At 38.5% G+C, this 67,565-nt stretch overlaps 2 protein-coding genes and 1 long non-coding RNA gene across 3 annotated transcripts; all 3 read right to left on the bottom strand.

The window, feature by feature from the left end:
* Window positions 1-19,585: 19,585 nt before the first annotated feature.
* On the bottom strand, window positions 19,586-28,182 carry LOC139141793 (uncharacterized). The gene is made up of 4 exons (XR_011554243.1): window positions 27,891-28,182; window positions 25,254-25,761; window positions 24,125-24,714; window positions 19,586-23,772 (listed from the first exon to the last, which is right to left on the bottom strand). It is a non-coding gene; the product is annotated as an uncharacterized lncRNA (long non-coding RNA).
* Window positions 28,183-31,683: 3,501 nt separating this feature from the next.
* On the bottom strand, window positions 31,684-46,850 carry LOC139141829 (organic cation transporter protein-like). Its single transcript, XM_070711515.1, has 7 exons — window positions 46,683-46,850; window positions 46,189-46,342; window positions 45,478-45,563; window positions 42,604-42,824; window positions 41,807-41,915; window positions 32,719-32,934; window positions 31,684-32,554 (listed from the first exon to the last, which is right to left on the bottom strand). The coding sequence occupies exons 1-7, from the start codon at window positions 46,778-46,780 to the stop codon at window positions 32,419-32,421; spliced, it is 1,020 nt and encodes a 339-aa protein (XP_070567616.1). The 5' UTR covers window positions 46,781-46,850; the 3' UTR covers window positions 31,684-32,418.
* Window positions 46,851-47,075: 225 nt separating this feature from the next.
* LOC139142957 (solute carrier family 22 member 6-B-like) lies at window positions 47,076-67,300 on the bottom strand. The gene is made up of 3 exons (XM_070713153.1): window positions 66,831-67,300; window positions 48,808-48,911; window positions 47,076-47,244 (listed from the first exon to the last, which is right to left on the bottom strand). The coding sequence occupies exons 1-3, from the start codon at window positions 67,203-67,205 to the stop codon at window positions 47,076-47,078; spliced, it is 648 nt and encodes a 215-aa protein (XP_070569254.1). The 5' UTR covers window positions 67,206-67,300.
* Window positions 67,301-67,565: the final 265 nt, after the last annotated feature.

Raw genomic sequence — 67,565 nt, 5'->3', positions numbered from 1 at the left:
CATATTATCAGTGGAGAAAGAGCCCAAAAAAGTGTACTGTTTTTTAGATGCGAGCATCCCGTCATGTTGCAAAACAGACTTTCAATTTACAGACATCAAGATATTTCTGCTATGTATCTGTGATATATTAATTTACTGCGCCCAAAGGGGGCGCCGAAAAATGTTAAACATCCAGATATTTCTGATATATATATATATCTGATATATGAAAGTCATGCAGCTGAAGGGCATACTGAAAAATATTGTTTGATATTTTAAAGAAATGCACCCGAAGGGCGCGCCGAAAAATTTTAAACATACAGATATCTCAGATATATATATGTCTGATATATTAAAGTTTTGCACTAGGACGGGGCTCTGAAAAATATGTCTTATTATTATTAAAGTTACTTCGGGCGCGCCGAAAAATGCAACTGAATGATGAAATTTGTGGCAAGCACAATGCATTGTATGCAAGTATGAGCCCGTGTCGAAATTGAAAAACACACTGACCCCCCCCCCCCCCCCCCGCTCAATTGGGCATATCAAAAACATGGTGACCCCCCCCCCCCTTATCACCAAAGTCAAAAACAGGGTGAACCCCACCCCCAATGAATCCACCCCCCCCAAGGCTGAAGAAACTGACCAGTCCCTTATGCCTCCTAATTTGTGAAGTTGATCAATCTTGAGGATGGTAGTTGGAGACATTTCTATGCACAGGGGCAATAAGAGAAATAGATATGCAAAAAGATGAAAGGCAATGGCTAAATTTGTGAAACCGAGGTCAAAGGTCATCAAGGTCATGTGATATTTTGTCGAAAACATTGTATCCCATAGTTATCCCTGTATACCAAAAATTAGACCTCTGACTCTATTGGCTTGCCCGTAATTAGATATGCACATAATTAATGAGGTACAGGATGTGGCGAAGGTCTCCCATCACACCAAATGTGAAGGGTGTAGCACTTGTGATTACTGAGTTATTGACGCTAATGTATATTTGAGGTCAAAGGTCACTGAGGTCATGTGACATTTTGTAAAAAAAATTGTATTTCATCTTTATCCGTATATACCAAAAATCAGACCTCTAGCTCCATTGGTTTGCCCAGAATTAGATATGTGTATAATTAATGAGGTACAGGAAGTGGCTGGTCATGTGACATTTTGTCAAAAATCTTGACTCCCATAGTTATTCATATGTAGCAGAAATCAGACCTAGTTCTGTTGGCAAACCCAGAATTTGAAACATGACCAACGTAAAGTTGGCGTCATCCTCATCCTCATCCTCAGCCTCAGGGGTCACGCGAAAATGAGGATGAGGATGACGCTACAGCGTCAGCTTCACCGGCGTCAGATCCGATTATTCCCGAATGCGTCTGATGGAATAATAAGTGTAAAACGACTTTAAAAATGTGCTCCAAATTTCATATCACTGTAAATGTTAATCAAAACACAGTGGGGTATGTATTTTATAATGTTTAGTAACCTCTTCTCTTAATATCCGTTTCTCACGATGTAGTTATAACGCAACATTCTTAGCCCTTAATTTCCTTAAAGTTCAAAGGTTGTATGTTTAATACGTTGACTTTTCAGGCCTCAAGTCATAGTTATACCAGTTAATTGTTTTATATGTCCTCTGAATAATTAGGGCTTTCATATTGCCTCTCATGGTGGCGATTTTACACATTTGGACCACGTATACTTTTTTGCACCAATTTTTGGAAAATCTGAACGCGAGAGTTGAGAGGATACCAACAAACACATCCACGGATCCATGGACTGAAAATTACGAACATTTCCAAAAAACTAGTCTGTATGAGATATTCTAACGATAAAATATTACCTGCGAACCAGTTTTACGATTCAAAAGAAAGTTGAGAAAGAATGGAGTTGTTATTTTCTTAAGTTTTGGGCGAATTTTATCATTTATCCGTCATCGGGTAGCGCAACTTCGGCAATCTTCGGATACGACGCTGAAGCTGACGCTGAGTAGCGTCATATTCAGCGTCAGCTAGAAAGGTCACCTGAGGCTGAGGATGAGGATGAGGATGACGCCAACTTTACGTTGGTGAAACATGCATAATAAATGAGTTGCAGGAAGATGCCAAGGTCAAAGGTTCGGTGGCATCACCAAAATTGTTGTGTGTAATTTGGTCTGCCAACTGGTCATTGTCAAACACACACGCATTCTCGGACTCTTACATGAGGCCCGAATGAGCCATAGCTTAGCTGCATAGGTATAGGGGAGGTCAAAGGTCATACAAAAACCAGGAAAACAATACTATAAAAATCTTCTTCGGCAGGGCTTGTGACCCTGATATTTGGCATGAAAGAGCCTATGGTCTACAAAAATTCAGAACAGAATTTTGATTAATTTTTGTGTAAATGAAGTCAATATTAAAGTTTATATTCATAATGGCTGCCAGGCCATGTGACCCATTGTTATGGTCATGTGATCAAAATATTACTTTCGCAAAGTTTTACCAATGTGCCAAATTTGAAGTCTCTAGGTGCAACGGTCTTTGCGTGGCAGTTGCATTTATAAGGCGGAAGAAGAAGAAGAAGAAAAAACAGAACGATTACTAGAGGGTTTCGCACCAATGGTCTTGCAACCCTAATAATGATAATGATAATAATAATAATAAATAGAACACTTACAGAAAAAGTCATCGTTGATGACACAGTCCCCACTTGTTAATGGGTGCTTTGATTACAGGTCCTCAGAGAGGATAGAGTCCTCTTCATTAGGTCTGTGATAAAAATACTTTTGAATAAATTCGCTTGATACATGTCTGAGTTGTAGTTCAGGACATGAAAAAATCGTAATAAAATGGCCACATGGTGGCGATATTGGATCGAATCACAAAACAAATCAATGTGCATATGTATGACATAGGTCAATGTCCTTGTACCAACTTTGATTAAAATCGGTTGAAATATGCCTGAGTTATGGCTTTGTACATGAAAAAATCATAACAAAATGGCCGCACAGCAGCCATATTGGATCGTATCACAAAGCAAATTAACATGCATATGTATGACATTGATCAATCTCCTTGTACCAACTTTGAATAAATTTGCTTGATACATGTCTGAGTTATGGTTCTGGACATGAAAAAACGTAATAAAATGGCCACACGGCAGCCATATTGGATCGTATCACAAAACAAGTCAATGTGCATATGTACGACATAGGTCGATGTCCTTGTACCAAGTTTGAATAAAATTGGTTGAGATATGCCTGAGTTATGGCTCTGTACATGAAAAAAATCGTAACAAAATGGCCGCACAGCAGCCATATTGGATCGTATCACAAAACAAATTGATGTGCATAGCTATGACATTGGTCAATGTCCTTGTACCAACTTTGAATAAAATCTGTAGAAACAAGCCTGAGTTATGGCTCTGTACATGAAAAAATCGTAATAAAATGGCCGCCTGGCGGCCATATTGGATCGTATCACAAAACAAATTGACGTGCATATGTATGACATAGGTCAATGTCCTTGTACCAACTTTGAATAAAATCGGTTGAGATATGCCTGAGTTATGGCTCTGTACATGAAAAAATCGTAATAAAATGGCCGCCTGGCAGCCATATTTGATCGTACCACAAAACAAATCGATGTGCATCTGTATGACATATGAAGTAATCCTTGTACCAAGTTTGAATGAAATCGCTTCAGGCATCTCTGAGATATCTGCGTGAACGGACGGACGGACGCACAGACGGACGCACGCACGCACGCACACACGCACGGACATGACCAAACCTATAAGTCCCCCCGGACGGTGTCCGTGGGGACTAAAAATAAACCAAAAACTTTGGATTATCGTTCTACTTTTTGAGTTATGAGATCCTAAAGTACCACTATATACGTACATAAATACATACATACATACATGCAAACATGTAAACATGCATGCAGACTGTTGAAAATTAGCATGAGGAAGGGGGCTGCTAAAAATTTCAGAATGCCCGACACAATGCCTCTGACCCCCCTGTAAATAATGACAGCTCCCTAACACACAAACTAACAATTATCATGACCAATTGATACTGTTTTTTTTCACATCCTGAGGGCAGTAGCATAATGAAAATAAAATGGATCTGTTCAAGGTCAAAACAACCTATGGTTTTCCATATTTTGGAGAGGAGCTGCAAAGTAGCCCACAAATATACCCATTGCAACATCTTGGCTGATACGACTGTAGTTTTAAACATCTACAAAGATTATGTACTTTGAATTAGAATTGATTCAGCAATTAATAGATGCATACATTTAGCTGAAGCATTATTGCCTTTAAAAAATCATACAAACCTTCACTATTAGTTCTGAGTTCAACTTCAAACAGATATAAAGTTAATCACATAATATGCTTCTAGTTGAGCTCAGAACTAATTATTCACCATCAAGCCAGTATGAGCGGGTTGGATGAAATCGGTGTTTATATCATCTCCATTTTCTAAAATATCACTCCTCCAAGACTTACCAAATCCTCTAAGTCTCGTTTATTCTCATCTGTTACTCTGACTATCCGGTATTTTTTACCAAGTAAATTGACATCCATTTCATGTATTTCTGGGCATTCAGTTCTTGAAGTCTTTGAAGTTCTCTTTCCACCAGAATAGCAGTATTTTGCTTTGTTGGCAGGTATTTGTTTTTGCAAGGGTCACTAGAGTCAAGCCCACTGCATTATTGGTACAGTCATTCAAAAATCCACATCTAAACAGTTTCAGATGTTTTCTCATTTTTGTTTGTTTACTAATATGCAGAGTAAACAACAACTTAGCTGAAACATGAAAATACATTTGCTTGAAATAAAGCAATAAATATAATATAAAATGTAAAATGAAAGCCAGAAACAGCATGCACATTCTGCCTTAACTGAACAAATACTTTGACAAATACATTCCTGTATAACTTTCTTGAATGTTTTTGTCCTGTGTTCAGTTCAAGCAAAATGTGTGTTGTTTTGGCTTTCATTTATAGTTTATTGCCTTCATGTTTTATTTACCCCATTTATCTATTTGTAAATAACATACAAACAAAGAAATGACAAGAAATCATCCGAGACTGTGTTCCCTATCATCTTAACCGTAACAAGGTCAGGCCAATCCTAGGGCATAGGGATCATACATATATGATTGATTCAACATTTGACTTGGCATACTCGGCTAGAAATCTTTTTCCTTGAACTTTCCAATAGCATTCAGAGCATCTTAGCCTGTGTACAGTTTATTCAGACAATGCAAAAGAGTTGAACATAGATGTACAAGCAATTACCATATTTAAGGGAAATTCTTATCAACGTAGCTTTAAGGTAGAATGCTCCTCGTCACAAATATTCAGACTCTCAAACTTTTACAATTCTTATCTGATCAACCACTTGTGGAGGGGGGGGGGGCATTGATTTTAAAGCTCTTGGAGTAAGAAACACTTCACTGTCTTAGTTTTAGGAAAATTGAAAATTTAATTTTTCTCCACAGAGTTAATGCGGGGATGGCGGCCATTTTGAATTTCCAATCTTGCTATTAAAATCTTGGGTAATTTGTTTCTCTCATACCAAAATTTGCATAGTGACCCCAATTTTTATTCATGATTTTGAAAAGAGGATAGTAGAAAGACTCCTTGAGGGAAGTTTGAGCAAAAGTTTGTGTTTCATTTTCGAGGTGCATACTACCTTAAACTTCAACATGATGTAGATAACTTGACTTTATCTTATACACCAGTCCGGGTCAGCTCCAAAATTGGGACTCATTATGATAATGTATTCCGGCATTCAGCCAATCATCGACGAGATTATATCATTAATAAAGTACAGGTCACGCTGGGTCACAAATTACCCACCAAGTGTGATCGGCAGTTTTGGGCCGCTTATTAAGCCCCTGTCTTGTGAATTTCGACGAATTTCGACAGTCAACATAATCCATGTTCTCTGCAGAAGGTCATGTCCAACAAGGAGTCCGATTAGTGAACAAATATTCGAAATATTGACGATTCATTTCTACCCCAAGTTTATCGATTTCGCTCAAGTACCGAGAATCATTTTGTGGATGTTCGTCATCTCTATTAGAAATACTGTTATAAAGGTTATTTGTGTAGGTACGCGTATAACATTTTGCAAGAAAGAAGAGCAATGTCAGAGCTTTAAAACGATACCTGTTTTAGTTGTCAAACGCAGACTAAAAATGGTACGCGATTTTGAAATGTGTTGACAGAGTGGCCACACAACTGTTCCCCATACGGTAGACTTTGTATCGCTGCCATCTCCGACACTAATGGGGTATTCTGAACGATCTGTGTAGGTACACGATTTATATTTCGCAGGACTTCAAGCCAGAGTCCAGGAATCACAGCGATATATGGGGTTTGGTTGTCTTAGCCAGAATAAAACTGGTACGCGATTTTGAAATTGTGTTTTGACAGAGTGGCCACACAACTGTTCGACATTATGACAGAATATGGCGCGGGAGTTCGACACAGTATGGCGTACGTAACGAAGGACGCATGTGGAGGTTGCCAGGAAATACAATTTTTACTGATGGCGCGCTGGCCGCTGATTGGCTAATGAGAGGGGGAAAATATTATGGTATAGCGCTCCAATTTTGGAGCTGACCCGGACTGCACACATAGATGTAGCGAAGTGTAAGGTACAGTGTAATGGATTGCTCAAAAGAAAAGCTTCTGAACATTGGCTTACGGTGACTGTACCGACACTACACTATTTTACAAATCATCATGATTCTAGGGGGTCCAACTGTTTCAAAAAGGTACAAGATAGCTTCCCTAAGAAGGCGCAATTGTTTTCAAATGGAGATTGGGTCCAGTTTTTTGCTGTTGCATCATCTTGTCTGTCCATGTTGCCAGCTTTCAGAGGGGATGACTAGCATCCAAGCATTATTTACATCTCTTGATAATTTTACATTTTGCTGGAATTGGACATGGTTATTAATGATCTTAAGAATGCCAGTTAGAGATATTGCAAGATTCTATGAGAAACCAATTGTCATTTGTGAGGCTTTTAAGAAGTTTAGTAAGTATTTTGATAATAAGATCTCTTTATGTGGGTCCTAGTTTGATAAATAGATTCTAAGTGATAAATAGATTCTGGTGTGTCCTCTGAGCTTTGTCTGTTTTACATTGCGTGGTACCTCAACAGCGATTATTATTTCATCACCCATCTAGCACCTGCATTACTTTTACCAATTTTAATACCAGCCAATTGAGGTATCTATGCAACAAGTCATGGCACAAAACACTTCCTGACGAAATGGCTGCCAGGCAGTCATATTGGAAAGATTTGCAAACCATGGTGAGTATACCATGGCAAATTTTCTGTTTAACAACTATGTTGTTAATCCATGTCTAACATAACAAAACATAACAAAAGGCCACAATGACAGCCATGTTGGACCATATTCAACTAGAAATAGACAATTTCATATATGTCATAGTGCATTGCACTTGAGTTAAGTTTGAACAAAATAGTCAATTCCTATGTGTTTGTACATATTTCTCACTTAAATTCTTCAGTAAAATGGCTGCCAAATGGGCATATTAGAAAAATGTACTAGAGTCCAAAATTTGATGAGCATACAGTACTCTTTAGAACTTTTTCATTGTACTAAGCTTAAACAAAATGAAGTTCTAACTTGACTGGTAAGTAACTCATCATAAAAGGCCACACTAATGAATGTAGAGATGGTACACTTTGTCCAATTTGCCCTACATCTGTAGGTCAATGGAAAGACACTACACTTTGCCGGGCCAACTGACAAACAGTACACATTGCCCCGTTCCCTACATCTGTAGGTCAATGGGGCCATAATAATGAAAGGAAACGCAGCATATCCATTTAAGTACTTTATTTCATTTCTGAACTCCTCAAGCCTTGCTCAGAGATAAAACCTCTTGGGGACGAAAAACTCTGGGTGCAAGGACTTTTACAATCTAAGTTACAATCTTGCTAGCTTGCTAACCTCTTCATTTTAGAATTTGGACAATGTAATTTGATCAACAGAGTTTATTGATAGAATTTGGTAATCAATTTGAATACATACAGGCCGAAATTTTCAATGTCAAAATGGTTTTCTATGGAGGTAAATGAAGCTGACTTGATCAGAAATAATAATTTTGTGAGATTTTGAAATTGCCAAATGTAAATCAAAATATAATTTTATCTTTCTTCTATGACTTTAAACCTACCTGACTATCAAAAAAATACAATTTATAAAATTGACTATGGAAAGAATGCCATATTCATGTTGCATTTGGATGTTTGATGCCAGGTTGACCTGACCAATCACAATTTTGTAAGTTCATAATTTGAATACAGCCAAATGAAAATTATGAGTGTTTTCTTGTCTGTTGCCCCGGACATCAAGCAACCAATCTAAAACCTAGTAATCAAACATTAAGAATACAGCTTTGTCACTTACACTGTTGTTGCAAATTTTCCTTGATTGAATTTTAGTTTTTTGACATACTCCTATTATTAACATGTACCTCCATTGATCATACAGATAACCTAAAATTGTCCTGAATGAAGATGACAGAGATGACTATAGAAGGAATAGGTGAGAGATATGTTTGTACTCATACCAAGTACTCACAATTGTCTGATGAGCTTGGGTTGTCATCAGTTCTCTCAAACAAAACCACTGTGACATTTTTTATTTTGTTGAAGAATACGCCCATGCTTGTGTGGCTCCTTCGAGAAACAACAGAGCAAGTGAAAAATGAGACCAGTGCAAATGTTTCTCTGCCTGTCAAATGTGCCCATTAGTTTGACATCAAGATGTTTACAGTACACTAGTACTGTATGCACACAGTAACTCTGGACTGCACATCCATTGTCATGCACACAAAGTGATGAAGGCAAGACAGCAGCCAAGATGGATGAAGAAATTGAGCACTGACAGGAATACTATAAAGTACCGGTACTGTAAACAGAGCATTCACAGATCAACATGTAGTTACCATGTTTTACCAGAGTTTATTGGTCCAGAGCAACGGTAATTCCTAGTGCCATACAATGATTGACAAGTGCAATGGTTTATGCAGATGTTTGACAGAATCTAATCAGATTCAGTATCTGTTGCACTAACCAGTATGCTGGGCAGAGCTGGAGTGTAAACACTTGGTGTCATCCTGGAGTAAGCAGAGTAAACAGTGTGTCATCCTGGAGTAAATAGAGTAAACACTTGGTGTCATCCTGGAGTAAACAGAGTAAACACTTGGTGTCATCCTGGAGTAAATAGAGTAAACACTTGGTGTCATCCTGGAGTAATCAAAGTAAACACTGTGTAATTCTTGAAACCAACAAACTTTGTCAAAATGAAAGCCTTCATCAGGTTGATGGAGCTGTTCAGAATGTGCTGGCAGCATGATCCAACTTTACTGGCTACACAATGTCCACTTTGGATATAATTTTGTCAAGAAAACATTTTTCTGAGGTAATTGCCATAAGCAGCTGCAGCCATACTGCACAGATAACCTGTGAGTTTTCAAAGGAACCAAACCAGTCAAATTGTTTCCTGTCCAATATGACGTTAAGCTGGTTCAATAATCGTTTCCATTCAAGGTAATACATTACCAGGTCCTTGGACATTTGAGATTTACAAAGTTAAGAAGGACGTACCATATTCTGAACCACTGATAGTTAGTGGTGGTATGCAACAGTAGTATGGCATCCTATCACTTCAGCACCACTGTTCTGCAATCCTTATTGCATATAAGATTGCTGGTATGGGAATTTGCAAGATGGATAATCAGTTTACCAGATGACACAAAAAGGCAAAGAATCATAATGCCCATGTTGTACAAACTGGTGGCAACAGGAATGACAAATGGCCAAACATTGGCTTTTCATTTGCTTTAAGAAGATAAAATGACTGTGTACCTGAAAAGTTACAGAACTGGTAAAATTTATGACCATGGCAGTCAGTGCACGTACAGCTAACACTAGATGTTGTGTTGACAGGGATCCAGATTACAAAACCACTGCTTTCCAATTAAAGTGAAAGAATGTTGCCATATTGTAAAACCACTCCTCCTTTATGTTGATTTGACTGATCAACCCCTGGCTTAATTACTACATGCCAGGTAGGTCATCACTGTGACTTCATCAATACTCAGAGTCTTCTTTACCACAGGCAGAACAAGGTACACATCAACGCTTTCCATGACAGCATCAGTTGAAAGATATATGGACAAAGTTGATCAGGATACAGGCTGTGTTTTGCAAACTATAGCAAATAGCGTATAAGTAATAGGCAACATCCCAAGAGCAGCAAGCCTGGCAGCATCACATCTCTATCCTGCCAATATTGAAAGAGCTGCTCATCTAATTGGTTGCCATCGACATGAATGATCTGGATGTATGTTTAGATGTGCAGGATGGACATTTTGGCATTTGACTGAACCATGGTCATGAGATACACAACAGCTGCCTAGCCTACCAATTGCCACCATTGTTACTCACAGTAAGAGAAATGAGCTGGCAAGAATGTATGAACATTCCTGGCAATTGATGATAACGGCTGAAGGTGGATGAACTTCATATCAGCATCTATTATACGACCCTTCATTGCACACATGATAGAAAAGAGAAAAGTTTTTTTAATTTAGAAAGAAAGTACAGCATGTTTCGTGAATTGCTGCAAAAGAAAGAGAAAAAGAGAGAATAAAAATTTCAATATAGGCTGATCATTTTGAGGCTCCCAAGTATGAAACCTAGAATATATCATTCAACAGAATTATGAATTGTAAAATTGTGATGGTAATTACCATCTAGACAGAAAAGAAAACAATATTTGCAGGGGAACTAAATAATAAGCTGTACAGTCATTAAAAGCAGGTTGAGATAGATCCCTTAATCATGAAAATCAAGGCCATGTGATTATGCGCCTTTGAAGGCTGGGGACATGGTATCATCTATTGCTGAAGGTCAAAGGTGATGTGTGATGCCATATGATTGCTCTCAAAGGTGTGAGGCCATGACATAATCAATAGCTGAAGGTCAAAGGTGATGTGTGATGCCATATGATGGCTCTCAACAGTGTGAGGCCGTGACATCATCAATAGCTGAAGGTCTAGGGTGATTTGTGATACCATATGATCGCTCTCAAAGGTGTGAGGCTGTGGCATCATCAATAGCTGAAGGTCAAGGATGATGATCGCTCTCAAAGGTGTGAGGCTGTGGCATCATCAATAGCTGAAGGTCAAGGGTGATTTGTGATACCATATGATCGCTCTCAAAGGTGTGAGGCTGTGGCATCATCAATAGCTGAAGGTCAAGGGTGATGTGTGATGTCATACGATGGCTCTCAAAGGTGTGATGCTGTGACATCATCAACAGCTGAAGGTCAAGGGTGATGTGTGATGTCATATGATGGCTCTCAAAGGTGTGAGGCTGTGTGTGGCATCACACAACTGATCAGCTCCCTTACAAATACTCAGGATCCTGTCTTTGTATTGGAAAGTATAGTAGAGATTGAGGCTGTCAATATGACTGAAGGAGGTACTCGTATGACATTTTGATCAAATATTGCCAAAAGAGGAAATATGAAAATTTGATGTCAATTTTACCAAATAATATCATAAAATTTACAGGAAAATATGCCAGAAAATGCAACATATACGATGTGATGGCCCAGTGCAAGAGGGACATAACATACTTTTGTCAATAGTTTTCATATTTTTATTTTCTTAAACCCTCTTTTGTATAAAATTTGGCAAATCAAACATTCTCAGCAACCCCCAATGGAATGGAATATTTTAAATCAATGCAAGTCAAAACAGTTCCAAAGTTTTTCAGCGTAGTTTTCCATTTTATTTCAAAATGTTGATAATCTACGTCCCTCTTGCATGAGACCATGGCCCTATAAACAAAGTGAGCTACTTGACATCTTGGATGAACAGTTTCATGAAAATTGTAATTAATTTTGTCCAACTGCCAAACTTAATGTCAAATTGTTCCAATATGTCATCCTTGACTACAAGGAGTCCACTTTGTTCACATGATAATGGCATTCTTTTTACACAGATGACTACACATCTGAACAGCTGAGCTGACATACCTGGTAGTCGTACTATCCACTTGAATTTGGTACAGAAAGCCGAAATTCATGATGTCATCCCCACAGGACAGATTTCCTCCACCAAATGATAAACCTCAGCACCATTACTCCATAGCCTAAGTAGCAAGCGCCACCACTTGATGATCTTCAAGAACTAAACATCCATTGGCAACCATATGACTACTCCACTCCTAGAACAGCTCTGCCACACTCTTCAAAGCCAAGAGGACCACAGGACATGATCCCGAACCCTTAACAGATCTATCCGGCACCCTGAGTTTCAGATGGTACCACACCAGACAATGATTGTTATGTACAACAGCAAGACATCCAAAGTTTAAATATGAATGGATTAGATTACACATGTTTCTGTGCAGAGGGAACAGTAACATCACTTTATAATCAACAATATTCCTGATATCCAGAGTCTAGGTACTGTATTTGTCCTTGAGACCACCCATTCAACATTTACCCCTTATGCTTGTTTTCATGTCGACCACATCAATAAAGTGTTCTACCAACATACATTGGTCTTAGCAAGTAGTACTTGTGATATCAGACACAAGATTGGAACCCAAAAATTGATAGCTTAGTATGTTTCCATGCATTGAGGTAGAAAGGCATTTTTGAAAGTTTTTATTAGGAGGAGACACTGAAACTGTTAACAGGTGCCCTCCTGTCATTACTTGATTATGTTCTCTGCCCACCAAGTAGCTTTTACATCCTTTCATTTCCAATCAGGAATTCCTAATCACCTGCGCCCTAACAGGCAGTCCTTGCAAAAACTCTTCAAAAACCAACAACAAAAGCTAGTGACCTTTTCCTATGTTCCCCTCAACCAATCCCTCGCACCATGAATCCATATCAACGACAAACATTTGCCCTCCCCCTCTGCCATCCCCTAAACAAACTGGTTCCCATACCCACTAAAATAATGTGCCCATCCCACTGTCAACCCCTTGTTCCAATACCCACAACAAAAGTGTGCCCACCCTCTGCCAACCCCTGGTTCCAATACCCACAACAAAAGTGAACCCACCCCTCTGCAAACCCCTGGTTCCAATACCCACAACAAAAGTGAACCCACCCCTCTGCCAACCCCTGGTTCCAATACCCACAACAAATGTGAACCCTACCTCTACAAACCCTGGTTCCCAATACCCACAAAAACAGTGAACCCACCCCTCTGCCAACCCTGGTTCCAATACCCACAACAAAAGTGAACCCACCCCTCTGCCAACCCCTGGTTCCAATACCCACAACAAAAGTGAACCCACCCCTCTGCCAACCCCTGGTTCCAATACCCACAACAAAAGTGAACCCACCCCTCTGCAAACCCTGGTTCAAATACCCACAACAAAAGTGAACCCACCCCTCTGCAAACCCTGGTTCCAATACCCACAACAAAAGTGAACCCACCCCTCTGCAAACCCTGGTTCCCAATACCCACAACAAAAGTGAACCCAACCCTCTGCCAACCCTGGTTCCAATAACCACAACAAAAGTGAACCCACCCCTCTGCCAACCCCTGGTTCCAATACCCACAACAAAAGTGAACCCACCCCTCTGCCAACCCTGGTTCCAATACCCACAACAAAAGTGAACCCACCCCTCTGCCAACCCCTGGTTCCAATACCCACAACAAAAGTGAACCCACCCCTCTGCCAACCCTGGTTCCAATACCCACAACAAAAGTGAACCCACCCTCTACAAACCCTGGTTCCCAATACCCACAACAAAAGTGAACCCACCCCTCTGCCAACCCTGGTTCCAATACCCACAACAAAAGTGAACCCACCCCTCTGCCAACCCCTGGTTCCAATACCCACAACAAAAGTGAACCCACTTTCTCTGCCAACCCAAATTCCAATACCCACAACAAAAGTGAACCCACCCCTCTGCCAAACCCTGGTTCCAATACCCACAACAAAAGTGAACCCACCCCTCTGCCAACCCCTGGTTCCAATACCCACAACAAAAGTGAACCCACCCCTCTGCCAACCCCTGGTTCCAATACCCACAACAAAAGTGTGGCCAACCCTCTGCCAACCCCTGGTTCCAATACCCACAACAAAAGTGAACCCACCCCTCTGCCAACCCCTGGTTCCAATACCCACAACAAAAGTGTGGCCAACCCTCTGCCAACCCCTGGTTCAAATACCCACAACAAAAGTGGACCCACCCCTCTGCCAACCCTGGTTTCAATACCCACAACAAAAGTGAACCCACCCCTGCTAACTCCTTTTCATCCAAGGAAATCAAATATAAACGAAATAGAGCAGCGTTCTGAAAGTTATTGATTAATCAATATTTATTACAAGTAGATGTGACTGATATTGTAGAATGTTGATTATCCAAGGGTCAGTCATCTGAAGCAATTTCATGCTTCTGTCAATGGTAGTAAACTATTTGGTGGTTGTCAATTCAGCTTCGACATTTTTTTATAAAGTATTTTTACAATAAACTTCATGTGCTGAACATGAATAAGCTGTTTGTCACATTTGTAATGCAGTTACATGGCTATGTACACTGGATATGTACATTGTGCATTATACAAATGCTTTTGCAAAAGGTAGTAAATGCAGTTATAGCTATGGTCACAATTTACCTTCCATAGCTTCCTTTTAAATGAAATTTTCCACTCTGACCCATCAATTGAAGAGTATGGACAGCGTTGAAATTCAAGGAATAATTACAGAGGTGTTCATATTTCAATGATTCCTCATGTTTGCTTATATGCCAGTGATGTTGTCACATTCACAAGTAAACATTTTGTACACAAGTGCCATATTGGAAACATCATCTTGACAGCAAACTCTCCTGTGTTGATGAAATGAGTGTGTAAGATGCTACAAAATATACCACGATGTTTGCTGTAAAAGAGTCTAGAGTGTGCTGTATCTGATGTCAAGAATGGTCCAGCTACATCATTTCATAATTTCCATGCAAGGAAGATTGGTTATGAAGCTCAATGAATCTGCAATTCTTTGGATTCTTTACATAAACTAGAAATATGTATCACTCATTGTTTCAGGAGTTTATAAGTATTATTAGTTTTTCTTTTGCTACACTGGAGTGTACCTCTCCAGAATATTGGAGACAAGCTCTCATGTCTGGTATTTGAAAGTATTAGATGAAGAAACATCGTCTGATATCATTCAGGCTTCATAGGTTGACATGTATGCAATTATGCCTGACTGATTGGCTAATCAATGCTTTGATAAAGAATACAATATCTGCCAAGATGTTATTTGTGTTGGCAACACTACTGAATGTCAACTTTCCAGACCTTTACTTTGAATCAGTGCATGATTTATACATTCAATGGAGAGACACATGTACATTTCCCAACTGATTTGCTGGTTGACAAACAGTTCTTGGATAATGATGTCCATTACCAATGAAGCTTAAATTGAGATATTACCATTGCATCTGGAAATTCTTTTGAATCAACAGAAACGGAACGTTGACTTGTAAAAAGTGTAGAATTCTGGCAAGACAGGATGTCACAGGATGTTATACAAATTATCATTGTCTCCAATGAGACACATGCATTGATAGGTTGGAGTCACAAGTTAAGTGAACTTGAAACAAATGTTGTAATCTGTCCATACATTGAAGCATCACTGTAGGAAAATGATGCTGGCAGTGTAATTGGCATTTCTGACAAGTATGATTACTTCTCCATAAATTGTATGCCATCTATTCTTGAAGCTTGGGAACGTGGCAGGCCAATAGACAATTGACAGTTATTGGAAATTGGAATTGTTTATTATACAGACTCATTGATGTGTGAAAACTCTACAGCCTTTCTCAACCTGTAAAACATGATTGGAGGAGCTACTCAAAGATGAACAGAGAAAGACTAACAACATGTCTTGCCAGTAAATGCAGCCCTGACAGCTGAACATGCATGTATATATAAATTGTTAAATCAACATTTCTACTGTTAATGGTATAAAAATGATCACCACCTGTATGACTTAAAACACTTGACAAACTTGGTTGAAAAGACAAGAGACTGAAGTTACTGTCATCTGAGGAATGTAATAGTCATTGGACAGATACTTTCCCAACTGATTTGCTGGTGGACAAACAGTTTCAGGGTATAATCAGCTTTCTGTCCAAAGCGAGACATTTCCATTCGATGAAGATGAATTTCAGGTGGGAGTTCTAAGAAAATGTTGAGACCTGGAAAAATTTACAATTCTGACGAGTCAGGACTGCATAAGACATTGTTGCCACAAACACATACAGCTGTTGTTCATGAGAAATATGTACTCCATGTTGAGTTTTCAGTTACAAGACCATGAAATCACAAAATGGAGCAAGACAAAGCCATCACATGAAAGAGATCCTGAATCAAATCACATGTAGTACCTTGAAGCATCATATGTCAATGAAAAAATGTTGAAAGTCATTACAACTTCACACAATGAACCGCCAAGGTGACATGCGAAAGCATGAGTGACCTCCTTTAGGCCTGTTTGTTCATGGATGACCTATACAACATAGGCTCAGTGTCAGAGGTCATATGGTAAATTTTTGTTAAAAATCACTCCCATCCCAAAAAGATGACTTAGAATGACTTGTTACATGGGGTACAGTTAGAAAAAAAGAATATTATAGGGGCATGACCACTGACCACTGAGTTCAGTTGACTTCAAAGAACTGTCCAACTTACTGCATGTACAACATGACTGACACATGTACTGGTATATGGTTAATAGCACAGAAGCCTCAAGAAAACTTTGGCAGAAAACTTGGCATTGGTAATCACCAACAACATGTTGATGACAGCTGTCACAATTAATGCCTGTAGGCCAAGGCCATTGTTCAGTACTTCATGTTTCAGATACATTATTTTGAATGTTGCTGCTACAGACTGAAGTTTACTCAGAAAGCTTTCAAATACAAACATTTTCATGTATGGCCATGTCACAATGATACAAGGATGTGGTTTACTGTGTTCATGCTTTAGGGAAACACTGATATCTCTGTGAAAGCCAATGTCATGGATTTTCAACAAATATTATACAAGTGTATGTGCATACACACATGGACAAATACACAATGCATTTATCTGTGACTGTCTTAAAAGCTTAAAAAGAACAAGATAAAATAACTTGGGTAGGTAGTGCAACCAAAGCCAAACATAATACCAGGGGCCACTAGCTGTGGCCACTTACTCCTAGAACTGAAACAGCTTTCTGCCTTTTACAGCCCTTATTGATGTAAGCTTGGGGTGTCATCCCCTGTAGGGAGTCTGGTGATAGCTGAGTAGAAATGATAGCCTCCCCATGGAAAATAGTCTAATTATCATCATGACATTTCTAGTTCATACATTTCTCAATGTATACCATAGAAAATTAAACACGGCCACAAGATATATGCTGAGTGTTTAAGTTTTATAGGTGCATATATTGCTGTGGACAACTTCAGTCAATGAATGGTAAAGGTGATGTGTGAAAGCTGTGACTCCTTCAGACCTATTGTTTGATAAGCTCAGTGTCAGAGGTCATATGTAAATTTTTGTTAAAAATCACTCCCATCCCAAAAAGATGACTTAGAATGACTTGTTACATGGGGTACAGTTAGAAAAAAAGAATATTATAGGGCATGACCACTGACCACTGAGTTCAGTTTTCTTCAAAGAACTGTCAAACGTAATTGTACTTCTGTATGTACAAACATGTTGCACTGACACAAGTACATTAATGGTGCAGAAGGCTCAAGAAAACTGTGGCAGAAAACATCACAGGTAATTACCAACAACATGTTGATGAGATGATCATGGCTGTCACAATTAATGCCTCAATTGTAGGGCAAGGCCATTGTTTAGTTGTTGTTTTAGATGCATATTTTGAATGTTGCTGCCACAGAATGAAGTTCACTCAAAAACCTGTCAAATACAGACATTTTCATCCATGGCCATGCTACAACGAAACAAACTGTAAAACAGTTTGTTGTGTTTGTTATACAGACTCATTCGCCTGAAAACTCTACAGCCTTTCTCAAACTGTAAAACATTATTGGAAGAGCTACGCAAAGATGAACAGAGAAGGACGGTAACAACATGTCTTGATCACAGTAAATGCAGCCCTGACAGATGGACATGCATGTATATACAAATTGTCCAATCAACATTTCTACTGTTAATGATATAAAAATGATCACCACCTGTATGACTTAAACACTTGACAAACTTGGTTGAAAAGACAAGTGACTGAAGTTACTGTCATCTGAGGAATGTAATAGTCATTGGACAGATACTTTCCCAACTGATTTGCTGGTTGACAAACAGTTTCTGGGTAATCAGCTGTCTGTCCAAGACGAGACATTTCCATTCGATGAAGATGAATTTCAGGTGGGAGTTCTAGGAAAATGTTGAGACTTGGAAAGATTTACAATGCTGACAAGTCAGGACTACATAAGACATGGTGCTGCAAACTACAGCTGCTGTTCCTGAGAAATATGTACTCCATGTTGAGTTTTTCAGTTACAAGACCATGAAATCCAAAAATGGTGCAAGACAAAGCCATCACATTGAAAGAGATCCTGAGTCAAAGCACATGTAATGACTTGAACCATCATATGTCAATGAAAAAATGTTGAAAGTCATTATAACTTTAGATAATGAACCACCAAGGTGAAATGTGAAAGCTGTGACTCCTTCAGACCTGTTTTATTATGGATGACTTATACAACATACGGCCAGTGTCAGAGGTCATATGTAAATTTTTGTTAAAAATCACTCCCATCCCAAAAAGATGACTTAGAATGACTTGTTACATGGGGTACAGTGAGAAAAAAAGAATATTATAGGGCATGACCACTGACCACTGAGTTCAGTTGACTTCAAAGAACTGTCAAACTGACTGCATGTACAAACATGACTGACACATGTATATGGTTAAGGCACAGAAGCCTCAAGAAAATTGTGGCTCTGGACATAAGAAAATGAAGAAAATGGCCATTTGGAAGCAATATTGGACAGTACCATGAATAATTTGATATGCGTATGTTAGTCATTATGTGTTGTCCTTTTGCCTATTTTGAAACAAATCAAGTTAGGCATGTCTGAGATATCTTCTTAGGTGGAAGGACATGCACGGAGGGACAGACTAAGGGATGTACAGATGGACGGACACACCCACAGAGGGACAGGCAGACGGACGCATGCTTGGAGGGACACGTAGACGGATGCATGCACGGAGGGACAGGCAGACGGATGCATGCTTGGAGGGACAGATGGACGGACGCACGCACGGAGGGACAGACGGATGGAGCACAATCTTTTAAGTCCCACCAGACTTTGTCCACGGGGACTGACAAAAATGTAATAAAATTTAATAAAAATTGTAAGCTGTTGAATCATCAACACATTACGTTCTCCTCTTCACTATATTTCCCTTGCACTTGAAATATTCATCACATTATTGATTGAAGGACAGAGGTCATATGTAAATTTTGTTGAAAATCACTCCCATCCCAAAAGATGACTTAGAATGACTTGTTACATGGGGTACAGTTTAAAAAAAGAATTTTATAGGGCATGACCACTGACCACTGAGTTCAGTTTTCTTCAAAGAGCTGTCAAACGTTATTGTACTTCTGCATGTACAAACATGTTGCACTGACACAAGTATATCAATGGTGTAGAAGACTCAAGAAAACTGTGGCAGAAAACATCACAGGTAATTACCAACAACATGTTGATGAGATGATCATGGCTGTCACAATTAATGCCTCAATTGTAGGGCAAGGCCATTGTATAGTACTTCATATTTCAGATACATAATTACTCAAAAAGTTGTCAACTACAAACATTTTCATGTATGGCCATGTTACAATGACTCAAGGATGTGGTTTACTGTGTTCAAGCATCAAGGAAACACAGATATCTCTGTGAAGGTCAATGTCATGGATTTTCAACATAAAATTATGTACAAGTGTATGTGCATATCCACAGAAAAATGCACATGGATTTGTCTTCATGTGTGCAAGTGCATTGTTCACTGATATATTTATGACTGTAAAACATGAGTGGAGGAACTACCCAAAGATGAACAGACAAAGACAGTAACAACATCTCTTGATCACAGTAAGTGCAGCCCTGACAGATGAACATGCATGTATATACAAATTGTCCAATCAACATTTCTACTGTTAATGGTATAAAAATGATCACCACCTGTATGACCTTAAACACTTGACAAACTTGGTTAAAAAGACAAGTGACAGACAGTTTCCGGGTAATCAGTTTTCTGTCCAAGATGAGACATTTCCATTCGATGAAGATGAATTTCAGGTGGAAGTTCTCAGAAAATGTTGAGACCTGGAAAAATTTACAATGCTAACAAGTCAGGACTGCATAAGACATTGTTGCCACAAACAATACAGCTGTTGTTCATGAGAAATATGTACTCCATGTTGAGTTTTCAGTTACAAGACCATGAAAACCAAAAATGGAGCAAGACAAAGCCATCACATTGAAAGAGATCCTGAATCAAATCACATGTAGTACCTTGAAGCATCATATGTCAATGAAAAAATGTTGAAAGTCATTATAACTTTAGATAATGAACCACAAAGGTGAAATATGAAAGCTGTGACTCCTTCAGACCTTTTTTTATGGATGACTTATACAACATAGGGCCAGTGTCAGAGGTCATATGTAAAATTTTGTTAAAAATCACTCCCATCCCAAAAAGATGACTTAGAATGACTTGTTACATGGGGTACAGTGAGAAAAAAAGAATATTATAGGGCATGACCACTGACCACTGAGTTCAGTTGACTTCAAAGAACTGTCAAACTGACTGCATGTACAAACATGACTGACACATGTATATGGTTAAGGCACAGAAGCCTCAAGAAAATTGTGGCTCTGGACATAAGAAAATGAAGAAAATGGCCATTTGGAAGCAATATTGGACAGTACCATGAATAATTTGATATGCGTATGTTAGTCATTATGTGTTGTCCTTTTGCCTATTTTGAAACAAATCAAGTTAGGCATGTCTGAGATATCTTCTTAGGTGGAAGGACATGCACGGAGGGACAGACTAAGGGATGTACAGATGGACGGACACACCCACGGAGGGACAGACAGACGGATGCATGCTTGGAGGGACAGATGGACGGACGCACGCACGGAGGGACAGGTAGACGGACGCATGCACGGGGGGACAGGCAGACGGATGCATGCAAGGAAGGACAAATGAACAGACACACCCATAGAGGGACAGATGGACGGCGGATGCACGGAGGGACGGACGGTGGAGCACAATCTTTTAAGTCCCCATCAGACTTTGTCACAAAAATTTAATAAAAATTGTAAGCTGTTGAATCAATAACACATTAAGTTCTCCTGTTCATTATATTTCCCTTGCACTTGAAATTATTCATCACATTATTGATTGAAGAACATAAAACAAGCATAAAGGTTTTTTCCTTTATGTTATTAATTTTCTTTTCCTTTTTTTGTTTTATGCTATTAATTTATATTTTCTTTTCATTATTTTGTATTTTTTTTATTTATTTTACATTTGTTTTAATATTTTTTTCTGATATTTAATATTTTTTTAATTTTTTCCATGATGTTATTAATTTTAATATTTTTTTTCTTGTCTATTTTTTTTTCTCTTTTTTTTACCATTTTTTTTTTGATATTAAAGTGGCCTAAGCTGGTTCTAAGGCCACTAATAAAGTCTTTGTTATTATATATTCAATTCTTTGGGTGGTCCCAAGGACAAAGACAGTACCTTTCAAAAGTGGACACTGTAAATTCAATGATTATTTGGGGTAATGAATGAGTGAACAGACAACATATGATAGTGCAATGTGAGGAAATGTCATTCATTTGATTATGACAAGGTCACAATGGCCACTTACAGTATATTTACAACCCAGAATTATTGTCACTTTACCACTAGGTGTCTTTTGTCAGTTTGATGGGCTTAAGAAGTTAGCAGATCTGCCATGGTTCTGAAGCAGTACATAACGTGGTGGTAGATATCCAAAATCATAGCTGAAAAGCTTGTAGCAATGCTCAGTTTGTTGCTTGGCATACATCCACTGGTGGAAAGTCCTTGGTAGATGATCCGCTGATGTGGCAATGGGAATTCATGTATAATATGACTGTGTAGACAAATCTCTCAGTCTGTATGATTTCAACGATGCAAACCTTATTTGTCCTCACATCTCTCAGAATTTTGAATTTTGAAGACATAATTTGACATATAAGTGTCACCTGCAGTCACATTTATTCAGTCTTGTTGGGATAAATCCGCTGCCTTGGAATAAATTGGTGAAATCCATGCAGTCTTGTTCAGATATATCCAATTCATTTGGAGTGCAAGTAAAATCCATTGCAGTGCAATTCGATAATTTCATGAGTTGTAGCATAAATGTCATTGATTGTCAAGTCACATTGCTACATTGTATTCACAGCGTAAATTTTCCAGACAAGTATTCAGTGGATTGATCTCCAATCAGTAAGGTCACTTCGTTAACAGTTTCATAGTTTGCAGCTGGAATGACAGTTGTTAACACTTTGATCTTCTTGTCAGTCAGCAAAAATGTCAATATGCCGTTGGTATTCACTGCAGGAAAGGCAATCTTGGTGTTGTGGAGATAGAAGTATCTTTATGAAGTATTCAGTAGATTGGTGCCTAAACCAGTAAGGTCACTTGGTGCACTTTGTTACTTTGAAGCTGGAATGACAGTTGTTGAGACATTGATCTTCTTTTAAGTCTGCAAAAAGGTCAACATACACTGTACCATTGGCATTTACAGTAGATAATCTAGCCAGGTCCTTGATGTAAGGTAACTTTATAAAGTTGCCGGTGGTATTATTTTGGGGCAGTTGTAAGGTATTCAATGTTCCATTAGGTAGGCAGGCTGCTAGCTCTTCTGTTTGGTTGAGAAAGCTGTTCACACTTAGAATGATCCATGTAATCAGTACAGTCATCAGGCAAGAACACAGGAAACATCAACATTGTTCATGTAACAATCTCCAAGAGTATTGTGGAAGTTGTCCAATGGTGATGTTGTCATTAATCACCTGGCATCAACACTTTGTAACTTATAGGACCTCCCCATCGTCTTTGACAAGACACAACATTAACAAGTGGGAAAGTGACAATATATTATAGCAGGAATATTGCATTTTATGAATTGGATGAAAATGAAGTGTGGAATGAAAACGTTTCCCTACTGCACAGAAAAATATGTGAAAAACACAGAAATAATTACAAAATAAATAAATAAATAGTGTCTTGCCATTGTATGACCAATCATCATCCGGGGCAGCACCATCATAAAACCCAGAGTGGAGGATGAATCTGCTAAGGGTTAGTGTTCACGTCCCCCAGTGCAATCAGCTTTGAGTAGCGTGGCAGGACCTCTCCAGCAGTGGAAGAAGTCACACAGCTACCGGACATCCAGGAGAAAATCACCAGGTGGTGCCACAATGATACTGAGATATGCAACATCAGTACTGAGATCTATCATCTGGCAAAGAAAATAGAGCCCTGTGGAGGTATTTCCCCCCATGGTTGATGATCTGATAAAAAATAGAAAGTTGTGTCCAGTACAAGTACGAGGAATACCATCTCCTTACATTGATTGTGAGACTTCAAATTCTTCTTCACCACATCTTCTTCACTTGATCACCTTGGCTGTTCTTCCTTGCTCTCTTCCTTCTACATAAAAAATAATAACGAGGAAATAGTATAAAGAAAAAGCTTTGGCTTCTAGGAAATAATGTGAAAACTGTTATGCTAGGCATTATACCCAAAAAGCTGTCAATGTACAGTTGTATACGCAACCTGCTACATCACAACAGTAAATCAACATGGTTGTACTACATTACGTACATGTACCGGTATATCACAACAGTTTACTACTCTTACACATAGAAAAACAGTTGTCCATTTACAAAATCTACCATATGGGGATTATAGAACTCACGAACATATGCCAGCACAATTTAACACTGACAATCAGATTCAATTTCAACTGTTCCATGTTGTAAACCTATCAATGATTACTAACCTTCCTGATATTTTCAACTATACCAAACTAGGTGAACCGTGTGAATATCCTTGACTTCTCTTCTTTCCTACAAAAAAATTGAGAAAAAAAGACTATGGGCAAATGTATCAAAATGCTACACTACTGAAGGAACAAATCAGCAAAAACAAACAAATGAGGGTCCATGGTGTTGGGATTGAAATTTATTAATTTTCAAAAAGCCGAAGGCAGCATGTTTTATAATACCAAATTAGCCAGCTTAATTAAGTATTACAAAACAACACTGTAGCCTTGGTAATTTGGATACGGTATTTTAGGTAGCCAAATGGAATCAAAAGCATTGTTGTCATGACAATTTACATCTTCATAAATAAGCCAAACATAGAGTGAGAGCACTGTAGTCATGACAACATGGATTGTTTAAGTACGTGAAGACCAAATATGCATAGAAACAAATGATAAGCCAAATTTCCCTTGTGACACCAATGGACAAGAACAAAAGACAAATGATAGAAATTGAACAGATACTCCCCTGCTGCAAGGCTTTGTAATTTCTTCTTATTCCTGGAATCTTCTCAATAGTTAGGTCCTCCATGTGGTTGTGCTGCAAACTGCAAGATGACATCAAAGAAGAAGGTGAATGGACTTTGTGGTGTCAGTATCAACAGAATAAAGAAGGTTACTTTACAGAGTGCCATGCATGGTTGTAGAGATTTTTAAGACGACACTGTTATTAATACTTTGTCATTAATACTACTGTTGCCGTATGTTGTGAGTTTGAACCCAATTGAAAACTAGCCGTATTGAATATGTTCATGGTGCATGTGTTGAGACAAATACATCAGGGAGATGACTTTGACATATTGTGCTGTAGTTAAAGCAATTGTACAAATCAGAGGGGTCATTCCTGCCCACATCATGGTGAAATAACTTTGAAATTTGTGATATGCCTAAAAAGCATTTATTATTAGCATGGCTATTACCACTGACAAAAGAACAAGGAGACATTTCCATTGTTGAACAAAGTATTAATATATTATCCTCATATGTCATAGAAAACGGTTCAATAGCTAGCAAGAAGGTGTAAAAAATGTATCAAAAGTCTGCTTTAACAAACTTTATGAATGAAACAAAGTTACATGAAACATACCTGGTTGTGGTGTCATCCTGCAAATAATGAGAAAAAAAACAAGACGTAAAAAAGTGGGTATACAATGTTGAACTATTAAACAAAGTGAAATTCAGCTACATAACGCAAGATTAATGTCTGCAGGCTTTTGATTCAAACAATTTTTTCAGATGCTAAAAGCAGCATGTTTTGTAATACAAAATTAGCCAGCATAATTAAGCATTACAGAACAACACTTTGGCCTTTGCAATTTGGATTTTTGACAATGACCAAACACACAATGAAATCCCTGCAGCCATAACAATTTGGATTATGAAAGTATACAAGCATGAAAACAAAGTGGTGGACTTGTAGCCGTCACAATTTGGATTGAAGACTAAAAATGCATTGAGCGAATAATCAGACAATTTTTCCTTCTTGCATGCTCAAGTGGACAATAAATAACAGTAGACTGATAGAAAGAAATAGAAAGATACTCCCCAGATGCATAGCTTGTTTTCTAATGCCCTGGTATAGAATGGACTCCAATCTGTAAGTGAACATTGAAAAATTGTTTATCTGTAATTTCACAGTTGGCAGGATAGTAATAATGAGATAATACAGTGGACGGGATTAGCTAACATTGGGCAAAGAGGTGAACTGGTGTGAGCATGTAAGCATGTTCCTGTAAGTGCATGGTAAATTGTCCAATTTGAATCAAAACAAACAAAAACAGTGTCAATGACACAAGGTGTCAATCTGCTCCAAATCATTGACATTTATTAATATCGATATCAAACAAATTCAGTCTCTCATTGTTTAATTTTTTTACCAGAACCTGGAGTATACAAGGGATTAAGCTTTGAATGTCTTTTTAGGGCATAGTCTGAACATGTAATAGTAGTTTTGTCATAATTTGGAACATACAAACATAAAAACATCCTATGAAACCCTTACATCAAAGTTGAAGGCCACAGGGAACTGATTTTTAAAAAAGTTGTTCATCAGAATTGATAAAAATTGCATAAATGACACTTTACTAACAATGGGTTAGATGTGGGAGGCAACAGTGAGTGTACATACAACATTTAATAGCTTCTATAGGCCTTAGCTTGTAATATCCATAATGTCAAGCGCATTTGAACACATTTTGATGCACTGTCCATCCAGTACCACATGATGTACAGGTGCCTGGAGTTGCTAGTGTAGTATACATAGAGAGAAGGGGAAGGGTTGACACAACTTTGCCTCTGGAGTCTGGAATCCAGTAGACAAATAAAAATCCACATATATCAATGCATGCAGTCAAAAAGCTAATATCCTTCACTAGATAAACACCTTTGACATTTAATGTCCAACTCTGAGACACGTTGATTGTTATTAAGTCCCATTTTGGCCCAAAACTCCTGGTTAGGTACATCATCAGGGTCATCTGTACATTCGTCAGATATTCTAAATGGGACATATTACCCATAGTTCAGCGCAGATTAATTGGTGTTTATTTGAACTAGTGACCTTTGCTAAAATATTTTCTACAATACGTACCAAATAACAATGGTAAACTTTCCCATGACTTTGGTTTGTTCAAAATGCAAAGCTTGACATCATACACAAGAATCTGTAACCTGTTTGATAGCTTATTTACATATGGCAGTTGTGGGGTAACGGGTTCATGTGGAATGATAATGAGAACCGCACTGCTGCTATACGTAAGAACATGATGACAGGTGTGATCAGGGAGTTTCGGGCCGTTATTGAGACTAAATGCTGTTTGCCCACTTGAAACTTAAGCGTTATAGGCAAGAGGTATTTCGCTATCGGCATAGACCTTTTATTTGACTCTAAACTCCATATTTTATTGGCTTCATAGTCCAGAGGGCAGAACTGTGAAATACTTTCCCCTTCTCTCTATGTATACTAGACTGGCAACTCCAGGCACCTGTGTCCAGTGCCAAGGCGAAGTATGTAGTAATGCCATGGTTGGTAACTTTTGCAATGGACACTATAACACCATACAGCCTGGTACAAAAACGTTAGTGATGATACAGGGTGTGAAAATGAACAAAAATTGCAAAATTCAAAGTATATGGTCAAAGTTTATGTACTAAAACCATACTGTAATACCGGTAGCTTGCTTGTATCCCTGCGTACGATGTACACAGTATCGTACGCAGGGCTGGACTTAAATTGCTTGCTAGCTGGTATTGGGAAACGTTACTAGAAATCAGCTAACCACAGTCTCTCTATCCATATCTATAGAGGGACTGTGAGCTAACCAAGTCTCCTTGCAGGGATATGGACACTACAACATGAATTTGATGTGCAGTTTATATCACTGATTTAACGTATTTGACTAAATTTATAATGACGTCACTGGTAGAGAAAAATCATTATCTTGCTGTGTTTGCTTCTCGGTTACTGGCCAGTAACCGCCCGCGGCCCTTTCCAGTCCACCTTTGTGTGTATTGACACGGTAATGTCTGCACATTCGAAAGCTGCAGTATTTCAGCAAGAGGCTTTACTTGAGTTGTGGTTTCGACAGCAGAACATTAGCCGTACTAATAGTAGTACTATAACAAAACCGGAACGTCAGGCAAAACTATGGGGCCCGGCCCACTACAGAGACTACTCGCACATTGACTAATAGTGTACATAAAATTACATTTTCTTTGGACTCACCAATGTTGTTCCAGGAATTATGAGTGTCCTCGTCTTCAGTTCCTCCCGCGAACAGCGAAGTGACCACTTTACCGTACGACGCAATGCATATTTTGTATTTGCCTCCACTGAACGCCATATCGAACTTCGAGACTGTGACGTAACGCGTATCTTCTCCATAAATCAACTATAGAGGTCTCGCTTCTACACTGTAACCCATCGAAATGCCGAAATGGCACGACTTCGAACAGTCTCGAATCACTCTGACTCTGAGCGTCGCGATCAAAGATATACGAGGACCGTGCTATTTCTTATGTAGATATTAAAATTTAGTGAATAATGTATTGACTTATATACGTCGACCCGCTGGACGCCGTTACCTTAAGGGGCTGTTTTATATACATGTATAATAAAAAAATAAATAAATAAACAAATATTATATATATATATATATATATATATATATATTATATATATATATATATATATATATATATATACATGTATTATATATATATATATATATATATATATATATATATATATATATATATATATATATATATATATATAATATATATATATATAATATACACATATGAAGAAAGTGACCTTTCCCATTCACCATCACCGTGTTCTACTCATTTGCATAATTTGTCCCTAAAATTGGGCAGATTAGACGTCGAAAGTGTGAAAACACGTCAACTTAGGGACTGGTCAGTTTCTTCGGCCTGGGGGGGGGGGGGGGCTGGTGGATTATATTTTGCCGACGTCAAAAGTGGCTGACCCCCATATTCCAAATTTTTAAAACAGGGTGACCCCCATATTCCAAATTTGAAAACAGGGTGACCCCCCCCCCCCGCACGCGACAACTGTAATATGTAATAATATAATACTGTAATATATATATATATATATATATATATATATATATATATATATATATATATATTTTACATACATTTATATTTTAACTGTCATTCTGTGTTTTAATGAAATTGTTGGCATGTCAGTTGTAAGATAGGAATTTCAAAGTGTCAATCTTAAAGTTTGAATACAGTACATTTTGAATGAGCTGTGAATGTATTTCACACTTTCTATGCTTAACCAGATGTCCTGAACTGTTGTACAGAAATGGATGTCAATCATTAATATCAAACAGGAAAAAGCAGTAAATCAAAAACTTTGATGGGTGTTAAGACTTGCCAGCCATCCAATTAAATCTCCTGAGGGACCATAGAGAGGCATTTTAGCCAAATCTGATGTGTGCAGAGTCTGAGATGACCTTTTCTTGTAACATTGATATTTGTGCATGTTGCTTTCTCATACTGAATTCTCAAGAGAGAACAGAAAAGTATCAGGAATTTGTCATGCTTTTCATATGAAATGCAGATTTCATAATAGTACACTTTCACTTAGCAAACATCAAGATATCTCTGGCATATATCTCTGATTTATTAAAGTATGGCGCCCGAAGGGCGCGGAGAAAAATATGAAACATCCTGATATCTCTGATATATATGTCTTGTATATTAAAGTAATGCACAGGAAGGGTGTGCTGAAAAATGTCTGATATATTAAAGTAATGCGCTCGAAGAGCATGCTGAAAAACATTGAACATACATATATCTCTGATATATGTATGCCTGATATGTTAAAGTTGGCATGCTGAAAAAATATGTCTGATTATTAAAGTTACGCGCCCGAAGGGCGCACCGAAAAATGCAACTGGATGAAATTTGTGGCTGACACGATGCATTTTAGGCAATGATGAGCCTGTGTCGATATTCAAAAACACACTGACCCCCCCACCCCCCATTGGGCATTTCAAAAACATGGTGACCCCCCTATCACCAAAGTCAAAAACAGGGTGACCCCCCCCCCCCCATGAATCCACCGGCCCCCAGGCCGAAGAAACTGACCAGCCCCTTAGAAGCAAGTGACAATTCCTAAAAAACTCGGCAGATTTAAACTGACTTACTTTGTAGGTTGCTAATTTATCACAAGTTACACACTACAGTGATGAGTGTCTTTGACAAAGGAATTGACCAGAGACAAATGGAGGAGACACACGCCAAGTTCAAGGCAAAAGTAAACACAAAAGAGGAGACAAATGGGAAGCGACATCGAGGAACGTTTGCATACAACAGCCACACTTTAGGTGTCGTCGATTAGAAAAGCTGAAAGTAAGCTTAATTTGCTGTCAACTCCCTCCCGTGTAAACGGAACTCCGCCGTATGCGAAATGTTTTTTCAAATTATACATGAAGAACACCAACCTGTCTTTACTTTACAACACGATTGGAACTATTTTGGGATAATTGGATCCTCATATGTTTCAAATTTCTCAAAAGTGTTAGGTGCCCTACTCCTGAATGTTGCCATATTAATTACTCATAAATACAACTGTGTAACTTAAAAAGAAAAGTAGATGAGATTAGATTTGCATATTAAATCAACATTAGTTCACCATCCAATTATCCCAAATTAGTTTCAATCGTGTTGTTTACGCATTTTCAACGTTCGAAGCATATATTCTTCTTTTTAATTATGTGTTTTGTGTTTTAGGTCCCAATAAATTCTCTTCTGACTGTTATGTTTCACAGTCTGATGTTTTTTTGTTACAGCAGAATCCTTTCGAGTATAATATCCTCCGGTCGTACTATTTACAGCATGAACATAATTAGCACGAGGACTGATCTATGCGGAAACGCCATACTTAGATTGATATTAAGCGAATCGTCTTTGAACATATCACTATTACGATCCTTGGTGACGGTATTTGTAGATTTGCGGAGGCTATAGTTGCAACTTAAAAATGATTTCGTTGATAAAATCTAAGTTGTGCATTCGTCGCTGATGTTTCAAAAACATCCCGTCGTTATACTTCGGTGGGCACTCTTACACAAGTTGCATTTGATTTCAAACAATCCTTTAAGAAGGTAAAATGATACAACTACTGAGACATTGATACAAGTTGCTTTGAGGGAGGATACCTACCTGCTTGTGACATCGTTTGCGAGAAGGAATATTACGGGCGCATGTGCAAACCATTTTCGCGGGCTAGAGAATTATTTCCGCTCCATGAACCTACTCCAAACCGAACCTCTGTCTCCTTATGGTAACGTAAATAGGCTATGCCACAAAGAGCCTTTATACACAGTTTATAACGATGGTGTAGATGAATAGCACTCAAGACAATAAGACTGGCACCGTTCTAATGGTCAAAACATCCCGATATTGCGATCATCGTCCGCGTCCGTTTCAGGGATTCTGATATCGCCTTCCTAATTACAACCATGCATCAAATATGCAAATTAGCAATTAATTGATGCAATACTGACATATCTGATTGTGTGCTATCAGAGCTCTGTGTGACAAACATCTTTGCAAAGTTTCATCAAATTCAGTGCAGTTGCTCTAGAGACAAAGCTCTTTTTCAAAAAGTCATTGTCAATGACATAGTCCCCGCTTTTTAATAACATCACAAAACAAATCGACGCGCATTTGTATGACATAAGGAATAATCTTTGTACCAAGTTTGAATGAACTCGCTCAAGGCATCTCTGAGATATCTGCGTGAACGGACACACGCACGCACGCACGGACATGACCAAACCTAGAAGTCCCCCGGACCATGTCCGTGGAAACTAATAATAAATTCGTTTGCACAGTAGACTAGATAAAGGATGAAAAATGGATACGCTTTCGTGGCCAACTGAAGGAGAGAAGACTGATACACCATACGGTTTTACGCGTGAAACATAAGTTTTATTGTAACTGTAGATGAACGACGTTACTGTGCATAGTAATAGCAATAATTTGTGTTTCTGACAGTAGAAAGTCTACACACTTGGGACCGATTATAAGTATTTAATAGTAGACCTGGTCTTCACAGCCAACATCAAGCTATTTGCTCTCCACCTTTAACGTCTTCCACTGATTTTGATAAATTTAACCTCATCTTTGTGGTAGAGATAGTAACACACAAACCTGAACATCATGTCGATTCCTTCTTTGAAACAAAGTTTACAACCTAGGCAACAGAGAACTGTTCCATTGTTCCGATCTACAAAGTATATATTGACAGAGAAATTCGTTGAGCAATACATGTCAGGATTTTATAAAGAGCAGCGGATCATGAAAAATAATAACTTTACAATAAATTCGAAAAAAGAAAGCTGACATACAAGAATGACACTTGGTTATTTTAGCACTGAGTATAGCATGCACAAAATACAGCAGGGTCATATGTCGTTAAGTGAAAACAGAAATAAAACTATACGTTGTGAGTTCGAATCCTATCGAGAATTTACTGAATTTCCATGTGTCAGTGAGAAGAATTTATGTATACTAAATGTACACATTTCAAATATGAAATCAAGTTATCAAACATATCAAATACATGAAATCGTTAGCATTTGAGAAAATGCAAGTAAAGAGTTTACACAAGTATATAAAGTAGATAACATGAGATTGACACTACGGTTCTCAAGTGTGATGCATTTATATGGAAGATAAATATGTCACAGATCTCCACGTCGGCCTCGTTACTTCGTTCCGGTTTGGTCGAATGAGTCAGCAAGCTGTTCTTTTGAATCCATCGACGTCATTACGTTGTTGCTGGGCGACACATCATCCAACTCAACATTGACAGTATTTCTTGCACCACTTTTGTCGACGTTTCTGTGTTAAAATGTAACGATAAGGATTAATGCGACACACTTCCCAACAAAATTTTGTGGCATAACACGCCTTTTCAAACTGGTTTTTCGACTAGTTCAGCCAGGACGTATGGAAATGAAAGAATTACTGTTAGGATGAAAAGTGATTTTTGTGATCTCACGTACCCCTTTCCAAATGTTTCACCTTCTTCGATAGTCTCTGGCAGTGCCTTGTTACGCGTCTCCGGCAGGAAGAGGGCTAGTAAACCAGCCAGAATAGATAAGAATCCAAAAATGACGAAAGGCAACGGTTCCCACACATAGTCACCGAGCAACATTATGTACGGTGAAATGATACCACCTATACGGGCAGACATTGATGAACCTCCCATACCAACATTTCTAGAGAAAAGAAGACAAATTACAATAATTAATGCCATACAGTGGGACCTGAAGATGGACAGTATTATTGTGGAAAGATGTAAATATTGTGGGTCGAAAATAATTAAATTGTATAAAAATCTCGTATTAGACAAAGTCGACACAGCTAGTATCGTGTCAAGAGGCAGAGGCAATATTAATATGTAAGGGGGTTAACTCTGAAGGATATGGGAACATTACCTGACAGACCTCTTCGTCCCTAGACCCCTTAACTCTGTCACAAATATCTTCCAATGGAATATTTGTCAATTCATAGATGGCACTGTTTAAACTGATTACATATTTATTTCAGCTTAAATCGTTCCTCACATATTGTGTATGGCTTTATTGTTTTCTAAATCGCTTTGCGACTGTCAGAGATCTGTTTCGATATCAACATAAACATTAGCGATTAAATTTATGCATTTCGTTGTCATAAACACTAGTATAATTGTTGACCATTTTTAACTTTAAATTGAGGATCATTGAAGTTTGCGTACATCTTGATTGAGATCGAAAACTCTGTGTGCTAATTACCGATTTTTTCCTCAGCTTAAACCTTCAAAATCTGTCGCGGAAGGCAATACTAAGAGTTAAAAAATGGGGCCCGGGGGCACCGACGTCCTTTGTGCCTCCTTACTGTTTATTATTTGCCATGAATGTGAAATCTGGCAAAAAGTCAAATTGTTTGGACATAAATGAAAGTTAATGTGAAAGTGAATCAAGAATAAGAGATGGAACTCAATAGGATCAACAATATCTAAAACAGGAAACGGTGAACTTATATGATACAGAAGGGGAGAAAATTTAGCCACAAACTATTGTAATATAATGGACAATGGCTAATCTAAACCAAATTACTTAAACTGGATTGTTGGCATTGATTACACATGTATTTATTGTCCATCAAATAGAAAATAAATTTGGGCCATTGACTAAAAAACATTTGCTTGTTACACTCACCACACTTGTACTTAGTATTTGGAGTGTACACCTATCTACAATACAATGATAAAAAGTTTGGACTCTGAAGGTCAACAGTGCATCTTTAATGTATGAGATCGAGACTAAATAAGCTTACCCCTCAAGTATGTATAGGCCAAAAACAATATTTAATTTTGAATTATGTAGTGCAGGGAAGGACATAGAATATGGTGAAAAGCAAACTAAATATAAAAACTGAATATACAATTATATGGAAATGTTGTTTTACAGTCATGAGTATCTAGTGTGTGCCGAGAGACATACTAAAATTGGACAGTATCATCCTGACCAGAGTTTGTCTGAGTGGTTGTTTCCTTCTGATTTTCTGACACGGTGATAGGTACAAACTATTATGTTATTCACCATAGTTAAGCAACATAGCTTGCATTTTGTTCACAGTAGAACTGAGTTTTACATGTAAGATAACTTTCTCATAAACTGTAAATTCTGGCTTGTGGCAGCTCAAACGTCGCAATACTACATTTTTTGATATGATATGGAGTGACTTGCACACATATGCAATATGCAGTGACAGTCGATATATTCATAGTAAGAGTCTACTACATTCAAGCATAGTGATGTTGACAACTACATGCATGCCAGTGCACGATTTCAAAGTAGCCAGGAGGAAATTCTTATAGTCTTTTAGTGGAAATAGGCCCTATAGATTAAACCACAGTGAAACAAACAACATTAGTTATCGTGACCTTGCTAAAGTGCAATCTCGGATCATGTATGATCTGATGATCATGCCAAATTACCATGTCGGATTATGCCGTGATTCTGAAGTGCGCGTAAATCGGTCAACATAAGCACACATAGACTCTCGCCAGTCGCTTGTACTGCTTGGTCTCGCGTAGCTTTCGGTATTTATACAAGCTCGTGCCTTCGGCACTCGACCTTGCGCCTTCGGCGCTCGATCGCCTACGTTGGATTACTACCGCAAGTGACTCCGGATCCGGTCAAAAGAAGGCACGAGAACTGTCGACAGTCTAAAGCACACACTGTCTTCAACAATGATGCTTCAACGCTCGATCGCCTACGTTGGATTACTACCGCAAGTGACTCCGGATCCGGTCAAAAGAAGGCACGAGGACTGTCGACAGTCTAAAGCACACACTGTCTTCAACAATGATGTCAAAATCAATGCACAACTGTCGAAATTACCCAAAATAAGCAACAGAAAACTTAAAGTTATCGCTGTGTCGAAAGGACATACATCAACATAAAACGACGCTAGTTTGTTATGACATGGAGGTAGAAGGACAGAGCGAATTCTCTCGCTCTCACCCAGCTATTACTAACGGGCCGCCGGTGGGATTGCCTCGCTAAAGCAATGGATTCGCCGGTAACGAAGGAGCGTTTCGTGCCAAAAAAATACATGACAGCAACAAAAATACAATCACCGTGAACTTCATATTTACAAAACATCATCAAATAAATGCTAAAAGCTTCAAAACGTCAAAATTCGCACAAGACCGAGAAACAAGACAGCGTCGGTTTGATTTTTCAAAAGTCCTTGCCAGGAGCTGGTCCTTGCAAAAACAACGCTAACTTGTTATATGCGCATGCGCATATTAAGGAGAGACCCATTTGATTTCGGGGGGGGGGTATGCAGGAAGTGGGTATGGGAACTTTTTTTGCCAGAGAGACAGCATTTTTTAATTTCAACTGTCACACCTGCATCAATTTTTTTAATCAAATGGAGTAGCAGTGCAATTTTTCAAATTTAAGCCAGTGTTTAACACATCACAGGATGGTTTTATATATTCATTTTACATTCCAACGAATGAAAACAAAATGGAAAGTCTAGTATATATACAACTTTAAATTATAGAACACTTTTTTGGCAAATCAACAGTGATCAGTACCATACCTGCTTTTCTTTATAACAGTCAATTCCTTTAAGTTCTCAGGGGAGATGTTATCTTTTGTGGTCAGAGAAACAAGGCTCACACATTGTATTTCATTATATTTGTTGTTCCTCAATTTTTCTTTGACAACTTGTAATCTTTCTAACATATTTATGTTGAGAGAATAATATATTGTTTTTTACACTAGTTTATTGACTCCTGTCTTGTGTTTTCAATTTTCACAATGTACAGAAGTCAAATAGTCCCATCTAGATATTGCCTGTACCATTGAGATATTGCAACAGAAATCCAGAAATATGATTTCTTGGGTCAGAAAAGGGAAGGAAAACATCGAGTGCACTGAGGTGTAAAGTAGTGAATGCTTATATCATAAGTGCTGGGAAAAAAAACACATGAGAATTGCTTGTGGTAAAAACATTTGCGCTGTCTATGGCAGCATGCTAGCAAAGAACACATAAGAATGAATTTCCAAAATTTTGCTCATTTCAACTGTATTATGACAATTCCTTTTTTATTTATTTCTGTCTGTTAGGCAGAGAAAAAAAAAAATCTTGTTCATCGGATATTTTGGACCAAGTTCCAGGAGCGGCGAGCGAAAATTTTTTTTTTAATTTTTTTTAGGCCGAAGGTAAACGCGGTTCTCTGGCATTTTTGCACAGATGCAGACAAGGCAAGATAATTGTTTTCCTTTTTACCAGAAATATCTCAGACAAGAAACACTGATACTGGTAACTGATTCTATGAGTTCCCAACAATAACATAGTGTTTGCACAACATATTCTGAGTATTTCAACATTCTCTCAGAATAAAACTGAAATGTACAGCAAATCACTGAAATCCAACAATTCAGTATTGTCCTTTAATATTGTCCTGGTGGGACCTAGCATCTGAGTTTTTACATTTTACTTTGACCCCATGTTCTGGCCTCTTTACCACTGTCTCTACACAATTTACACAATGGTCTAACAACACTGTACTGTGATCGGAGTGAAGTTATATAGTCATCATCCAGAAGGCTGTCTTGTACTCCACAATAGAAACAGCAAGCTTCAAATGATACTTTAACATCGACGCAACCATGTGTTTTGTCATTGCCGTAAATTTTTATACTTTCGATGCAATTTTCATTCATCGGATGCACCGTCCATCTGCTGCCACGATCTTGTTCAACAAATCGCCGAACCGTCCGAACGTAATATCAGGACAAACACTGAATAGCGTCTTTGGAACTAACTGTTGCCATCACGTCGAATGTTGGCGATCAAATTAATACTCATGATGTGACATGTACTAACCTTTACAAAACGAGGAAATTTCTGGCCAAATCGACCCATTTTGCGCCGTGATTCGCCAAATTCAGACGTCACAACAACGTGTACATTCAAATCCCGTGCCCGCGAAAACCCGACAAAGTGTAGGGCGCCATCAGCGGTAGTACTAAAAATATTTGTAATGCGGAAGTAAGAATTTGCCGCGATCAAAAAAAAAAAATTTCCAAATATGCCAAAGTAGAAGCGGCGATTCCGATGAACAATTTATTTTTCTTCCTGGCCTTATGAGAATTTTTTTTCTCAAGCCATTACAGGCTTATTTTTTTCTTTTATTTCACCTGGTGACAATTTTCTTTCTCAAAATCCTCCATACCCCCCCCCACAAATCAAGTGGTTCTCCCCTAAGTGAGTCCCTGACCTATGCGGGCCAGTGGATTACTTCCTCAGTAGAACTGATATGCCTGCCGGTACCATCATTCTTCAGTCGATCAAAGGCGCCTTTCGTACCAAAAATACACGACAGCCGCAAAAGTGCATCACTGTCAACGTCATAACTATAGAATATATTAAAATGCACAGTGAAACGTTCACAAAGTAAAAAATGTGCCCACACCGAGAAACAAGATGGCGTCCGATTCGATTCTCAACTCAGATTTTGTCCTAAATTGTGCGCATGCGCAGACGGTAGCTTTAACGAAAGCGAGTCAAAATCAAGTAAATATAAAATAAAAATGGATAAAAATATTGTTTAAAAATAATACAAGGCATGTATTACCAAATTTTGAACATTTCTGACGGCATTTCAACTATACGAACACCCATGCCAAATATCACAATAATCAAATCAGTGGTTTTGAGGAAAAATTGAAAATAGTGGTTTTCACAAAAAAGCTAAAAAAGTGACTTTAAAATGATTCAATCAAAAAAGAAAAAAGACCGTTTGAGATACATGCCCAAGTGACCACCAGACCAAATTTCAGAAAAAGTTACTGAAGCGTTTCTGAGATACCTGCGTCCACAGCATACGGCCCACTGTATGCAACAACAGAGGCCGCGTCATCACATTAGTACTTTGGGCCAAAGGCCCAAAGGACTAAACATGGGGCCCGGGGGCACCGACGTCCTTTGTGCCTCCTTACTGTTTATTATTTGCCATAAATGTGAAATCTGGCAAAAAGTCAAATTGTTTGGACATAAATGAAAGTTAATGTGAAAGTGAATCAAGAATAAGAGATGGAACTCAATAGGATCAACAATATCTAAAACAGGAACGGTGAACTTATATGATACAGAAGGGGAGAAAATTTAGCCACACACTATTGTATATAATGGACAATGGCTAATCTAAACCAAATTACTTAAACTGGATTGTTGGCATTGATTACACATGTATTTATTGTCCATCAAATAGAAAATAAATTTGGGCCATTGACTAAAAAACATTTGCTTGTTACACTCACCACACTTGTACTTAGTATTTGGAGTGTACACCTATCTACAATACAATGATAAAAAGTTTGGACTCTGAAGGTCAACAGTGCATCTTTAATGTATGAGACTAAATAAGCTTACCCCTCAAGTATGTATAGGCCAAAAACAATATTTAATTTTGAATTATGTAGTGCAGGGAAGGACATAGAATATGGTGAAAAGCAAACTAAATATAAAAACTGAATATACAATTATATGGAAATGTTGTTTTACAGTCATGAGTATCTAGTGTGTGCCGAGAGACATATTAAAATTGGACAGTATCATCCTGACCAGAGTTTGTCTGAGTGGTTGTTTCCTTCTGATTTTCTGACACGGTGATAGGTACAAAATATTATGTTATTCACCATAGTTAAGCAACATAGCTTGCATTTTGTTCACAGTAGAACTGAGTTTTACATGTAAGATAACTTTCTCATAAACTGTAAATTCTGGCTTGTGGCAGCTCAAACGTCGCAATACTACATTTTTTGATATGATATGGAGTGACTTGCACACATATGCAATATGCAGTGACAGTCGATATATTCATAGTAAGAGTCTACTACATTCAAGCATAGTGATGTTGACAACTACATGCATGCCAGTGCACGATTTCAAAGTAGCCAGGAGGAAATTCTAATAGTCTTTTAGTGGAAATAGGCCCTATAGGTATTAAACCACAGTGAAACAAACAACATTAGTTATCGTGACCTTGCTAAAGTGCAATCTCGGATCATGTATGATCTGATGATCATGCCAATTACCATGTCGGATTATGCCGTGATTCTGAAGTGCGCGTAAATCGGTCAACATAAGCACCATAGACTCTCGCCAGTCGCTTGTACTGCTTGGTCTCGCGTAGCTTTCGGTATTTATACAAGCTCGTGCCTTCAGCACTCGACCTTGCGCCTTCGGCGCTCGATCGCCTACGTTGGATTACTACCGCAAGTGACTCCGGATCCGGTCAAAAGAAGGCACGAGGACTGTCGACAGTCTAAAGCACACACTGTCTTCAACAATGATGCTTCGGCGCTCGATCGCCTACGTTGGATTACTACGCAAGTGACTCCGGATCCGGTCAAAAGAAGGCACGAGGACTGTCGACAGTCTAAAGCACACTCTGTCTTCAACAATGATGTCAAAATCAATGCACAACTGTCGAAATTACCCAAAATAAGCAACAGAAAACTTAAGGTTATCGCTGTGTCGAAAGGACAGTACATCAACATAAAACGACGCTAGTTTGTTATGACATGGAGGTAGAAGGACAGAGCGAATTCTCTCGCTCTCACCTCCATGCTCTCACCCAGCTATTACTAACGGGCCGCCGGTGGGATTGCCTCGCTAAAGCAATGGATTCGCCGGTAACGAGGAGAGTTTCGTGCCAAAAAAATACATGACAGCAACAAAATACAATCACCGTGAACTTCATATTTACAAAATATCATCAAATAAATGCTAAAAGCTTCAAAACGTCAAAATTCGCACAAGACCGAGAAACAAGACTGCGTCGGTTTGATTTTTCAACCTTGCAATACAACGCTAACTTGTTATATGCGCATGCGCATATTAAGGAGAGACCCATTTGATTTCGGGGGGGGGGTATGCAGGAAGTGGGTATGGGAACTTTTTTTGTCAGAGAGACAGCATTTTTTAATTTCAACTGTCACACCTGCATCAATTTTTTTATCAAATGGAGTAGCAGTGCAATTTTTCAAATTTAAGCCAGTGTTTCACATATCACAGGATGGTTTATATATTCATTTTACATTCCAACGAATGAAAACAAAATGGAAAGTCTAGTATATATACAACTTTAAATTATAGAACACTTTTTTGGCAAATCAACAGTGATCAGTACTATACCTGCTTTTCTTTATAACAGTCAATTCCTTTTAAGTTCTCAGCGGAGATGTTATCTTTTGTGGTCAGAGAAACAAGGCTCACACATTGTATTTCATTATATTTGTTGTTCCTCAATTTTTCTTTGACAACTTGTAATCTTTCTAACATATTTATGTTGAGAGAATAATATATTGGTGTTTACACTAGTTCATTGACTCCTGTCTTGTGTTTTCAATTTTCACAATGTACAGAAGTCAAATAGTCCCATCTAGATATTGCCTGTACCATTGAGATATTGCAACAGAAATCCAGAAATATGATTTCTTGGGTCAGAAAAGGGAAGGAAAACATCGAGTGCACTGAGGTGTAAAGTAGTGAATGCTTATATCATAAGTGCTGGGAAAAAAAACACATGAGAATTGCTTGTGGTAAAAACATTTGCGCTGCCTATGGCAGCATGCTAGCAAAGAACACATGAGAATGAATTTCCAAAATTTTGCTCATTTCATCTGCATTATGACAATTCCATTTTTATTTATTTCTGTCTGTTATGAGAATTTTTTTTCTCAAGCCATTACAGGCTTATTTTTTTCTTTTATTTCACCTGGTGACAATTTTTTTTCTCAAAATCCTCCATACCCCCCCACAAATCAAGTGGTTCTCCCCTAAGTGAGTCCCTGACCTATGCGGGCCAGTGGATTACTTCCTCAGTAGAACTGATATGCCTGCCGGTACCATCATTCTTCAGTCGATCAAAGGCGCCTTTCGTACCAAAAAATACACGACAGCCGCAAAAGTGCATCACTGTCAACGTCATAACTATAGAATATATTGAAATGCACAGTGAAACGTTCACAAAGTAAAAAATGTGCCCACATCGAGAAACAAGATGGCGTCCGATTCGATTCTCAACTCAGATTTTGTCCTAGAGTTGTGCGCATGCGCAGACGGTAGCTTTAACGAAAGCGAGTCAAAATCAAGTAAATATAAAATAAAAATGTAAAAAAATATTGTTTAAAATAATACAAGGCATGTATTACCAAATTTTGAACATTTCTGACGGCATTTCAACTATACGAACACCCATGCCAAATATCACAATAATCAAATCAGTGGTTTTGAGGAAAAATTGAAAATAGTGGTTTTCACAAAAAAGCTAAAAAAGTGACTTTAAAATGATTCAATCAAAAAAGAAAAAAGACCGTTTGAGATACATGCCAAAATGACCACCAGACCAAATTTCAGAAAAAGTTACTGAAGCGTTTCCGAGATACCTGCGTCCACAGCATACGGCCCACTGTATGCAACAACAGAGGCCGCGTCATCACATTAGTACTTTGGGCCAAAGGCCCAAAGGACTAAAAAAATTTGATTGTTTAGGTTCATACAACGTTATGAGTATTTTACCTTACAGGGGTTGGGAATATTTCAGCGGCATAAAAGTATATTACAGCATAGGAAGCAGCGATACAAAACTTGCCAGTCATTGCCAGGGTAACCACTAACCATTCCAAAGCTGCAATCAAAGACATGTTATTATGATCTATGATTAAAAGCTACAATTTATCATCAAACCGCTTGAGATGTTTTGGTTGCTGGTTATGTTACTTTGGTGTAAAATAATGAAACATATACGATAACGACGACGACGACGATGATGATGATGATGACGATGGTGATGATGATGATGATGATGGTGGTGATGATGATGGTGGTGAAGATGATGATGATGACAACGACGACGACGACGACGACGATGATGATGATGATGATGATGATGATGATGACGATGATGATGATGGTGGTGGTGATGATGATGGTGATGATGATGGTGATGATGACAACGACGACGACGATGACGATGGTGATGATGATGATGATGATGACGATGATGGTGATGGTGGTGGTGATGATGATGGTGAAGATGATCATGATGATGATGATGATGATGATGATGATGATGATGATGGTGGTGGTGATGATGACAACGACGACGACGACGACGATGATGATGATGATGATGATGATGATGATGATGATGATGGTAGTGGTGGTGGTGATGATGATAATTATTGTAGAAGTAGTAGTGTTCTTATTTACGATTATCAAAATACATAAATTCTGTTGTTTACTGTATTTTACCAAAAGTTTGGTTGACTTTTCTGTCGACACCAGTGTTTTCAAGGCTCTAGATATAAACTTACATGGATCATTTTGGAACGGAAGAGATGCAAGCAATGCCAATCCTCCAATCAACATATATACACACAATATTGGACGGCGACCGGCAAATTTCAGTAGAATGAGACATGACAGATAAGCTGGCACTTCAACAGCTCCGGATATGAAGAAATTCACGTAATCGTTCTCCCCTAGATCGTCCGTGTTGAAGGACAGTCCATAGTAGACCAGTGAATTTGAAAACCTGTACAATTGAAAGAGCGGTGACAAAGTAGGTTACAGCAAACTCACTGCAAATTTTAAAATTCTTATAGAATAGAATCGCGATTCAATTGATATCTGTGTATTCATTTTTATGAGCACAAACAGTCTGAAGTTGAATGAAACGGTTGGACAATAGCTTTCACAATAGCATACCCCGCAGTTGGAATAACCATATCACGTTATATGAGACACAATATCATCTTACACAGCGTAGATTTAGTAATTGACCCCACAATGAATGAGCAATTAAAGTTCCACGAGTTATAACTTTTCACGCATTTTGAAGTAATTTCGTAATGTATGTAAATTAGTTTCATACTCTTTGATGTAGAATTCGCCTTGGGTATAGTTACAGTTCTTTTCTGATCTACTTGTCGGTGGCTCATTTTAAAGCTCTTGTAGTGAGAAAAATGTTCACCGTCTTAGCTTTTCAAAAATCGATTTTTTTCCGTAGAGTTAACACAGGGACGGCGGCCATTTTGAATTTTAAATATTGGTAAATCTTTGGTAATTTGTTTCTCCAGCACCAAACTTTGCACGGCTACCCCCAACTTTTATTCTATACTTTGCAAGAAAATGGTTGAAAGTCTTCCTTGACAAAATTTTGAGCAAAAGTTTGTCTTTCACTTTCGAAGCGTGTACTACCTTAATCATGTCAACATATACTCTTTGCTCAACTTGGCACAATCACCTTTACCAGTGTAATCCCGAATGTTATCGATGACATTTCAATGTTGGTCCAGACTGGAATTTAGTTGTCAAAATATAAAATCGCATCGTTCACATTTCGTTTTGTTAGTGAGGCTAGCACTTTGTATATCCAGTGCGAAAATGAAAAAAATAATCACAAGTTGAAACTTGTGGCCTCTTTAGTTGCAAACTCGCATCGGCAGCAATTCATCGTAGGAAACAGAACATCCGTTTTATCGTACATTGGATAATTAATTCCTTAGTCGAGTTTGTTACCAATTTGGCAAATCTATCTATAGAAATACATTGTTACCTATACATGTACCGTTATCATCCTTTGTAGAAATCTAAAATACCTCAAAGTATGCTTCAGCAAATTAAAGGGATACAGTCGTCGGAACTGTGCTCACAGGCTGTATGGGACCCATACGACTAATGTAAACACTGTATCCAAGGTACGATGGTGATTGATGAAAGTTAAAACATGTCTGCCATAATCTCCATCGTATAATTAAAAGTTGCAGGTATGATGATGAGGTGCATCTAGATATCGTGCATGAAATACATTGTTTGTAAACAAGGAACTCGCACAGGCGCAGTTCCAGTGACCGTTTCCCTTTAAGATGTTTCACTAAAATCAATGAAATATCCCCAAATACCATAAGCGTTAATTTGTCATACTCATAGTCTCTTTCTCAATTTTATCAAAAAAATGTTATGTTTATAATTTTTTGTGCCTCACATCATTATTTTTATTGAATATTTGCACCAAGATAGTAACTGGAACAGGGCATCTTGGCACTACTGCAGTGGGTTAATACGCATGACGGTGCCCAGGTTTGTTATCATGGCAGTGGCACTCTCAGCATGACTCTGCAAATACTAATGCTTGTTCCGCAAAATTTCAAAATACCTTTTACCCTGGCTTTTTCAACGTAAATGACTTGTCATGAGAAGAGTGGACTCGGGAAACGAAAACTATAACAACCTGTCTAAAAATGTAGGAGAGTTAGAGCAATTAGATTGTTTACACATACCAATGTAGTCTATGGTTATTATCATTACAGCAACAGTCTGAAGCAGCATGATAACTTTGGAAGAAGAGAGTACATGATGACGTCATTATTACTCGCAATCTCATTTACACTTTAGCGGTGGCGTGGGCTTAGATCGAGGAAAATTATTTACCAGACGTCACAGGGATATTGTAATTCTTTCAACGCCCACCTTTTAGAAAAAGTACCCTTTCCCTTGTTTCCATGGACCATGATGATTTACCCCAACCCAACCCCACCTGGCCGTGATTTTGGGAACATACAGGGATGCGAATTACCCTGAGAATGCCATAATCTGAAGTTCTATGAACATTTTAATGTATAAAATGCTCTTTTCACGTTACATATATATATATATATATATATATATATATATATATATATGAAAATGGTTTGCTTGTCAATGCAGGCAAAGTATAGTGCTTAGCGCATGTAGAGTGACAACTACCACTGCACAAAAACCCAATAATACTTACTGTATTAACATGGATTATTGCCTGTATTTCAGCTGAAGAGTGCATATACAGATGAATACAGTCAAGAATCCATTCTTTGTATTCAGCAAGCCTGTATTCATGTGGATTCATGTGAATTCACGTGTATTATACTATATTACAGGCAACTCATAATGTGAATTTATCTGAATTATTGGGTTTTCATGCAGTGTACAAGTTCCTAGATTCTCAGTATATATATATGTAGGCGTCCCATATATATATGTGTCTGTGTCTGTGTCTGTCTGTGTGTCTGTGTCTGTGTCTGCGTCTGTGTCTGTGTGTTCAGAGATGTCAGAGTCTTATTGCATTGATTTACACTTTCTTTGAATGACAACACAAAGGCTTTCCAAACACAAAGCCACTTGCTTTTATTATAATTTTAAATACATACCAGTTGAAGAATATATTAAGTGTCCTTATCCTGAGAGTTGGTGTCTTGAAGAGGTCTATAAACGATCGCTTCGAATTCTGGGTTTCCTGTGGTAGGAATAAAATGAACAAAATGCATGCAAGGTTAGAGTCTGACGCAAAAAAAAGCAAAAAAATTACTATATTTCATTCAGTTCATCGTACGTAAAACTACAATAGTGCGCTGTCAATGGGGAACACGTGGGTCACTGTTAATACTGGGATATATGGGACGTCTTCCAACCCATAAACTTGATGAGTAATAATGATACAGATATACACGCATACATTGCAAAATACGACTTAAACTGGGATATATTTGTTGTGACACGTGGACGTTATGAGAAATCGATTACATGCGCAAAGTCAAAATGGTAATTTTAAAAATAATTAGCAGGTTTACTAAATTTTCTCAATACCAAACGAGTAGCAGACAACACATCAAAGTGGTACTATGCACAATGACTTTGTACTTAAATAATTGGCGCTGTTCACGCAATTGACAAATTTAGTGATCAGCACTTGTGTCTGATGAAAGTTATCTGGATCTATTGATCGCATCAAGGACGAAACGTCACGCTCCTCCGTTTGCTTCTGACACCTGTCAAGTGAGTTGTACAGAACTTGTATACTCTTACTCTTTTAAAATGCATAAATTTCAAGTTTAAGAGAAAATGAGAACATTGTAATTTACCTTGTCGACGTCCTTGGATTTAGTTTCTTCCTCTTCATCGAATAAATTTTCTGGCAGAGTAGCTTTATTCATCTTAGCTGCTTTTTGTAACAATTTTCGTGCTTTACCGTACTTCCTTTGCTGAACAAGCCAGCGAATGGACTCCGGAAGTAACCTGTACAAAAAGACAAGTTTTTGCTTAAATGTGTGTTGCCATACGTCATCCAAAGACAAGAAGACCTGGTTGCACAGTGAGGTTGGTACCTTTCACTGTCACACTGGTCTATCAAATCAATAAACTGGCCTGCTGATGACGTAAGGCCGGACTTCGATCAGAAAGCAAAGGTATAGGGCAGAACCAAAGGCCTATGGTTCAGAAGACAACGCATTGTAATAACTTCTTAACATCGTTATTACTAAGGACACCTAAAGGTTACGTTTTTTACTCGCTTATTTGAAATGATTAAGTTTGTTTCTTTCACCGCGTTTTGTAAACATACTCAGCGCAAACTTACCAGATATATGGAAGAAATGGTACCAATATCAAAGCGCTGATCATTTGGACGTATCTCCACTTTGTTTGAAATGCCCATGCAACAACAGCGAGAAGCATATAGCCAATTGCGAAAAATACTTCAATGACGATTCCAGTGAATACTCGCCATGAGGGACCGACTAGCTCTACGCCTGAAAATGCAGGATAACACTGACATTGGTACTGTATATCAATGTTGCTGAGGAAAAGATATTAGAACAGTTCAGAATGACTTATCGACGCAATTTAAACTTTTTGATAACGACTGCAAGAGAAAATTTGCACTGCATATAATATTTCTCAAGAATATGCAAGAGCAGTACTAATGACAGCAACGGTAGTGGCAGTCATTGATATATTACATGCATCTTACCTATGACAAAGCCAACCAAGAATAGCCCACCAAGAATAGCCCCATTTCCCCAAAACCAAGCAGAAACTGACCAATAGCGAAAACTATGTAGTTTGGAGAAAACGCCGTACCGACGCCCGAAAGTAATGTAAGTACCAATGCACAGATGAAAGTTGGTTTTCTTCCAAATCTGTGGAATAATAATGTTCAGCGTTATGGTGGAGTCAATATGAAACAGGCTCTCTTTTATGAAGCCATGTTGATGCAACTGAAAATTTGCGAAAACGATAAGGTATTATAGATTATGCAAATACTTATTAAATGTGTATTGTTATTGCACAAGTTCACGGGCTTAAAAAGATCCAATATCAGTGGCTGCGAGACCTTAATTTTGGAAAAAGGTCTAAAATTGTTGTAGCAAGGCATGATATGAAAACATTATCAAATATCAAGCAGTTGATGAGCAATTTGACGATTAGATTCTTGCCATAGTTCGTTCATTTACAAATTTGTAATACAGTGTGGGATTGAGAGGTAAATATTTTCACTAATTTTGATCAAATCGAAGATATTCAGCAAAATATCCGAAATCAGTTCATTCATTCAGCTATTCATCAACTCAAAACCTTTCATACTCAGCATATGTACCTGAACGCCACATTTCAATTGAATGTGATAGATAGTATTCAAAGCCAGACGGACCAACAACCAGACTGACATGAACTCCATCAGGTCAACATGGTAGCTAATGAGGCAAATGGCATTAATAAGCTATTAATCTGACCCAAATGTAGAACTAGTTAATCTCTTGCTTCGATTTTTCGATTATATTTAAGCTGCAAGGATTGATATGTATTGACGTATCCAATTCAAAATTGTAACGTGTCTTTTATCTATAAAGGAGATCTGACACATTTCATTCCTCCATTCGCACTAAACAAGTACAAAAAGTGTCTATTATATCTCCCAGGAACCTGAAGAATATTTCTATTATTTTTATCTGGCTCAGATAAGGAGACTTTTCTTCACAGGCTTCACACATCGGTATAATCTTTAGTAATCTTTCTCCAAAAAGTTCCGCTTTTGAGACTTTCAAAACTTAATAACGAAACAAATATGGGCGATCAGTATTAGTATCTCCGCAAGTCTGGGAATAAATGAATGTTCACTTACTACCATCACTTTAACGAGTGTGATGCTCCGAAATTTGGCAGTAATATTTATGCATGTATTCAGAACCAAACAATAATTGAAAGAAGAATGAAACTTTCAAATGATGCTTCAATGTTTTCTAAAGGTAGTATGCGCCTCGAAAGTGGAAAACTTGAACTTTTGCTCAAACTTTCATCGATGAAATTTCAACCACATTCTTACCAAATCAAGAATAAACATCAGAGAGTCACCATTCAAAGTTTGGGACTAGGAAAACAAACTGTCTGACATTAACAGATACTTGAATTTCAAAATAGCAGCAATCCCTACATCAACTCTCCGGAAAAAATAAAATTTTTGCTGGCAAAAAACTATGACGGTGAAAAGTTTTCTCACTCTAAAAGCTTCAGAATAAGCCCCACAAGGAGCAGATCAGAAAAAAAAAATTGTAAAACTAAAATTTTAGAGTTTTAATATCAAACCTAAGGCGCATTCTATCTAAATGCAGTTCAGAAATATATATCATTCTGTGTTCATGGAAAATACTGTTATAGTTATAGACAGCAGTATGTAAATGAAGACGGCTAGCTGATATTCTTACCTGTCTGAAGCTTGACCGAACACCAACGAACCCATCAATTTCCCGAAAAGGATGATGGACTTAGAAAGCTGTTTTTGCCAGTCTTTATCACACACGAGATCAAACTGAAAGAAAATGACATATTATTCTTAAATTCAGATGAAAGGCTCATGAATGCCGTATTTTTGCAATTTGTTCTCTCAAACTAATACATCCCACATTTATTTTCTGACGATAAACTGGGATTAATGCTTAACCTAACCATACCAGACCATATGGTTGTTCCTCGCTTCAGGTAGAGTACTTTTTCGTGAAGAATGAAAGGTTACCGTCCAGAATAATGCTGCATTGTATATATGGTCCTATCATTTTACAGTCACGCTACGAACAAACCTTTGTTGCATCATATCCCTATATCGCGTGTCAGAGTATGTTGTCATACCAACAGCTTGCTTTGCCTCGAGCCAAAGCTTTATTTCCTCGCTATGATTAGGATGCATCGTGGGAATGCTGCCAGCTCAGAGATCAGTGCCAGACGATAGTAGCAAAGTGATGAATCCTCAAGAAGGAAATCGACTGCCATACAGATTATGAAGATTCAGAACTGTGACGACAATAATCCTTCAGATTCTAATGTAATACTACATGATCATGAAGACTGGAATCTATCACATTCCACTGTGTACTTTTAGGAGGTAAGTAACGGTGCCAAAATAAAAATATTTTCTTTTTTAAGACCGAACTTTTATTGAAAGTGACAATTCGATTCCCAGACCCATTTGAGACACTTTGGTAGTACGACATTGGTGAGTGACAACAAAAGAAACAGAAAGTAATGACCTGAATGTTGATTCGCTATCCAACACCAAATACATCTTAGAATTGTAGGCCTTTTACCAAAATGGTAAGTCAGTTCAGATAATGTTATGAAGTGACGCGACATAATGTGATGACACCAGCTACTCTTGGCGGTGCATGGTGGCCTTGATACTAAAAAAAAGTACCTTAGAAAAGGTTTGTATCTAAAAAGGGCACGAACAAAATTTAACCTGGAACAGATGAAACAGCAAAGTCATTCTGGATACACTGGTTGGCCAGTGTTCTAATGTAGCGACAAAACAAAGCAGTAAAAGTGGATCCAATGAATTCACCTATAAAGAGTCGGCGTGTACTAGCTCACATAGCAACATTATCTGTAGTGCAGTCACAACTGATATTATAGGTAAAGGGTAAAGGTCAACACTTCCCAATATCAAAACAGATCATATTATGTACATTTATTATACAAGTGCCTACTAGTCTGAAAGGTGGTTACACTGGAGAACCGAATCAGCAATAATGCTGGTTTCCAGACTTCCCCGCATAGACAGGTCACTTTTGTGCAGCCGGGGGGGGGGGGGGGGGGGGTAGGAGCTCATTTGTTGGTCATAATCGCATATTTTTGCTAAAGTAAGGCCACGTGGCAACACTGGGAGAAATACAGTGCTAGAGGGCCGGTGAATAACTAAACATTAGCTGCAATATAAGTGAATAACAAATGAAGGACTGCGTCGTGATTTTATCCTATTGGTACAAAGTATATATCCGCGAAGCAGTGCAGCGCAGCTATCGAAAAAGACTTGAATGGTGAGAACTCACGCGCGCGCGTTTTCGCGTTAAAATTTGTCAAGCATTTTTACACGCGAGAAATATATTTAAACAGTTCTGTAACATCGACAAGGAATTCGTGTTGATGATTAGTGTTTGATTTACAATATGATGACAATAACAATAGCGTCACTCATGATACCAGACAAAGTGTTTGCCATCACATTGAACCTCTATCTGTGAACAGAATGCCTGGTCTGAACGTCCAACGATATCAAGTCGAAACCATGATCAATTTAATTGCTTCTTATGGCAACTTTTCTTAATACCTCTGTCTATAGTTGATTCTTACTACGGTAGGTGAAAAGCAATAGAGGATGATTTATTTACCCTAAGATGGCGTAATAACTGAACAAGAAAAGTTGCGAAAGTCAACAAGTTTGCTTTTGTTACTAACATTAAAAACGGAGACGCAAGCTGCCGGAGGTGCAAAGTAAAAGACATTCATTCGCTTGCAGCCTGCAATGGCAGAGAAGATCGTCAGTTCGTCGAGAACAGGGGCAACAAGCAAAGTTGATCGTGCAAAAAGGGTGTTCATGGGTTATATTTATCATTTGCAGTCCGAAAACTTATACTCTTTTGCAAAATGCGCGTTTCGAAAAATCAGACAATAGACCAGACAGGGATAAGGACTTTAGTGTTCAGGTGATCTGCCAAGAGGAAGAGCAAATATTTGTAGCTTGGAGAGCAGTGGCAAGAGAAAGTGGGGACGTTTGTATCGGGAATAGCTCCAACGTCGGGGTCCTGGTAGGGAATGGGCGGGTGTTAAAATTTGCGGACAGTTGCGGATGGCGTTTACGCTCCTTTCAAAAAGTTTAAGTTCGACCAGAATACCTTAGAACAATAATGTTACGATTACAAAACACCCCTGTTTACAAAATCTTGAAATCGGTCGATCGGTTGCCCCTCTCTGAAGTTAATGAAGGTAAGGAAGGTATTGTTCTGATGTCCACAATGACTTTAGTAGCAATTTTGTGTATAGAGTCGCTATCATTTAGACTAGTACACACGCGATTGTGCAGAACCTTAGTCCAAGCTTGGCGGTAGACTCTAAGCTTGGGTGAAGGTTTGCCAGTGCTCTTCGGCCAAGCTTGTCGTCGATAAAGATTAATCCAATCTTGTTTGCAAATCTTGAAATAAGGATTGTGTCCAAAGCTTGGAACAGGGTTATTACCAAATCTTAAATCAAGCCTAGCTGGGATTAAGCTTCAGTGAAGCTTGGCATTTAACCTTCACCAAAGGACAAACAACGGAGCTGTTACGTACGGCGGAAAACCCAGATACGCAGTTTGGTCGATATCGTATTGTATTCGAGTGATGTGTCCAAAATGCAAACGCATTATGTATAATAACCCCTTTATCATACATGCATACATTGGTTTTGATCATTTCCCTGGTGGCATTTCGATACTCGATACGAAATCGACAGAAATAGGCCCTTCTTTATTCATTATTCGCGCCGTACTCATATAGAAAGTTGGTTGCGAAGGAGTGGTGGCAACCTTCGCTGATCACTGCGTCTCACGTGACTAGCTAGACGCAGCACGAAGTAAATCTGCTGGTCCAGATGGCATTACAGCTGAGCATCTAAAGTTTGCGCATTCACGCCTGCATGTTCTTCTCTCAGTGATGTTTACTGCAGCGCATATTCATGGTTACTTGCCATCTCGACTGGAACTTCGCTGATCACTGCGTCTCACGTGACTAGCTAGACCACAGTCGCTCGAGAGTTATTCAGCTCTGGGACTAGTCGCCCATAGACGAGTATACAGAAGCGAGAGGTATTTCTCGCTTCTGTATACTCGTCTATGGGGCGACTACTCCCAGAGCTGAATAACTCTCGAGCGACTGTGGCTAGACGCAGCACGAAGTAAGACGCAGATACCGGCAAACCGCCATTTTGAAATGAGACAGTTTTTGGTCTCCCGGAAGTTGTTAATTGCGCATGCCCGCACATAGTGCATCATTTTTTGTCGCGTGCTTTTTAGTCTAATCTGGTAACTGCCAATATTTCAAAACTTGTAAGAATGGTAATTAAATCCTTGGTTAAATTCTAGCCACGTTCGCATCATGAAACTGTGATAATTTTAGCTTTACTTCAAAGTAAAATCGAACAGCCAATGACAGCGCGCCATGGTTCCACCAATCACATTTCGTAATTCTAAACATGGCGGTTTCCCGTTACCTGCCTCTTTGTGCTTGTCACTGAGGCGGGGACCAGCCAAGGTAGAAACCGTTTCACTTGTTGATATTATTCCGCTTTTGGGCCATTCCACTTCACTGGTGGTTGTAGTAAAATTTCAAATTAAACGATTTAAATTTAATATGTAACAGGTCTGACCTGAGAGCGAGCGCAGCATAGTATATCGTCATTGATGTTTTCAGGCAATAGCATACTAATTTCTGTGTTTGATGCATGATTGATAACTTAGCCATTGACTCGTTGAGGTTGAATTGTTGTCAATTGTTTTCTAGAATAACATTTACAGCAATTTAACTCGGAAATGCCAAGTTCACTAACGAAAATTATTAAAACTGTTAAATTATATGATTCCAATCAGTTTATTATATTAAACAGGGGCGGGAACAGAGGCAGTCTAATGTAAAACACGTACTTGATATTCCCGTCGGTAGCTAGCTCTCAGCACACTATTTTTAATTCTCGCGTGAGTTGACCGTTCGTTCTCGCGAGAGTAGGCTTGTTTCAAAATGGCGGCGCCTAGTGATGACCGATCCGGGCCTTCAAAAGTGATCGAAAATAGTCATTTTGAAACAAATTTCACACTTTCTTTGGAACAGAGAGATTCTTTTGTCGGCAATACACATTGTCGAGTAGTTTTTGTGGTAGATGATATCTTTAATTTCACGCAATCCGTGTAAAAGTATTCAAAATGGCCGCCTCCATGGAACTGTGCTCTCTTTTCAAACTCGTAGGTATATAGAGATTCCATTCTAAATTTCTTGTACACGCATTAGTCTTAATGCTCGCTTCGCGAGCGGCCTTCGGCCGCTCTCGCTGCGCTCGCTATTAACATGTCAATCCGGGTTTCCATAATTTGAAGGATCTTAATATTTATATGAAATACCGAATTAAATGTGAAACATAGGCTGGAGTGTGTAAAGTGAGTAATTTTTCAGCTCTGAAAAATACTCAAAGCCCTTCATGAAAGTTACGAGGCCCACCAAAATCCGGTCAAAATCGACCTCGCGCAGCTCCCGGAGGAAAACCTACAGATATCTGTACGGCCTCGCCTGAAGTTGTACGAATGCAACGTGGATGTACATTTAATAGTATAGTTGTGCCATCACACTGTCAGTTCATCTTCAAGAATTATCCATGTCCTTCCTAACACGTCCAATATGCCGAATTTATCATCTTAGAAAGGAATTTGTGAGCGGATTAGGGAATACTTGAAGTGAGTACAGCTTCGTAACTTGTATATACTGACTACTGTGTACATTTTGTTGCAATATACGAATAAACCATTTCAAAGGTATTTACATCGTCTGATCGTATATTTTTGTCACTGGCTTGCCTAAATATGACTAAACTTGTTTAAACGAGTTGTCTTTCGTGGGAGTATCTTTACTACGTAATATGATTTGTGTCAAAACTTACAAGGAACAGGATCACGAACTTTCTGAGTCACTACAAATCGTAAAGTGTGGTGTGTGCATCTCTTCGCTGTCGTGTATTTTCAGAAGTGTAGTCGGATTTTTGTGGCTCATTTTGGCTATACTCGATATAATTCAGTACATCGGTATTAAACCTTGTCAACAAGAAACTTGTCATATAGCGGTTAATTCATAAAAGTCGTGATGCAGTCGATCAAGCCGCACTCTTCAGCTGTGCAGACGACATGAGCACCGGGCGTACTGGACAGTGATGACAAGAGGTGTTCCTGTCGCGATGTCAGTCTCAACGCAAACATATTTCAACGCGTTCGTGGTTATTTTATCCAAAGCCCGCCTACTGGTCTATATTTTTACTTAAATGTGGATCATAACTTTCAAACCAATAATTTGGCAAGACTCTGCAGCAAAATCGGCTCCCTAAACTGAGCAAAAAAATAACCCTTAGGTCAAATGCTGGGTCAAGGGACCCAAAGCTACAGTAGAAACGAGGATGATTAAAAGCTTATCCGTAAAGTTCAGCCCAAGCTTTACTCCCCAAGCTTGGAACAAGATTTGGAAGTTTAAGCTTTTATAAAGGTTAGTTTGCCCTAAGCTTCAACAAAGGTGTGCAAGGATAAGCTTCAGCTAATCTTTGGCGTCCCAGTCTTAATTTAAGGTTGGCAAGCAAAACATTGTTTTGAGCTTCGGCGCCAAGCTTCATATAAGCTTGGACTAAGCTTGGACTAAGGTATTGCACAATCGCGTGTGTAGTAGTGATTTAGAGTATAACTGTTACGTGCAGAGAAAACGAACAAAAGGGTGAACTCAGCAGTTAACGTTTAAACAAATTTATTACGAAATAAAACTAATTGCTAAGTCAGGGATAGAGTACAAGCTTTAAAAGTGTACAGACTACTTATCTCAGCTGGGACGGCAAAGCTCCAGTCTCAGAGTTGTAACAGTCAGTTGGATGAATGAACAGTCCTTGCAGGCTTGAAGCTGCACAAAGTCCACAGTATAAATCCAGCGTTGGCAGTGAAGGTCTTGAAAAGTCTTGAGAATGACTACTGCTGGAGTTTAGTAACACACAAGAGACACGATCCCAAAAGTCTGACTGGAAGCTGTGCACGTCCCTTTTATAAAGGCATATAAGAACAATCTAGAACTTTTATTGACATGCTAATTACTGTTCTAAAATTATCTCCCTTACACAACTAATCAACTTTCCAGAACATTCAAACATGACTAATTGAATTCAAGGTTGTGAGGTCATCAAGGGCAGTGACCTTGAGAATGTTCTAGACTAATTGAACTCAGGTCATGATGAGTGTGGGGGAAATGACCTACATAACACACCCCCTCTTCAAAAAAAAGAAATTTTTCAAAGAAAAATCTTTCTTTTGCAAATGTACTCTTGAAAAGGATTTAAGTACTCACATTTTGTTTTACTCTAAAGTAAAATTTCTTGAAAGTGAACAACAATAAACTCTAAATACGAGAGAGACAGTCTGCAATTAAATTGTCTCTGCCTTTGATATGTCTAATATCAAGATTAAACTCCTGTAACATTAAACTCCATCTTAGCAATCTCTGATTTTTGCCTTTAAATTTCTGCAGAAAAACAAGAGGGTTGTGATCAATATAAACCACTATTGGCTGATTTGAAGAAGTAACATAAACTTCAAAATGCTGTAAAGCTAATATCAAAGATAAACACTCTTTTCAATTGTAGAGTAGTTTCTCTGGGATTTGTTAAATTTGCGTGAAAATAGCAAACAGGATGATCTATACCATGACTATCCTCTTGCAATAAAACAGCACCAGCAGCCGTATCACTAGCATCCACAGCTAATTTGAATGGCAAAGTGAATCTGGTGCAGACAACACTGGAGCACTTTGCAGTATGGCTTTAAGTGTATCAATGCCTGTTGGCATTGCTCTGACCAACGAACTTTACTTTCTTTTTAAGTAAGTTAGTCAAAGGCTCAGTAATTGTGGAGAAATTTGGACAGAATTTCTGTAGTAACCAGCCATACCGAGAAAGCGCATCAGTTGTCGTTTGCAGTTTGGTATGGGAAAACTTGAAATGGCACTGATTTTGGCATCAACAGGTTTTACCTCACCCTGTCCTACAGTATGTCCGAGGTAAGTTACCCTTGCCCAACCAAACTCAGATTTGGCAAGGTTGACAGTCAACATTGCTTTGCTCAGTCTCTCAAAGAACTTCCGCATGAGCTTGATGTGTTCCTCCCAGGTGTCACTATACAGGACGACGTCGTCAACGTAGGCTGCACACCCGTCTAGCCCGGATATGACGTCGTTGATCATCCGTTGGAACGTTGCCGGAGAGTTCTTCATTCCGAATGGCATCACCTTGTACTGGAACAATCCGTCTGGTGTAACAAAGGCGGATATTTCACGAGCACGATCCGTCAGAGGGACTTGCCAAAATCCCTTCAGTAGGTCAAATTTTGTCACATACTTGGCTTTTCCCACTCGGTCGATGCAGTCATCAATCCTCGGGATTGGGAAAGTGTCTGTCTTTGTTAAAGTGTTGACCTTCCTAAAGTCCGTGCACATACGATAACTGTGGTCTGATTTGGGAACAAGTATGCACGGCGAACTCCAGTTACTTTTACTGGGTTCAATAAGTCATTGTCCAGCAGGTATTTGACTTCTTCCTGGAGATATTTCGCTTTTGTTGGATTCAGTCTGTATGGATGTTGTTTTACAGGCTTACTGTCCCCAACATCAACGTCGTGATAGATGACGTTTGTCCTCGTTGGAACATCTTGAAATAGGTGTTTATATTCGTGGAGCAGTTCTTTCACCTGTTGTTGTTGTTCTGGCTGGAGGTGTGCCAACTTTGTCGACTCCAGCTTCTCCAGGATTTCTGAGTTCTGAAGCTTGACCGAGCCCAGCTTTGAGTTTAGAGTATTTTCACTCAAGTCAGTTTCAGTATCACTATCTTCATAATGGCTTGAACTGACTGCACTGACAGGCTGAGTTATAGTAGGATTATCCCTATCCAAATATGGCTTAGCATATTTATGTGACATAGCTGTTTTTGTTTCGCCTGTCAGGTGTTATTATGATGTAATTTAAATCACTCAATTTCTTATCAATTAGGTATGGCCCAAAGTAACGAGCATGGAGTGGTTTGCCAGGAATTGGAAGTAGAACAAGAACTTTTTGACCTGGTTCAAACTTCCGTTTTGAGGTGTTTTTATCATATTTGGTTTTCATTGACTGCTGAGATGACTCAAGATTTTCTCTGGCTAATTCACATGCTTTAGAGAGCTTTGTACGAAAATCTGAGACATATTGCAAAATATTCAGACAATCATCATCGTCTGATAGGAATTTCTCTTTAACGAGCTTAAGTGGGCCACGGACTGTATGTCCAAATACAAGCTCAAATGGGCTAAAACCAAGAGACTCCTGAATTGACTCTCTAACAGCAAAGAGCAGAAATGAATTCCTTCATCCCACTGCTTCTCTGTGTCAAAACAGTAGGTCCTAATCATGTTTTTCAAAGTTTGATGAAATCGCTCAAGAGCACCCTGACTTTCTGGATGATAGGCGGAGGACCTATACTGTTTAATGCCTAGCTGATCCATTACTTGTTGAAAAATACCAGACATAAAGTTGGAGCCTTGATCGGACTGGACACATTTAGGGAGGCCAAATAAAGTGAAAAATTTGACTAAAGCTCTCACTATAGTCTTTGTCTTTATGTTTCTCAGTGGTATGGCTTCTGGGAACCGGTTGATGTACACATAATTGTCAACATGTACTCATTTCCTAATCTTGTTTTTGGTAGGGGCCCAACACAGTCTATAAGTATCCTACTAAATGGTTCTTGAAAGCAGTAATAGGCTGCAAAGGGGCCTTTGGAATGGTCTGATTTTGTTTTGCTGCTATTTGACATGTGTGACAAGTTTTACAGAAATGTGCTACATCCTGCCTGAGATTAGGCCAATAAAAGTGACTGAGAATTTTATGATAAGTTTTCCTGACTCCTAAGTGACCAGCCCAGGGGGTTTCATGGGCCAGGCGCAATATTTCAGCACGATAGGGCTTTGGAACCACAATTTGATGTTTTATAGCCCAATCGTCATCAACCAAAACATCTGGAGGTCTCCATTTACGCATGAGAATACCAGATTTTGTATAATAGGAAACAGAGCTATCTGAAGTTTTATCTTCATCATCTACCCTGTCAAACAAACACAAAATATCTGGGTCTTTGTGTTGTTCTGCAATGAGATTTGATCTAGAAAATGTCTGACTTTGGTCAGCAGAAGTTTTACTGGAAGTTTCAAATCCACGAGGGATAACGGAATGATCCGTGTCAAACACCTGACTGAGAAAGGTGTCATTTAAGTCAACATCTGTGACATTATTTTTGAGAGTATTTTGATTCTCGGAAGTTTTCTTTGACATGGCTCGAGTAATGGCACATGAAGGAAATAAATCGGGTATCTCTTGTTCAATTGGCTCTGGATCCTGATCTAAACTAGGATTATCAGTCACAAGTGGATTAGTGATGACCTTGTCCCCAGCAAGGTCGTTTCCAAGAAGAAGGTGAATCCTTCGAAAGGCAAAAAGGCCTAATACCTAAAGCCACAGGTCCAGAAACAAAGTCCGAAGACAAATAGACATTATGGAGAGGAACAGGAATGTAGTCATTACAATCTACCCCCTTAATAAGAACTTTAGAACCTGAAAATGACTTTTCAGAAAACGGCAGGGTATCTGCCAACAAAAGAGACTGGGAAGCCCCGGTATCTCTTAAAATTTTGACAGGGGTAGCGGAAGAAAAATCACTAGAAAGTGATATAAAACCATTATGAATAAATGGTTCGAAATACCCATAATGCTATCTTGAGAAGAATTGACCTTGACCTCATTAATTGGGGATGAGAGGGGTTTAACCTCAGAAAATGTGTTACACACATTATTAGACTCTAATTGAGTTGATGAAGAAATAAAGCCGGTTGGCTTAGATCCACTTTGACCACTTTGACCTTCACGTTTTCTTTTCAATTTGAAACACTCTGACATTAAATGGCCGTCTTTCTTACAATAATTACAAGAAAGTGTACCAACTGTTTGTCAGAAGGAGATTGAGACTTGGGATCTGATGATGTGGAAGTGTTACTTGAATTGTGTGAACTGCTGTCATTTGATTTCCTACTCTCCTTTGAGAAATTCTTGGATGAAAAGGAGGAGTTAAATTTACCTGCATTGTTTCTGTATGAAAAGGACTGGGATGGTTTGCTGAGAAATGAAGATTTGTGGGTCAATGAATAATCATCGGCCAAACGTGCAGCAACCTCTAATGTATCTGCCTTTGTTCATTGATAAACGTCTTGATGTCACTCCGGATGCACCTTTTAAATTCCTCAATCAAAACAAGCTGTCGTAATTTGTCATAATTCTGACTGACCTTTTCAGAAGAGCACCAACGGTCAAACAGTTGTTCTTTTGTTCGAGCAAATTCAACATAAGTTTGATCCTTCTTCTTCTCACAATCCCTAAATTTCTGACGGTAAGCTTCAGGCACCAACTCATAGCCCTTGAGAATTAATTCCTTCACAGAATCATAATTTGAAGCCTGCTCTACTGACAACTGAATGTAAATTTCTCTGGCTTTACCCACCAAAGCCTCTGCAAAAGCATAGACCAGGACTCCTTAGGCCAATCCAGACTCTGAGCAATTTTCTCAAAATGAAGGAAATATTTATCAACATCCTTTCTTGGAAAGGGGGAACTAACCTGAAATGCTTAGTGATGTCAAAACTGTCTGAAGGGAAGAATTTTCCTGACTTTCTAAGCTCTAAACGTCTCATTTCTAACTGCAGTCGGTGTTCTGCTAATTCTCTTTCCTTTTCTTTTTCCTCTCTTTCTTTCTCCCTTTGTCTTTCTTCCATTTGTAATTCTTTTTCTTTCATTTCCAATTCCCTCTCTTTCTGTCTTTCTTCCATTTCTAATCTTTCCTGCCTATCTTTCTCTCTCTGTCTTTCTTCCATTTGTAATTGCATTTGTATTTTTTCTTTTTCTAATTTTCTAATGCCTGTCTCTCTTTTTCCATTTGTAATTCTAGTTTCTTGATCTCCAAATTTGTCTGCATTTCTAATTCTAATTTTCTTAGTTCAAAGGTAGACTCGGGCTCATAATCTTTCAAGGTGGATTCCTCAAATTGGCCTAAATTAACTAAATGTTTTGCAATGTGGTACTGTATTTCCCGCTTGCGCATAGATCTTTGACATCTACTTTAAGGAAATTGGCCAGTGCAATGAGGTTGTCTTTTTTGAGGGAATCAAATGCGTCCTGATCAAGGTCATCCATAAATTCGTCTGGCTTGAATTCCGCCATGATTGAATTTTGCTGAGTTCACAGTATGGCAGGCAAAATGTTGTCAAACGGCTCAAAATATTCGGATCCCGGACAAGCCCCCAATTTTTGTTACGTGCAGAGAAAACGAACAAAAGGGTGAACTCAGCAGTTTAACGTTTAAACAAAATTTATTACGAAAATAAAACTAATTGCTAAGTCAGGGATAGAGTACAAGCTTTAAAAGTGTACAGACTACTTATCTCAGCTGGGACGGCAAAGCTCCAGTCTCAGAGTTGTAACAGTCAGTTGGATGAATGAACAGTCCTTGCAGGCTTGAAGCTGCACAAAGTCCACAGTATAAATCCAGCGTTGGCAGTGAAGGTCTTGAAAAGTCTTGAGAATGACTACTGCTGGAGTTTAGTAACACACAAGAGACACGATCCCAAAAGTCTGACTGGAAGCTGTGCACGTCCCTTTTATAAAGGCATATAAGAACAATCTAGAACTTTTATTGACATGCTAATTACTGTTCTAAAATTATCTCCCTTACACAACTAATCAACTTTCCAGAACATTCCAAACATGACTAATTGAATTCAAGGTTGTGAGGTCATCAAGGGCAGTGACCTTGAGAATGTTCTAGACTAATTGAACTCAGGTCATGATGAGTGTGGGGGAAATGACCTACATAACATAACGAATTATCGTCTCACGTCAAGAACGGACACATCATAGTATATGATGACATGGCATGTTCCGTCAGTACTACTAAATTCTCAGTTTTCTAGAGCGGCAGTCAGATATAATGTCTATTCTTTCTCTGACCCTTTCGACGTCATGGTTTTGCCCAAAGTTATTGTTATCAATGGTGATTTTGGACCTGTTTACATGCATTTGGGGTGAACAAGTTCACCATCAGTCTGCCACAGAACCCCTGATTTCCGGTACCATTGTATCATGGGTAATTTGGGCCAAAATGGCGTTCTCGGCGAGACTCGCTGATCAGTGGAAAACAACAACTCTCTCAACTCGGCATTTCAACACGAATTCGCGATGCTCCGTGTTTATTTCTATTCCGACGTTGTGGCCCAAGTTCGAAAGAATACCATCAAAGCCATATGCCACAAAATTACCCAGTTTTATTGCCATGATCATTTTTTAAAAATCCGGTGGCTAAAAATAGCTTATTTTGCAATAAGGGACTGGACATAAATTACAGGGGGGGTGGGCCGGTGTTTTTCGAAAAACCGCTGCGTAAAAAATAGTGACCCTTCAAAAGTTCATGCACAAAAATTAGTGACCCTCCCCCTTATCCGTGCATGAAAATAAGTGACCCTCCCCTGTTACTCAATACCCCCAAAAAAAACCCGCAATGTGTTAAAGACCCCCTTCTGACTTGCTATACTTTTTAAGTCGCCCTCCCGAAAGGAAGGCAAAATGTGGCCGATATAACGCGTTGTCCAAAAAATATCAAATCATATGTGTGTGATAATTCATGTAAATGTACTTTGCTTGAAGTGGCAGGTAAAAAGTGCATGCCTGTACAAAAATGTAATTTTTAGATTTTATCGATAATGTTGATTCACTATACATGTAGTCGACTATAAGAAAACTACGAACGTGTATTTTCCAGTATAAAACTAGCTATATCTGTTCATATACAGATGTTTAATAACTGATATAGATATACTTGATTAGCATGGGTTGTTTACAAGTGCACATGTGAACAAGATATTTGATTTTGGAATTTCTCTCAAAATGTTGATCCACTATACATGGGAGTCTATGACAAAACTGTAAAAAAAAATTTCAGAATTAAAAATATGCACTATTTGTGTATATATGACCCTGAATAATTGACATAATTGTGTTTGATTAGAAGAGGGTGGTAACACGTGCATCTGTGTACAATAACTTTGTTTTTGGAATTTCGCATGAAATGTGGATCCATTATACATTGTAGTCTATGAAGAAACTATGAATAATTTTTTTTAAATACAAAACTTGGCAAATCTGTGTATTTATGTATGCTTGATTATTGATATTTATGTTCTTGATTAGACTAGAGTGGTTACAAGTCCATGTGTGTGCAAGAAATTTGATTTTGGAATTTCACTGAAATGTCCATTCACTATACATGGCAGTCTATGGTGAAACCCTATGAATAATTTTTTTCCAATACAAAAATAGGTAAATCTGTGCATTTATGTACACTCAATTATTGGTACTAATGTTCATGATTAGACTAGAGTGGTTTCAAGTCAATGGTTGTGCAAGAAATTTGATTTTGGCATATCACTTAAATGTCGATTCACTATACATTGCAGTCTATGATGAAACTATGAATAATTTTTTTCCAATACAAAAATAGGAAAATCTGTGCATTTATGTACACTTGATTATTGGTATAATGTTCATGATTAGACTAGAGTAGTTTCAAGTCAATGGGTGTGCAAGAAATTTGATTTTGGAATTTCACTGAAATGTCCATTCACTATACATGGCAGTCTATGATGAAACTATGAATAATTTTTTTCCAATACAAAACTTGGTAAACCTGTGCATTTATGTACACCTAATTATTAGTATTAATATTCATGATTAGACTAGAGTGGTTTCAAGTCAATGGTTGTGCAAGAAATTTGATTTTGGAATTTCACCAAAATGTTGATTCACTATACATTGTAGGCTATGAGGAAACTACAAATAACTCATAGGTTATCTGATCCTAAATTGTTATTCAAAAGTTGTTCGACCTGAAGCTTCCAGTTGTTATTGATGACACTATGCACTATTCTGAACAGTTTGTATTCTGTCAATGTCCTCAAAAAATTAAAAAATGTACATACAGCGACATGAACGTTTGACACCGACCTATACCCAATGTATTGTCAATGGGAGAATGATGTCAAATAAGTAATCTCCGAAATTGTTATTGAAAGAGTCATTATAGGGGACAGTTATGCACAATAGTGTTGAATAAGTAGAAATCATAACAACTTAAATCAATGTGGCTGCTTGGATCATCAATACAGTGTTTATTATACCTGAAATTTGCGCCCGAAGGGCGCGCCGAAAATGGTAATGGCAGAAAATGAAAGTGCCAGGAGGTATTTTTTCTTTTTTCAGTATTCCATAACATGCACATGCAATTTCAGCTTTGATGCATGAAAAAAGGTGACCCTCCCCCATAGGCTTGCACAAAATTTTATGACCCTTCAAAAATGCTTGCGCGAAAAATGGCGACCCACCCCCAAAAAACACCGGCCCACCCCCACCCCCCTGTAATTTGTGTCCAGTCCCTAAACAACTTCAAAAAACGTGCACTTTTGTGTCCAAAGAACGATATGCGAAGACACGTGTACGATTACGATCGATACCTTTCTGACTAATGGTGAATGGGTCAGCTCGGTGATCGAATGCGTCATTGTCTCGTAAAACCGCCAGAAACCATAGGTGGTAAATTGGTCAAAATCGTTGATTTTACGGATTTTTAAGAGGTCGTACAGATCACAGCGCTTATTTAGTTTTGAACCAGAGAGTAGAATCATGTACAGTAACATGCCGCCATCGCAAGGAACCTGTTGGTGGTCATGCTTGCATACTTTTACTGGCCTGTCAACAGTAGAATCCAACATGCACTATTTCCGGGGGTTGGAGCAGTACATTTTCGCGAGCGTGTACTTTTGTGTCCAAAAATGAAATACGCACAATATTGTCATCAGCGTTTAATACAGTTGACATTAAAAACCTACGTTGTAAAATTGGGTGGAATTCTGACGCGACGACTGGTTTGAAGACACTCGAATTTCGAGTAAAAACGTAAAATTCTGTACAATTTCAACCACTTCAACTCACCACTGAAATACGAAAACACACACAGCGATGCCGTTGAATTTCCAATGGGTTAGTCTGGACAACATGCTCTTTCAAGCTGCCCATCAATATCTAGGCTGTACCCAGTCAAACTTTAGAACGTCATCGGATCGTGATGACAGTCATAAAATTGTAAAGTGACACATGTCAAATTCCTCAAATTGAGGGCAGTAAACACCGTTCTATCCAATCATAGCATATGCAACACAGTCTGGTCTCCTCCTACTGAACTCTGACACTCAAATTTTGCATGATCACCCTCTATATAAGGTAAAATGGGCAGAACATGCTTCTTTTTTGGCATATTGCATTTGGCGGGAAATTCTGGCATGTCCTAAGGACACGCCCTAAGGACACGCCCAAAAATAATGTCACATGACATATTTTGGCAACCGCCATTGGCCAGCTACTTTCATTATTGACACAAGGCGACGTGAATGAATATATTACTAACCAAGGTCACTCATCATTTACGCGCAAGTAGCCCCGAACGAAACACCAGCTCGTCTTCATCCCCGCTGAATATTTCATTGCCGTCTTCATTTTATTGTAGAAATCATTTTAATACTGTATTCTGAAAGTTTTGATGTTTTTTGCACGAATTATATCTACATAACGTAGGCTCCTGTTTGTACGTGAGCGCTTTTAATAGTCACCCACCGGGTGCCAAACTAGTCCAGTTGGTGAGTGACTGGTACTGATTAAATACCTTCATGCCGAGTCGGAGTATTTTCATCGTCTTTTTCAATTAATTATCAAGTAGGTTATCACGTTCAACAGCGTGTGTTGAAAAGTCGGTGAAATATTGTATATTTTACAGTAGATAATTAATCAGTAGGTGAACGCTTTGTATGATTACTTAGCTCTGAGTTCATGACGCATGGCCATGCCACACGCTGTGATATAATTTGATACAGTTCATTGTTAGCAAACTTGTCAAAAGCCCTTGGCAACACTAGCGATCACAAAATTCTTCTTTCAACGAAAATTATATCGTATCACTTATTCTGGTAAGTCTGTGAGCGAAACGTGCAAAAAGACAACACAGTTGCTTTCGAGGGCATTGATAATTACGTTGATAATTAATCAACATGCTGTCAAAAATGTTTCAACATTTGATTGGGCATGTGGCTATCTGAAACGCTACCTATTTGAATTTAGTTCATCATTGTTGCTGTCTAGCTGTGATATCGCAGCGGTACTTGTGGCGTATATCGAACGCGCTTGAGTCATTCGGGTCATCGCCACAGTCTGCGCTGGCGGAAACCATTTTTATTGTGGGGCCGAAGCGAATGCTAATGTGAGTACGGTTGGCTTGTAATCGCACAGATATTTCTAATATTTGCGATTCAATTACTTAGTAGGAGTTTCAGATAAATTAGCAGCTGAGAAAGCGAGAAATAATATAGTTTAGAAGCACTTAATAATTTTTTTTGGATCACACGTAACTGGCAATATCCCCCTTCCATAGTGAGAAGTACCATGCATGATGTCATTGCTTTAGATCCAATCAAATTGCTGGTACCGGACACACCCCCAAATCAGGGGTTCTGTGGCAGACTGCATTCTGTCTGTAAGTGGGTTGACGGTGTAGTCAGTCAACTTCTCTATCGTTGTGTTTCCGTATTTTGACTGTATGAAACGTCAGTCTGCATAGTGGCCAATATTAAAACAAAGTATTCTAATAACGAACATTGACACAAATAATTGTGTCGAAAGACAGTGACTTGTGCCTGCAACATCCATTATCCCAGATTACACAGAAAACTGATATCGAGTTATGTCATTAGCCTGTATTAACACAGTGTTAGACTTCGTGATAAACGTAATCAATTGGTGAGTCGAATTTCAAGGCTAACGGATCGTAAGATTTCAACTGTCAAACGCCCTCTATTTTCGTGATCTTCCGGACGATTTCTCAAAGTTTCGTGACCGGTGTGGTTTCAACGAATTGCGTGCCAGCTTGCTGTATTACGACAAAAGGCACAAATGATATGCAGGCAGACTGTGTACCACGACGACCAAGCCAACCCGTACGGATCTGACGGGTTAATGAAACAAATGAAATCAAGATACACAAAGGGGCGTTGTCTCTAATGATTTTAAGCACGTAAAACAAACTAAACCTTAAAAATAAATTTCAGCTTGCAACTGTGGAAGATCTAAGGTCAAATTCTTCTAGAATTCTTAAATTTAGAAAAGATCGATAGACCTGCCCTGTCAGGCAACTCTGGATGCATCTTAAACGGTTACCGGTATTAATCTTGTCTGTCGTGTAATGCAACCATAGACAGTAGAAGTTTACCCTATGACGTAAGCTGTTACGAAAACCATTGACAGTCAGAATGGATGACTTGCCGTCTATGCGAAAACATTGATTTACTTCTTGTGTTGTTTTGGTTGGAGTAGAGCAACAACGTTACTAAACAACATTTCATATATTTCTTGAACCTCAAAAGGGCAGATAAAATCAGCTTAGGGTGATTCTTGTCTACAAGATGAGCGTTGTAAACTGACTAATCAAGATGTATTTTGTATTATTAAATGTCATTATATCACCTTACCTCTTGCACGACTGTGTTTTCGTAGGTTGTTGTGTCGTAGACCCAACCATTATCACATTCTAACTTTTGTTGTCTTGCTGCAAACCCATCTGGTGTGTATTCCAAACCAGTTACATTGTAACGTTCACACTTTGACCAAACAATCATTCCCTGATCATCAACTTGGTACGGAATGGTAAAGTTCTTAACCGGAGAAGTTTCTTGGTATGTCTGGGTGTCATTGACACGACAGTAGTGGTCGGTCGAGGCACTAAGAAAGCTATTTTGCAAACTGATGTACGCACATGGCATTGCTATTAAACAAATTAACAAATATTGTATCTTTTGGTAGCGACCAAACTCTCCAAGATGCGTCAGGATTTCTTCAAATTTCATGGTTAGATTCGTTGTAGAGTCAAGCAAGTCAGAGACGTAACGGCAACACCCGATGGAACTCGGTCAGATCACGACTTTAACGGGTGAGTTGATCGAGTGAGTTGGACTCAATGTTTACAAACACAATCTTAGGGACCGTTCAGTTTTTACGGCGGGGGGGCCCGGCAAAATCCAGGGGGGGGGGGTCATCATAATTTTGGAATCAAAGAAGGGGGGGGTCATCACTTTTTCACTGGTAGGAAAGGGGGGGGTCACCACATTTTCAAAAACATAATACCTACAATAAAGTCCACTTTATGCCATGGCCATGATTGACCCTCTTTACCGGCGGGCCGCCTTCGGCGGCCCACTACAATAAAT

Source organism: Ptychodera flava, chromosome 10 (genome assembly GCF_041260155.1).
Source record: "Ptychodera flava strain L36383 chromosome 10, AS_Pfla_20210202, whole genome shotgun sequence".
NCBI lineage: Eukaryota > Metazoa > Hemichordata > Enteropneusta > Ptychoderidae > Ptychodera > Ptychodera flava.
The sequence above is the reverse complement of the archived record's forward strand: the minus strand, read 5'-3'. Positions and strand labels throughout refer to the sequence as shown.

Excerpts from the sequence above, each read along its gene's own strand:
- LOC139142957 (XM_070713153.1), bottom strand. The coding sequence starts at position 67,205 with ATGAAATTTGAAGAAATCCTGACGCATCTTGGAGAGTTTGGTCGCTAC. Across the intron at positions 48,912-66,830 it reads AAAACACAGTCGTGCAAGAG|TTTGATCTCGTGTGTGATAA; the intron begins GTAAGGTGATAT and ends ATTTTCTTTCAG. Across the intron at positions 47,245-48,807 it reads TTCGGTCAAGCTTCAGACAG|ATTTGGAAGAAAACCAACTT; the intron begins GTAAGAATATCA and ends ATTATTCCACAG.
- LOC139141829 (XM_070711515.1), bottom strand. The coding sequence starts at position 46,780 with ATGCTTCTCGCTGTTGTTGCATGGGCATTTCAAACAAAGTGGAGATAC. Across the intron at positions 45,564-46,188 it reads AATCCAAGGACGTCGACAAG|GAAACCCAGAATTCGAAGCG; the intron begins GTAAATTACAAT and ends TTCCTACCACAG. Across the intron at positions 41,916-42,603 it reads TCCGTTCCAAAATGATCCAT|CTTTGGAATGGTTAGTGGTT; the intron begins GTAAGTTTATAT and ends CTTTGATTGCAG.